The sequence below is a fragment of the Salvia miltiorrhiza genome, unplaced genomic scaffold (assembly GCF_028751815.1).
Source record: "Salvia miltiorrhiza cultivar Shanhuang (shh) unplaced genomic scaffold, IMPLAD_Smil_shh fragScaff_scaffold_57_2, whole genome shotgun sequence".
NCBI classification, from domain to species: Eukaryota; Viridiplantae; Streptophyta; class Magnoliopsida; order Lamiales; family Lamiaceae; genus Salvia; species Salvia miltiorrhiza.
In genome coordinates, this window is record NW_026651470.1 from 174,096 (window position 1) to 235,771 (window position 61,676).

Genomic DNA, 61,676 nt, shown 5'->3' on the forward strand with positions numbered 1-61,676 from the left:
AGCCAAGGAGACCTCAAGTCAACGGAAAACAAGTGTGAATAGAACAAGCTTAGGAACATGAAGACTGAAGATGAAGATCAAGAAGTTCAAGGCGCAGCCATGCAGACTGCTGGAGTCTAGGGCTGTCAAAATGGGCCGAAAATAGCCCAGCCCGATGGGCCCGCCCGTAGTTTTGGTCGGGCTGGGCTAGGATTTCCAAGGCCCAAAAAAAACCGGGCCTCCTGATGCATCTTCGACTTTTGGCCCATTTGGCCCTATTTTTCTCTTTCTTTTGTTTTGTTTGAGTCCTCTAGGGGAGAAAATAGGTATTTAGGAGGAAGAAGGCTCGGTCAAGGGCATATGCACGAAATGTGGTCATAATGGGCATTACCGGAACAAAACTATCCAAACTTCCAGAAGTGAAACTTATCAGGAAGAGAGCTCGGCGAAGTACCCCTCAGAACCATTCGAGGTGCGGGAATCTCCGAAGTGTACCACTTGGTGTAAGGCTAACCGAAGGAAGCAGTTGGTAAGGCCATAACAGCAGTCGCAGTCAGCACAGATGGGCTATATATGAACCAGGAAGAGAGCTCGACGAAGTACCCCTCAGAACCATTCGAGGCGCGGAAACGTTTGAAGTGTACCACCTGGTATGAGGCCAACCGAAGAAAGAAGCTAGTATGACCATTCCCGTCAATAGCAGTCAGCAGCTAGAGCTATATATGGAAAGACGTGTGGAGGAGATTGCCCGGAAGATTCTGGCGAATTCTAGCAATGGAAGGATCTGGAATAATGTGGAATCAACCCCAAATCCGCTGGAGATCCATTATCTATCAAATCAAATCAAGGATCAAGCTAAATATGGAAGGAAATAATCTGCCAGATTTGGTCTGCCGGCTAGGGTTTACCGAATCGCTATATATGTGTGGCTGGAAGAGGGCTGTCTTGCGAGTTTGAGAGCAGTTTTAGAGGAACGAATTTTTACACTTACACATCAATTTTTAGTGCTCTTCTAGACTTAAATTTCAGTTAGTTCACCAAGAAAACAATTTACTTTGTCATTTTACATTTTTCGCACCAAACGATTTAGTTGTTTTTCGTATTTCAATTCCGTTGTGACGAACAAAGCCAAGGTTGTTGCCTTAGGTATTTTTATAGCAAGTATTTAAAATTTTCTTTCATTCATGTGTTCATTTTATTTTGCATTTATGTTTTTCAATATGCGTGAGTAGTTCCCTTGGTGAGGTTTAAGGGGTGGAAATAATTGTTGTCAATATGTAAACATTCGTGAGGCATTTGTTCTTTCGGTTGAGTCTCGTGGTTCCAGACGGATTTGTGCCAAACCATGGACAGTAGGGGCCTAACGGGTGATCTCCGTTCGGTAAAACGCTGTTCGTGTTAAGCAAAGGCCAGGGCATACCAAGGCGTGACAACCTGTGTACCCAAGACCGAGTAGCTGAGCAGCGTCAACAAAAGGCGTTGTAGATCCGGAAGGTGGGGAAAGGATTGATGGGATACACTGTCCTTCCTCAGTCTTGGGCTTCTCTAGAGACTATACATCAACTGTGACGAGGCATAAAGCCATGGTTATCAAACGAGGAAAGCAATCTCGGCGCCGTAGCATGTCTATGACTGGTCGGCTGACAAAGCCGGAAATAGTTGTGTCCAGGAGGCATGTGTCACTCAAAGTGCGGAGTTGGGGACCTCGGGAGAGAAGGTTGGTGAGGGTCATACTTGGTGAGTAACGGGTATGACTACTATCTAAGGAGGAGTGAAGCACTGCCTTGTGACCGGGGATTGTGTGACCTTCGGACCAAGTGATCGCAATGGACTCAACCATCCTAAATGTGAAGTATAGCCTCTTGAAACGCCCCAATGTCTTTGGGCCACGCCTTGAGTCTATACGGATCATGGACGGATCATCAGTATGCCTGTGACCGGAATAAATATTGACAACAGTTATGACCTAACCGTAAACCTTACCCCTTGTTATATTTGATCTTTGTTTAAGTCTACTTGTGCAGATAAACAGGTTGAGACCGTGACAACTCAATTTGTGCACCCGAAGAGTAAAGTAGTTCATCACTCTCCGTGGGATCGACCCTATACTTGCTGCTAAGACTGTTCTTTGGTTGCGAGCAATAGGAGCGTGTACTGTCCGTCTTGGGCATACACAAATTATTTTTGATACCGCGCGTCGGGCGACGGGCGCGCGTCCCATCACCTCCCTGGCCCGACCCATGCGGCCCGCCGGGTCACCGGGCCCGCGGGCCAAAAAGCCCGCCGGACTTTCGGGCCTAAATCGGCCCGTAAGTATAGAAGGTGAAAGTTTCGAAAATTTATATCTCCTCCCAAATTCCAATCGGCCAATCCCAATGGACCCAAACCAGTCTAAGTCCATTTCTTCAATTGACGACAATGACGAGTCGAAGTGTAACTTAGGATTTAAATTAGCAATCAACAATCAATATTAAATTATTTTTACTTGAAAGATTTATTTATTTTTTATTATTTTTGGTGGTTGTTATTTGATTCCAGTTGATTTGATCATTGTATTAATTAATTTGTGAATAAATCGTTTTCAGTTTTTATTGTTTTTGCAATTAGTTTTTGTTTTTTACTTGTATTCATATTGTTTACATTTAGTTTTAGTAATATTTGTTTACATTTAATTTTAGTCAATTACGTAATTTAGATGTAGATTGTTTAAAGCCTTTTTTGTTTCATCAAATTTGTCTTCAATTTTTTTCTTTAAATTTGATTTAATTTATAAATTGTTGAAACTAAAATATATATATATATATATATATATATATATATATATATATTAATTTATCAATTACCCGCAAGGTTTGACAGCCCTACTGGAGTCCATGGGTTTCCCATGAATTTTTGTTTTTCGTTTTACTCCAATGTAAGTCTTGCTCTATACCTCGACTGATGTCTCATCAGTCTTACTCTTAATGAAAAGAACTTCTTTTGATCTCAACCTGAATACAATGACTCTTTGTCCAGGCTCTGATTAATGTTTTTTTGTTTTCTCCTCGTTCTGTGTTAGAACTGTTGTGTTCTTTCTCTTAGTACAAGTTATTAGGTTCTATTGTTAAGGGGGAATAATATTCACCCTGTTTTAGAACTTGTGCTTTGAGTTCAGTCTTTTTGGTTGTCTAGAACTGTTGTGTGGTTTTGGCATCATCAAAAAGAGAAAAATTGTTGGGAACTTTATGGAATATCCTAATCCTTGTTTTGATGATACCAAAATCCATAGGCCTTAATTGTAATACACTAGAACCTTTTGAACTCAAGTGTTAGAGTTCGTTTCTAATTTAGTTTGCGGTTCTGAAGACTGAAGACTGAAGACTGAAGAACGAAGGACTGAATACTGAAGACACCAACTGAAGTATCAGTTGAAGAATCAGTTCGGAATTGATTACTCAATGCGTGACACGTGGATTCAGCGGACTGATACTAAAGTCAAGTATCAGTTAAACATTTTTCCTCGGACTGAACCTCCAACGTTCAAAGGAAGCCACGTACTCCAAAAGTACAACCACATTAAATGCAGAGATCTCAGGATCATCCCTCTCTGCAGAGGTCATTCCTATTTGGTGGCTACTTTATTAGAGACGTCACATCTCCTGCTCTTCAACATAGCCGTTCTCACCAAACAAGGAACCTCGAAGATTGAAGCCTCAGCCCAAATTCGAAAAGCTCTCCAACGGATGAAATCTTGAAGACGTTCTCCGCCAACGGATCTATTCAAGACCTCTTCTATAAATAGCGCTCGAGGATCACTTCAATCTTCACCGATTCAACAACATAAGCTGAAAATCTGCCAGAATTGTTTCTTAGCCAAAAGTTTAATCTCTCCAAAGCTTGAATCGAAGAAGAGAATACCAAAGCCAAAAATCAGTCACTGTTGATTACACATATTCTCTTAGACCTTAGGCAAATCTCTGTTTACCCAAAGCCTAGGTCAAAACTAACTCCAAAGAACTTGTTCTATGAAGTTTAGTTGGCAAGATTTCAAACCTCCATTCGAGTTACAGAATCGAGTGTTTGAGCTGAAAAGGAGTTCAGGAAGGTACTCTGACTCCGTGAGATCCTAGTGCAAGGTCGTGCTAGGAGTGAGAAATCCAACGCGAGTGAAGTGTTGGTACTGAAGATTGGATCTTCAGTTGATTCGGTTGTGTACACCCGTCTAAGCACACGGATAGCTTTGCAGTGCACCAGTTAAGCACTTGCAGAGTGGATTGTTGGTCTGATCAACCGACCGTGGATGTAGGAAGTGTTTTTCGAACCACGTAAAATTCTCTGTGTTATTTACAGCTTTCAGTTTTACATTCATACTTGTGTTCTTACATTTGATAAACTGAATTCTAATTAACTACAAAGAGAAACCTAAGACTAACAACGTGCTCAACCAAGGTTATTACGAAACAAAGTTATTTCCGCTGTGTATGTTATCAGTCTGACTGATCTATCCTCTGATAGTCAGGAAGACTTGTAACATCTCTGTTTTAGCAAACTCGACTGAAGCTTTAACGTGCATCAGTTAAGTTCCAGTGACTTAACTGATAACTCCTTACTGAAGAGTATTTCAGTATCAGTCGTTCACCCTGTTTGGTCAAAACTCCTTTCAGTCAACATGTGTCTAAGTTTGCATGAAAAGTTTTGTTTTGATCTCGATCTTGAGATCCCTCTGATTTAGAGGAGAAAAATAGTCTATATGTGTATTCCCCCCCATATACCTATTCGAGACCCTCCAGACCTAACAATTAGATTATAATTAATGAGACTATTTTTGAAATTTGAGCCCCCTCAAATTTAGGGGCCCTAGGCCTTTGCCCCTTCAATACTGAAGAAAAATTGATTCTAAACATGAACTTGATAGGGTATATGATGAAAATAACAAATTATTGTTGAGTAATATTTATGAAATAATTGTTACATGAAAAATTATGAAAAAATAAATAGGGGTATGAGAACTTATTTTTTGGGAGCTTATTAGTTCTTGGAGCTTGATAACGTTAATGTTTTCATGGTTTTTAATGTTCATATGATGTCAATTTTATAGGAAATTGAGTGTTGAATGATTGTTTTGTGCTTAAATTGCTTTATCTTGATAGCAGTTGTAGCTCGTCTCGATACGAGTTCGTAGGCGCAAACAGTTCGCAAATCCGAGTTCGGACAAGAAAGATATGGCCAGAACAAGAAAGTCGCGTGCAGCAGTAAATAGTGTCCGACGGGAATTTCCGAATTTTCGGGATTTTGGGAGATTTTTAGATTTTATCAGTATTTTCGAGTTCTATACTGTATTTATCTCTTGTGCCTATATATAGGTCCTTTTTTCTGACCTAATATACATATCTCTTCATACCTCATCACCTCTTTTCTCCATTTTTCAGTTTTAGACTTAGAATTTTATTGTTTTCATATATTAGCTTTATTTTCCTGCAAGATTCAAGCTGTCATTCAACATCACCTATTTTCTCCATCTTTTCAATTTTAGACTTAGAATTTTATTGTTTTCATAGATTAGCTTTATTTTCCTGCAAGATTCAAGCTGTCATTCAACATTCTTCCGGGTTTTATCTATTTTATTTATTTCTATTGCTTTCTTTTATTTATGCTTTTGATTTATTTTGCTATGTCTGGCTAGTTCCTTTATCTGAACCTAGGGTTTGTACATAGTTGATTAAATATGTGTGCTTGATTTATTGATATCAATTTGCCCTCCAGCTTGTGATTCATGATTCCTGATGATTGTTTTCTTGTGAATTATCTGGCCAATAATTTACATGTCTAGTTGTTCAGTTTGAGTCTTAAATGCGATAATTGTTCAGGCCGATTCAGGAATGCATGATATAGTGTTAGTCTTGAGTCTTGAATGCGATTGGTGAAGCTATAGAATGTTATTCTTTGTGTGCTATTTGGAGTTAATTTATTCCTTGGAGTCTTGAATGCGAAAAAGGGTTAATTAATCTACGTTCATAGGTGTTCTTTGGGTTATAATGTAGTGACATTGGTTAAGGTAGGGAAATATAGGCTAAGTGACTCAAATAGATCAAGAACAAGAACACCAACCTTATGACTTCGCAAAAACAAGTATGAAATAAATTTCATCTTCCTCCCAACTATGCCACCATAATCAACAAAACTCAAGGGATTTAATCATCACAAAATAGAACTAAATACTCTTTTATGCTCCCCACTTATTTCCAACAAACAAAGTCGATTCTCTAACAAAACACCTATGAACGTAGATTAATTAACCCTTTTCGCATTCAAGACTCCAATGAATAAATTAACTCCAAATAACACACAAAGAATAACATTCTATAACTTCACCTGTCGCATTCAAGACTCAAGGCTAACACTATATCATGCATTCCTGAATCGGCCTGAACAATTATCGCATTCAAGACTCAAACTGAACAACTAGACATGTAAATTATTGGCCAGATAATTCACAAGAAAACAATCACCAGGAATCATGAATCACAAGCTGGAGGGCAAATTGATACCAATAAATCAAGCACACATATTTAATCAACTGTGTACAAACCCTAGGTTCAGATAAAGGAACTAGCTAGACATAGCAAAATAAATCAAAAGCATAAATAAAAGAAAGCAATAGAAATAAATAAAATAGATAAAACCCGGAAGAATGTTGAATGACAGCTTGAATCTTGCAGGAAAATAAAGCTAATCTATGAAAACAATAAAATTCTAAGTCTAAAACTGAAAAAATGGAGAAAATAGGTGATGAGGTATGAAGAGATATGTATATTAGGTCAGAAAAAAGGACCTATATATAGGCACAAGAGATAAATACAGTATAGAACTCGAAAATACTGATAAAATCTAAAAATCCCGCAAAATCCCGAAAATTCGGAAATTCCCGTCAGACACTATTCACTGCTGCGCGCGACTTTCTTGTTCTGACCATATCTTTCTTGTCCGAATTCGAATTTGCGAACCGTTTGTGCCTACGAACTCGTATCGAGACGAACTACAACTTTTATTGAGACAACTCGTTCAAATTCAAACTCCATTGTTCTGTAAAATTCATCAAAGTTGAAGCAAGTATCATATTTATCAAGATAAAGCAATTTAAGCACAAAACAATCATTCAACACTCAATTTCCTATAAAATTGACATCACATGAACATTAAAAACCATGATAACATGAGTGTTATCAGAGCTTATTTTTAGAACTATAAGTTTATTAGAAGCTTGTTTTACTAAATATTTTGAAGAAGCTTTTATAAGCTTCTAAACAACTTATAACTTTAAATATCTTTAATCATTATGTAATTTATCAAAAATAAAATAAAATAAAGAGCTTATAGAGACTTCAACCAAACACTCTCTTAGTTTATATTAATTTGATTATTTGGTTATTGGACATATTAGTTGAAAGGCAAAAATCTTGGGTGAGAATGAGCGTAAGGGTGAGACGGGTCGAGGCGGGGCTGGAGTGCAGGTTGGGGCGGGCTGGGTGCGGGTCATAGGCTGGTTGAAAAATATAGATAATTCAAAGTAATTATTGTTGTAATGAGAAGTAATAATCGACATAAACAAAAGTAATGTTTAATTGTAAAACGTTACTTTTTCACGACAATTGTTTATTTTTTACTAACGAGACATGTACTTTAAGTTTATTTGGTCAAATAATTATTATCGTAAGAAAAAAATAACCATTAATATGAAGAAATATAATGTTTCAATAGATAATGTTAAAAGACAAAAATAAAATAAAATATCATTGTTCCTGAAAACTACTCCTGTAAATTGAACGCACCATATTGAGATGGTAGGCAAAAGCTATTAATGCATCTTAGAGCATCAACAATAGGCGGCTCGTAGGTGGGTTCGAGCCCCCCTCCGTTGTCGAGCCGCCGGTGCGCGAGCCCGCCTCCACACTCCGCTCCGAGCTCAATTTGGAAAAGGGGAGGGCGCGTGGAAGACACCTCCCTATTAAATCAATTTCGGCCCTTTATTATATAAAAAAAATAAAAAAAGAGCCGTTGGGCTTGCAGTCGTTTTTTTTTGCTGTTGTAATTCGGCCGTTGGCCATTTTTTTTGTTTTTTTTTCTTTCTTTCTTCTATAAATTGATATTCATTCATTCTTTATTTTTCAAACATCGTCTTTCTGTATCTTCTATTCTTATTTTTCTTCATATTCTTCTCTTACTTTTCTCACAAAACCATGGACAGAGATTGGAGAAAATATTGGAACCAACACCCCCAAAATCCATCTCCTGGTGAATCAAATGCATCCGCCCAAGGATTCTTGCCATTCACTCAAGAATCAAATGTCTTTCAAACGCAAGGCATTGAAGGAATCAATTTGAACGCCCAATTTATGGCAGCGTTCGAGCCCGAGGTGGAGGAGATAGCATCTATGCCGACGACCACCAAACAACGAGGTCACTACACTCCAGCGGAAACGATGCTCGTATGTCATTTGTATCTCGAGCACACAAAAGACTCCGTGGCAGGTACTAACCAAAAAGGAGCTTAGTATTGGGGTGCCATCATGAAAAAATACAATGCTCAACGACCCCAAGATACTATTCCACGCGACATCAAGCAACTTAAGTCGCACTTTCAACGCGTGGCAAATGATGTGAAGTTGTGGGAGGGCATATACAAAAAGTGTCGGGAGAATTGGGCATCCGGCATGAGTGATGAGCAAATCATCGAGCAAGCAGAAAAAATGTGGATTACCGAGTATCGTATGGCGTTTAAGTATCCATATGCATGGAAGGTACTGCGCGAATCTAAAAGATTCGCGAGCATTGGCGAGGATGTCCACTCCGATAAACGCTCCAAGGACTCGGACGGTCGCGGCACAACGACTTCTAGCGACCAAAGTATCTCCACAAGGCTCCAAGGCCAAAAGGCGGCGAATAGAGATAAAGAAAAAGGCAAGAAGAAGGCCGAGGCATCCGATGACAATGCTCGAGCTCTCGGGTACATGGCGGAGATGGTCAAGGTCATGGGACAATTCTCCCAAACTCAACGCGACATCGCCGATAACATCTTGATGAGTAGGGACACCTCTCAAATGAATCTCGACGAGTTGGCATTTCCTCTCGAAAGGTAGTTAGAGATGGTAGCAAGAAAGTTCCACTACCAACGTTCATTTGGCCAAGGTGGAAGAAATCAAGCAACGCAATAATTTTCCATAGATTCTAGGTTTCTTTTTTATGTTTTTTAGTTTTTAAGTAATTTAGAACTTTATTTAATTGTATTGCAATTTTAATTTTCAATCAATGTGGGGATAATTTTTAAATTTAATGACATTTGAGTTGTTAGATTTAATGTAAATTTTAATTAAAAACAACGATAAAATTAAATACAAAATAAAAATAGAAATTAGATAGCCAAAGGGTGGGTGGGCTCTCCCATTATGGATAGTGGACTCTTAATGGTGGGGACCACATTTAAGAGTCCACCTTAGCTCTCCATTGTGGGTGCTCTTAGAGCATCTCCAATGGTAGGTGCTTAAGTTGGGTCTAAAATGGTGGTCTCCACCTTAAACACCTCCCTCTCCAATGCAAAGTTCTTACCTTGGTGCTAAAATGCTCATTTCCACCAAAATTTTAATTTCAACACATTTTTGCTAAAGTGTTTAATTTTAATTGAACATAAATTAAACATTACATTAAAACTAAAAATTACATAATTTAAATTACTTAAAAAAATATAATTTAAAAATCCTAAACTACATAATTCCCCGACGCTTGAGCACCTCTTGGATCAAATGGTTGTGCCATGCCAATTGAGCTTCGTTCATCTTCGAAGTATCCATGTTGAGAATCTTCAAATCGAGCTCCTCTCTTTTCACCGCGGCGAGCGTCTTCTTGGCTTTGGTGATGCCATGGATTTGGGCCTTATGTTCCTTCATTTCGACGGCGATTTTCTCAAGCACCTCGGAGTAAGACGACTGTGTAGAAGTGGAAGATGCTTCCCCCTTCTTGCCCTTGCCTTTATCGCGCTTTGCCGCTTTCGTGCCTTGGGGCCTCGTGGTGATGCTCGGATCCAATGAAGTAGTAGTTGCCTCGCTGTCGGATCCCTTCGACTTTTTAGCGGAGTGGACATCGGTGGCTTGCGACGTGAACTTTTGACACTCGCGGAGGACTTTCCAAGCTTTGATATAGCCGGCCGAATCTCTTCTTGTGGTGAGCCTCGTGCATCGTCTGGGCGGCTTCGATGATTTGATCATCACTCATCCCGCTACCCCAATTATCGTGGCATGCTTTGTAGTAGTCCATCCAAAGTCTCACCTCCTTCGAGACTCGGTTGAAGTGGGATTTGATATGATCCGGCTTCTGCCTAGAAGCACCAGGCGGTTTGAGGGCGTTGTATTTCACGTCGATTAAGCCCCAATATTGGAGCAACTTTTGGGAAGTTCCCAAAATCAGATTGTGGGTAGCTCCGCCCACAATATGCATATGAGCTCCGTCTCCTCACTTGTGTAGGTGGGGCGCGGCCCCTTGGCTTTAGGCTTCGCCTCCAGCGCTTCTTCTTCAACGGTTGGTAATCTTGCCGGAATTGGATTATTTCCCGAGCCAAAGACGTTTGAAGCTTGAGAAAATGGAGCAAACCCCATCATTGGTTGAGTAAGAGGCACACCCAAACCTCCGCCGCATTACTCTAGGCAATCGTCGAACTCACGATCCATTGCCAAAAAATTGAAGAAAAATATATAACTTGAGAAGAATTGGAAGAAAGCTTTGATATGAAAATTGGTGGAGACAAATAGGGGTATATAGAGGTAGAAAGGAAAATTAAAAAAATATATATACACCCCCACTAGCCATTTTTTTCAAACGGTAACAACAATTACAAAAAAAAAAAAAAATTGAAAAAGAGGTGAACGGTTGAAAATTTCAAATAAAAATAGTGCGCGTGTGGGGAATGCATCCCACACTAAGCCTTCTTCGCCCCGGGTTGAGCTTCCACACCGGCATCGCACCGCCGCAGGTGGTCTTCAGCGCGCGGTGCGATGCAAGCGCCGCGTCGATCCCCCCTTATTACACCCGCATTGGAGTTGCTCTTATGTGTTTAATTGCCCATAGTTTTTTGTTTATAATCTCGTGGTAAAAATTGATCTTATGGATGATACCGGTCTCCTACGGGAGGAGACCCACTGTATTTGAAGTTCTTAATTTGTAATCTATTAATTTAAGTTTGATAACATGCAAACAATCGACATAGGTTATATAGTTAGTAATTATTTTAATAATTATTATTAGTTTCATATATAAGAAATATAATTTAGAATCCTATTTGAGGTAGGAAACTGTTTGTATTGGAAAACAATCTAAACATGGTTATAAATATATCGCATGAGATACGAGAGAGAAACAATCTAAGCTTTATGATTCACGTTGAAGCCCTATAAATTCACGCCATTTTTTTTAATTTTCTCTTGTGATCATATTTTAGCCTAATTTAAGATATCAACTTATTCTGAAAAATCATGTCTTGATATTTCCTAGGAAAATTAAGTTAGGAACTTAGTATTTGGCTGCCATTATACTATTGTCTAAAGGGAGTACTGAATCAGAAAACCAGCTTCAAGATTCCAAGGCAGGAAGAGATTAAGAAGACGAAGGAGATTTAAAAAAGGTACTCCTATTTTCTAACCATTAATTTCATCAGACCTGAACTTATTTCAATAAATAACTAAAATGATACTTTTCAGTGTGTGTTGGTCAAGCGGTAGAGTGATTAATGCCTAAACTCAAAGAAACACAACGGTAGAGTGGTTAATGTCTAAACTCAAAGAAACACAGCGGTATAGTGATTAATGCCTAAATTCAAATATTTTAGATTGGGGGCCTTTAAATTTTCTTATTTAATATTGTTAATCTTTATTATTAATATTGATAAAAAAGCATAATCTAACAAAAAACGAAGTGAAGTAAGACAACGATTTAATTTGACACATAAGACCGATCGAACAAGTCACACAATCATTAAATTCGATTTGAATATGTAACCAATTATTGTACTTTAGATATGAGTATCACATTTTTTTTCAAAAGTGAAGGCTTGGGTCTCAGCACCTTACAACTTCGTATCAAACTTTCACATTTTTCTTAATGTTTATGTTCCTCTCAATTATTCATCATGTTTCCAAGTTGAATACTCTTTCTTCTTCAAATAAAATGATTAAATCATGAAAATAACCTCACGCAAAACATTTTTATTGCTTCTACTTGTTATGACTTAATTCCACGGGTTAGGGTATCTACTGATCCATAATTGTTTGGAATTTGTCGAAATACTCAACTAATATCTGGTATATGTTGTCGTTTTGTCCAAATAATTAATATTAAGTTATTAATTTTTGTAAAATGAACTTTCAGCATTATATTATCATATATACCTAAGTTGAGAGCCGCACAATTGTCGCAAACTCAAATACCATTTGTATTTTGTAATACTCAAAAGCCCACAGGTAGGGGTATCTCTAAACAACATCTAATATTTGGATATTAGATTGGTAGTGATAATAGATTTAATTAATTTATTTATTTTTGGATTAATCAAAATCTATTGGTAAAAGTTGAAAAATTAATTATTTATTAATATATTATAATTAGTTAATTAATTATTGAAAATTTAAAAACAATCCCAGATCTACAAAACACAACTATAGTATAGAAATTGATAGTTTCAATTTGAAATAGATCCATTATTCCTAATCACTCCACCCAAGTTTTTGTCTTTACGCGGCAATTACTCATTTGGAAGTAGTATAAATTTACGATTGTAGACTTGTAGTGTTTAAGATTGCAAGTTGCAGAATGAATTTAAAGCCCATAATAAATTCCTTCAAAATTACTTGATTGAGTTGACCAGGTAATTAGTTTGAATTTCATAACTCCCATCATAAACCTGTCTCAAGTGAAATTATGATTTGAAAGTTTCTTTCTATAAGATAACATTATTTTTTAATAAGATTTTTTTATCCAATTCAAATCTAATATTCCGTCTCAATTAAAAATAAAAATAATTGTCGTCCTTGTAAAAAAAAATCTAATTTTTCAGGGAAATAAAAGATATAAACATTGATAAGTGCAAAATAGCACTAGTATCAATTTCAAATCCTACGATTTGAATGCACCAATAAGGCAATAAATATGTGACGAGGTTTGGAGATAAACATAAAAAAGAAAAGCTAAAAAGAGAAATTGCCATTTTTAACGACGCTTCACACAAGTATAAATATCAAGTAATCGAGCCCTTCAATTGAATCACTCTGCGTTGAGTTCTGCCCTCGATTCCCATTCAGTCGTGGCGTTTTCTCAAGAATTCTCAATTCCCCAAAAATCACAAGAATTTCTTTAAAAGAGATGCTAAATAAAAAATCTCACCGTCTCCCCAAACAGACTCCTTGAACATAGAAAATAGTAAACACACATAACAAGCAGCAGAAATTCAAGAAAATGCACACGTACGCAATATCGCACCATTCGATTAATGAGTGAATGCCCAATAAACCTTCTACGCTTTTCTATTCTTTTTTTATTTTTGGCCGAACCCCACTTGTAACTGGAAGCACAGAATCAGAACAGGAGGTCAGTGCTGTTTGAATGTTCTATATTTTCTTGATTTATGTTTATCTTAATATATCCATCTATCTCCTCATATCTATTCCGTTGATTTTTCCGTGTTTAAGGGAACTGGGATTTCTTGTGTGCGTGTTTTTGTTGCAGGAAGTAGGTTTATTGGGTTAGTTCTACTTTGCAGATCCAAGCCAATTATCCAGAAGTTGTTTATTGGCCGCAATTTGGAAGCTTTTCTTCTCTTAGAGTTGTTTATTTGGTAACTCGTCCGAATCTTGTTATGTGTTTGTGGTTGGTTGTGTGCAATCTTGTAATGCTGATCATGTTTGATATTGTTTGATTGGATATTGGTTTAGTTAAACAGCAAGGGATTTGTAAAAGATGTTATTTTTATGCTGCTATGGTTTAGTTGGTCATGTAAACTACGGTTAAGCTATTTGATTTGCCAGTGCATTGCCATTTGGGTTGATCTGAAATGTTGAGGGCTGCTAAATAGTTGCCCGATAATTTTAACTAGTATGATATTGACTTGTTACGATATTGCCTATATTGCTTTACTCTTTTTGTGAATAATTTCCTAGTTTCTCTGCTTTTGGTCACCTATTTGTATGTAAGCTATTAATTGATTGTGAGGTATATTATGATAAGTTAAAGTCGTGAGAAGCTTGTTTGTTAGTGACTGTCGTGGTTCTCTAAGGTTGAAACTACCTCCAACTCAGCGTACTGAAGAAAATTTATGCATTACATATCGTGAGAAATTGCAACTCATCAAAGATGTAACTGATTGCTTTTTGATGCTGACATGTTTCTATCCTTAAATTGCCTGCATTTGAGCTAACTTATGCTATTCTTTCCTATATTTGATTCTGCACTTTTATGTTGTGTTCCTGATTATTTCACCACTATAATAGTCTTTCTTTTCTCTTCAGAAGGAAGTATAGCACCAATGGGTAAAGATGCCTATAGTGATGAACTAACTCATCGGAAACATGGGCTCTTGAAAGATCAAGTTCGGTTAGTAAAGAGAAAGGACTCAGACCGCTATGAGGTTGCCCCAATTCCTGATAATTTGTCTTTTGAGAAAGGGTTTTTCGCTGTAGTTCGGGCTTGCCAATTGTTGGCACAAAAGAATGAAGGACTCATATTAATAGGAGTAGCTGGTCCTTCTGGAGCTGGCAAGACTGTGTTTACAGAGAAGATACTTAACTTTATGCCAAGCATTGCTGTCATTTCAATGGACAACTACAATGATGCAAGTCGAATTATAGATGGAAACTTTGATGGTACGATATATTCATTAATTTTACTCTTTGCTCAGAAACCTCTCTCTCAACTACTCACTTTTACCTTTGCTCAGAAACCTCTCTCTCCATTATTCATTTCTATTCAGTTGGGTTCTTCTTATATGTTGAGTTTGCTACTGGACTTTTCTTCTTTCTTCATAGTTAGTTTTATGAAATGCTGGTACCTGACCTTTAAACTTGAGTTTGCCACTGGAGTTTTCTTTTCATTTCTAAAATTTGTGGCGATTCTTTTCAGTTTTGAGATGTTTTGTTTGTTTGGCACAATATACCGGATTGATTCCTGAACTCACTAGTAGTTACTAGTCCATGAACATTAACATTTGTGCATATTCATTATGTATAAATTGATGACATGTTCGTTTGTTGTATCAAATAAACAGATCCACGCTTGACAGACTACGACACTTTGCTGAAAAACATTCACGACCTCAAGGAAGGGAAGCCAGTTGATGTCCCAATATATGATTTCAAATCCAGCTCCCGCACGGGATACAGGTTCTCATCCTAGAATTATCTTACTTAATTTAGTTGATCCTAATTATTTAAAACCTTTATTGCTGACTGTGACATTTTTGATGTGGTTATTGATTGTTTAAGAGTCTTCTTTTGTTATGATTTCTCTTATCTGGTTATTCACGGGCTTGATTGTCTTTTGCTGGTATTGTTACGATATCCTACATCGGTTCCACATGAAAGTGTGGAATGGTATATAAGAGGGGGTCAACCCTTTACCTTTGACCATGGTTTTGGGTTAAGTTAGGGCTCCCTAACTTATATGCCTAACAATTTGGTCCGACCTGCCGGATCCGGACGTTTACGGAAAGGGGCTGCCGATGGTGGGCCTAGGGGTTGCCTAGGGGTTGCCACCCCGGATGGGCCCAGTGTGGGTTGCCACCTGGGAAGTGGGCCCTGTGCAAGGGTGCCCTGTGCAAGGGTGCCACCGTTCCGTGTGCCGTCCGTGGACGTCCGGTCTTAATGGGGGATGGATTGTTACGATATCCCACATCGGTTCCACATGAAAGTGTGGAATGGTATATAAGAGGGGGTCAACCCTTTACCTTTGACCATGGTTTTGGGTTAAGTTAGGGCTCCCTAACTTATATGCCTAACAGGTATCCTTAAGCATTGTCAGGATACACCAATTAGTTAGTAATTCTTGGCATCCTTGACTAGCTTAAACTATATCATTGGCATCTATTTCTCATCCCTCGTGCTTTTAAACCTTGTGATTCCTAGTTTTGGTCTCTTTTCTGGGTGCTCGCTGTTGGCTTTTAAAAATTGGTGAACATCGAAATGTCACTTTGTCAAAACATGGACTCTAGAGTAGGGTCTGTATAATTGCATGTTCGCTTGCCTGCTATTATCTATTGCCTTTTGATTTCATGAAATGACACTGGATGACAGGACAGTTGAAGTTCCAAGCTCTCGCATTGTGATTATAGAGGGCATCTATGCGTTAAGTGAAAAACTGCGCCCTTTACTGGATCTCCGGGTGTCTGTGACTGGTGGCGTTCACTTTGATCTCGTTAAAAGAGTTTTACGAGACATTCAACGCGCCGGACAGGAACCAGAAGAAATAATACACCAAATATCTGAAACAGTGTGTATTCCTGATCCTTAAGCTAGATATAATATTAAGTACCTAATATCTTTTCTGGAAGTTCTCAGTTAGATTTCTCTGCAGGTGTATCCAATGTATAAGGCTTTTATCGAGCCTGACCTCCGCACTGCACATATAAAAATTATCAACAAATTTAACCCATTTACTGGATTCCAGTGCCCTACATATATTCTCAAGGTAAACTTGTATCCTATAAGTTTCAAGCTTAGAGGATGTTAGGTTAACTCTGTCTCGAAGATACTTAAACTCTGAAACTTTGAATGAAACCTTTTAAAGAGCTTATAAACTCTAATTGATGGTTTAGTCAAAAAGGGTTTTACTATAATAGTTCTTACTTTGGTTACCATAGATAACTGTTCGGTACATGCTTGTTTAGTCTACAAAAAATGTAACCGAGGAGGAAATCAAAGCTGTCATGTCCAAAGATCATACAGAAAGCACCGAACAAACTTACGACATATATCTTCTACCTCCTGGTGAAGATCCAGAGACCTGCCAATCTTACCTGAGGATGCGCAATAAAGATGGAAAGTATAATCTCATGTTTGAGGTCTGTTTCAATGGCCAGTGCATTGGATTTCAGATAGCATTCTTTATTATGTTACTATTGCATTTTTTTTCACTTATACACACACACATATGTATATCAACAATGCATCATAATTATGAGTGAGTTTGGCATGCGGAGTACATTGTATTAACTGGTATGATGTTGCATGCAAGCACTGAAGAACATGAAGAACAGAGTTCAAACAAAATGAATTTTATTTCTTGTCATGTGCTCTGAATCAATTGTCGAAATTTGTTGTTTGGATTTTGAAGTTAGTGTTTTGATCTAATCACAGTTGAGGTTTAACTTGCCACTCTTTTAGGCATATAAATTGTTGTAAGATCACAGGATCCTTGAGGAATCCAGATAGCTGAATTAAATTTATAGAGCTTCTGAATGTCTCCCTTCTGATCTCATGATCTTCTAAAACTTACTAGGCAATGTAGCAGCTATTGGAATTATTTGTTTTTTTTTTTCCTTTAACAATTGGATGTTGGAAGTTCATAATTCATTATAACACCATCAACAATTTTTTACGGTTTGTTTAAAATGTGAATATGTTTTTCATTTTAGGAATGGGTCACCGACTCTCCATTTGTCATATCACCAAGAATAACATTTGAAGTTAGTGTCCGGCTCCTCGGTGGATTAATGGCTTTGGGATACACAATCGCAGCCATTCTCAAACGAAGTAGCCATGTCTTTTGTGATGAAAGGGTCTGTGTAAAGATCGATTGGCTGGAGCAGTTAAATCGTCATTATCTTCAGGTGGTGCACTTGTCTTTATATGCTATGCCCCTTCCTTTCTTCTCTATTATCAACTTAGCTCTCACATGCTTATAGTTCTCTCTAGTTCAATCTTGTTACTTATCCTTTATTTTTGGTTTTCAAGAATCTTTGGAGTATGTATCACAGGTGCTATATGTTTACACTATTACCCTTGGCCATTTGTTTGTCTGTTTGAAGTCTTGCTGGCGTATTTCTTCCAATGTAGTTGGATAAAGATAGACTTGATTTTTGTAACAGGTACAAGGTAGAGACCGCCTTATTGTAAAATGTGTGGCAGATCAACTAGGGTTGGATGGTTCGTATGTTCCAAGAACATATATCGAACAAATACAGCTGGAGAAACTTGTTAACGAGGTTATGGTATGTTTGGTCTAGACCTCATTAATGCCATCTTGAGTATGATAGTCCTAATTGAAAAATCTCGGCAGGCATTGCCAGATGATTTGAAGACCAAGCTGAGCTTAGATGAGGACTCTGCCTCGAGCCCAAAAGAAGCACTTTCTCGAGCCTCAGCAGAAAGGGCAGCTGCAAGAACGAAACATCTTAGGAGGTATACTTCCCATCCTAGGTTGCCTTAATCTTTACCGCTGAAGATGATTTAGCTATATAAACAATATATTCGGTATTCTGTGTGATGCTGATGCAATAAAATTAGGTTATTTAACTCGATTAATTAGCCAGTTTCTTAAATCATCAAACTGGTGGTTTTCTTTTGGCAGTGGCTTGTCGCATTCATATTCATCAAACAGGGACAAAAACCTGTCCAAAATTAACAGAAGATTCGAGGATAGGACAGCAGACTCACAAGCGGCATTAACCAATCAGGTATCGTGTTGGTTCTTGTGAGCAATCATCCTTTGCTTGCATACTGGATTAATTTTATTTTTTGTTGACACATGCAGGGAGCTGCGGCACAGCTTTCAGAACAGATTTCTACTCTAAACGACCGGATGGATGATTTCACATCTCGTGTTGAAGAGTTAAATTCCAAGTTGACTAACAAAAAATCTTCGCCTAGTTCCCAAAACATAGCCCAAGCTGAAGTCCCTAATGGCTCAGCTCCGACTTCTTACTTCATCTCCGGTTTAGAGAATGGATCCCTAACTGGATCTATGATGCCTAATTCTTCATCTTCTTCTCAGTTAGCAAAAGACGTGACTTTTCTTGACGAGGTACCATCCTAGTTTCTCACATTGAAATCTAACTGATGTTGGCCACCAATACTAATCTATGTTCCATTCTGATTTCTTCACAGCTAACAAGTATAGCACGAGGTCAACGCCAAGTTATTCTTCAGCTGGAGAGCCTCAGCAGTCTTCTGCGTGAAAATCTGGGGGAGAGATCAAGTCGTGACAGAAGGCGCAACAGAGGTGAAATAACTGGTAACAATTCAAGTAGAGTATACATGATTTTGGCTTCAGTGGCAGTTGGTAGTCTGGGAATATGTTTGTTCAAGGGCCTTTCGTCCCGGAATTGAGCATAAATTATTCCAAAACTAATTCAAATTCGACATGTACATCATTTTAGTTTATCGTCATGTCACTCAGATAGGTTAATTTCCCACACTGATTGTTTTGCAATGCCCGCCCTTCTAGTCGATGGCACCGGTCTGTTGATCGGTGCTTTCGACTTGTCCGGAGGCGGATCGCGTCTCCTGGGTATTGAAATTGAGTTTATGTAATAACTGAAGGGTCTGGTTAAGCAAATTTTGTAGTTGTGTGGGATATTTGTGGTAATTGCATTTTCTTCTAAGGGTGCGTTCTCTTTGGTTGTAAATTTATCATGGGAAAAGGAAGGATAAACAAAATTTCACCCTTTAAATCCTTCATTTCTTTTCTCACATTTCCTACTTGACCCTTACTCATTCCTCATATACACTACAAAGGAGGGATAATATTATCCTTCCAAAAATTGTGTGATAATATTATCCCTCCTTTGTAGTGTAAATGAGGAATGAGTAATGGTCAAATAGAAAATGTGGGAAAAGAAAGCAATGATTTAAAGGGTGAAATTTTGTTTATCCTTCCTTTTCCCATGATAAATTTACAACCAAAGAGAACGCACCCTAATGGTAAAAGGTGAAACTGACTGAAACCCTCTTGAGCTATGAAACGGCATATCATATCAATTATCAATGCAGATTGAATTTCATTGATGGTGGAAAAATAAATCAATATTATGAGGTAACAAGTAAAAAAGAAAGATGAGTAATAGTAGTCATTGTTGCTAAAGGTCGGATGTATTAATGTTATTTTTATTTTTGAGCAAAATGTATCAATGTTATTTTGTTGGAACAAATAAAGAATTTTAATCTTCAAAGTGAAATTAGATTCTAAAATCCAGCGCTGATTAAAAGTAAAAGTCATTAAAAAAGTTGGAGTCAAATCAACAATTTTTGTCAATTTATTGGGGAAAAAGTGGCATTGGACGACTAAACAATAGGTGACTAAACACTTGACCATCATGTCAGATTACTCTGTATTTTCTATGATGGGCAACATTGAATAAAAAATCAATTATGTATAGATTCATGATTTATTCAAATTTCATCGGTTCGAATTATATTTGGCTTCGTATATACTTATCAAAAGAGTAGTTGATGTCACAAACATTATTTTTAGAATGACGGGAAATTTTGTACTTATTTTTTATTATAGCATATGAAATGGTCTTTATATAAATTATTTTTAAATTTTAATTTTATTTGATTAAAATAATTGTTAGTACAGTTCAAGCTATAATAATCTTAACAATTTTCGTCAGTTATATGTTAATTTTTTGTTGAGAGTTAAAATAGATTGTCTTTTTATATAAATCTTTATCTAATGAAATATTATAAAAAGTTGATGTGAGGTTGGAGATTTTAGAAAAATATTTACGTAAATTTAACATAGGATATGACGAAGGATTGACATATCGTATTTTTTGTTAATCGAATATAGAAATATCATCTTATATATGAACATCATCTCATCCGAACCTTACAAGACTTTTGAGCATCATCTTGTCTGTAGCTTGAAATATCACATTTGACTTTTGTACGTCAAACTTATAATTATTATCTTATCTGAAGTTTGTTATATGAGATTTGGCTTATGAGTATCATCTCATATTCAACTTGAAATATAAAACCTGACTCGTGAGAAACATCTCATTCGGAGCTCATAAGACCATAACTGACTTGTGAGCATCATTTCGTGTGGAGCTTGAAGACTATAACTGACTTGTGAGCATCGTCTCGTCTATAGTTTGATGGACCGGAGCTAAGTTCTAAGCATCACTCATTTAGAGCTTGTATGACCGAAGCTGAGTGCTAAGCATTATCTCATTTGAAGCTTCAAAGGCCGGAATTAAGTTATGAGCATCCTTTCGTTTGAAGCTCGACAAACTACTTCTAATTTGTGAGCATCATATTATTTACAGCAAAATACTCGTAAAACTATAACTGACTCGTGAGCATCATCTCGTGTGGAGCTTGAAAGATTATAACAGACTTGTAACCATCATCTCGTCCATAATTTGATAGATCGGAACTGAGTTATAAGCATCATTCATTTGGAGTTTGAAGACCACAACTGAGTATCTCATTTGAAGCTTAAAGGATCGAAATTTAGTTATAAGCATCATCCCGTTTGGAGTTTCGCGAACCACTTCTAACTTATGAGCATCATATTGTTAGGAGCAAAATCGACTTTTAAGTGCATCTCGTATGAAACTTGATAGATCACCTCTGATTTTTTAACATTATCTTGTCTACAATTTGAAAGATCAAAGGTTAATTTTCAGACTCGTCTCGTCTAGAGCTATAAAAAATATATACCTAGCGGAAATGCTTACAAATGAATTGGTCAATTTATATTGTCATTAATTTAATACAAAAGATAATTTTGCAATGTTGAATAAATAAAAAACTTACGCAGGATTAAGCCAAATTTTACTATATTTTAATTTATTTTATATATTAATATTAATATGTAGAAAATCATCTTATGTTTAACAGACAATTAGAATTTTTAGATTTCTCAATGATAGTACTGTGGTAAACTCGTCATTCTTTTAAAATTGAATTAGATAACTACTTCCTCCGTCCCACGAAGCATGACACAGTTTCCTTTTTGGTCTGTCCCACGAAGCATGACACGTTTCTAAAAATAGTAAAAAATTTACCCTTTATTCACATTTTCACTTTTTCACCTACCACACTTAACACACAAAATACCAATTTCTTAATTCTCGTGCCGAAAAGAAGTGTGTCATGCTTCATGGGACAGAGGGAGTAACATTTAGAGTTTTCACATTTACGTCAAACTAAATTTCCCTAGAACCTACTTCAAATAATTGAATTTTTCAATCCGGTTATTGGTTAATCCAGTGAAACAAAGTAACATATTTAGTTCTAAAAAAATCGATAATAATTAATTCGTATTGTAGTTGGTTGATTTGATTGTATAATAAAGGGTTAATGCCGTGAAAAACCATGAACTTTGGTGTCATTTTAAAATTTTCCATGAACTATTTTTTTTATCCAATTTTCCATGAACTTAAACGCCTGAACAATTCTTCCACGAATTTTTCCTCCGGTGAAGCTCCGGGCTGACATGGCAATTTTTAGGCAATACGAGTTGATATGGCGCTTATGTGGACCAAAAATTGCCACATGGAAAAAAAAAAGCACGAATTGTTCTTCTTCCTCACCCTTCTCTCTCTCTCTACGTTCTCTCTCTTCTCTCTTGTCTCTCTCTTGCTCTCCTCCGGCGGACGTCGCCGGTTTTCGCCGCATCCGGCGCCTTTTCTTCTCCCTCTTTCCTTCCTCCATTTTCTCCCAAATTCTCGAACTACAAACTTCCTAGGGTTTTTAAATTTTTCCATTTCAGATCTGCAAGTCGGTGGAAATTTTCCCATTTCAGATCTGCAAGTCGGTGGAGGATTGGGAGGACGAAAGCTGCAAGTCGCCGCCGCCAGTCGCGCCTCTCTATCCCTCGCTCGATCCCCCATATCTCTCTGTTGTTGCTGTGCTGGTGAAGTTGCAGAGAATTCCAACCCCCAAATCCATTTCTCCGACCTCCCCTTCTCCGCCGCGACGAAAGCTGCAAGTCGCCGCCGCCAGTCGCGCCTCTCTATCCCTCGCTCGATCCCCCATCTCTCTCTGTTGTTGCTGTGCTGGTGAAGTTGCAGAGAATTCCAACCCCCAAATCCATTTCTCCGACCTCCCCTTCTCCGCCGCCGATCATGGCCTCCCTCCGGACACAGAGAACTCGGAGGCCGTACCCCTCCACCTCCTCGCCACCCTCTTCCGCGCCTCCACCTCCCTCCAACCCCCCCTTCCGCGCCCTAATCCGCGATATAACCGCCAGAGACGGCGCCCCGCCGCTCTGCATATAATCTCCGACTTCTTCATGGGCTGGGCTAACGAGGTCGACGAATCCTCCGGTGGAATTAAGGTAAAAACAACTCCGTTTTACCCCCAATGAAATGACGTCGTTTTGGTTCCTGTCCGGCGGTGCCATGTCATATTTCAGGTTATTTTAAAATGCCATGTCAGCATTCAATTTGGAGATTTTTGAAAATTGTGGAAAAATTGTTCAACCCCTTAAGTTCATGGAAAATTGGATAAAAAAAATAGTTCATGGAAAATTTTGAAATGACACCAAAGTTCATGGTTTTTCACGGCATTAACCCTATAATAAATAACAAAACTTAATTATTTGATCTATTTTAAATATTACTATTTATTGGCCAACTAAACATCTTCTTTACAATAAGATAATTTAACTAATTAATTAATTATTAGTTGGCCAAATAAATAGTTATTTTTAATCAAAATTTTAATTTAATTTACTAATAATAATTCAACCAATAACTAAGTTTGTCAAACAATAGAAGTCCATATATTAGAACAATGAACTAATAAATGTGATTTTTCTTACGTATAAATTTTAATATGTTTATCATTGATAAAATACGCTTACAAATATTGATTTGCTTTACGTAAACTAATATACTATGTGAAATTTTAAATTGCAACATTTTATCTGATTAGAAGATTACAAAATATATTATTCAATTTATATTTTTAATTTGTAAACCTTTATGAAAAAAAAAAGATATGGTGAAAAAAAACTCAATGTGAGATAAGAGATGAGACTTGTGAAAAAAAATGAGAATAAAGAAGAGTGGAATTTTTAAAAGGATTGAACTATAAAATACCACATACATATTTTCATAGTTTAATTTTATAGAATAATAGTCATCATCTTAATTGATTTAATTTATGAAAATTAATATATTATGTATATTTGAAATTTTAATACGCTTACAAAAATTGATTTATTTTACGTAAATTGACCACCTTATAGTGCCTCCCACTGGAGACGCTTTATAAAATTTGAGTTGCTTTACGTAAACTAATATACTATGTTATATAATGGAAATATAGAATGATAAAAACTGATGTGAGATTCAAATTGTATCATTTTATTTATATTTTTAATTTGTGAAGTCTAATAAGAAATTGATATGTAATTTAGAATCTGGTTAGAAAATTGCAAAATATATTATTTAATTTAGATTTTTGATTTGTAAATCTTTACGAAAAAATAGTTGGGATTCAAAATTTGTTTAATTTTTTTATCATAAAATATATACTTTGTTTAGGTTACGAACTGATAAAGTATCACAAAAATCAATATGAGATTTAAATAGCATCATTTTATTTTTATAAAAATATTTTGTATAAATTGTACATTTGCTAAAATACGTAAAGCTAAATATTAAATTATAAAATCAATAAAATATAAATAGCATAAGAAAAAATAAATTTATTAATTCATCATTTAATATATGGATTTTTTTAGGGGATTTAATATGTGGATTCACTTTATTCAATAATTTAATTTGTAAAGCTTTATGAGAAAAGATTTGGGATTCAAAAGTTGCTTAATTAAAATTAAATAAAATATATACTTTTGTTTAGGTTATAAAAAAAAAAAAATGGATATCATCACTTTATTACCTTGGGAGATGACCTAGCCGCCTTTTCTCTCAACGTTGGTTTGCCGGTATGGATTCCGGTAGCTCGCCTCATAGCGCCCGGGATCGTTCGGCTCTCAACCTTCCAATTGTTTCCAACAACTTCTCGCCGTCGTCGGCTACTGTTTCAGATTCTTTGCATGGGAGGACGGCTAAACCGAATTCTATAAACCCTATGGATTCCGGTAGCTCGCCTCATAGCGCCCGGGATCGTTCGGCTCTCAACCTTCCAATTGTTTCCAACAACTTCTCGCCGTCGTCGGCTACTGTTTCAGATTCTTTGCATGGGAGGACGGCTAAACCGAATTCTATAAACCCTAATTCACCAAAAGCTACTGCGGAAAACTCCAATCCCACGGGGACTGCAAATTCGAATGGATCAAGGGATACGCCCGCTGCTGAACAGGAAAACAGGCAGACAATGAACTTTGCTGCGGTGGTTGCACCTAGGGTTAGGCCGCCTGATCTCCCGGCGCATAGGTATCAAGCGCTGCATGCCAAAACCGGAGGGGAGGTTGATTTTCTACCGATTCCTAAGGAATTCTACAGGAAAAGAGTAGAGGAATTCAAGTTTGCGCTGATAGGGAGATTGATGATTCGGAAAGGGGTTAAACCACGTCTAACTCATGAAATAAAAACGGAGCTTCAGAATATTTGGGGTATTACTAATGATTGGCAGCTCATAACCATGGGGAAAGGATATTACACGCTTAAATTCAGATCTTTGGATGATAAGAAGGCTGCGAAAGTTAACTTGGTTCAAGAGTTGAAGGATGGGCAGTTACGCCTTCGCGAGTGGGTCCCAAAATTCAACCCTTATAAGGAGGTTTCGGCATTAGCACAAGTTTGGGTTCGAATTTACTACTTACCCATTGAATTATGGCATCCGGAAGTTATTGCGGCAATTGGCCGTTATCTGGGAAATCCGATAAAAGTGGATGGTTGCTCGGGGGCGGGTGAAGTTGGGCACTATGCGCGTGTGTTGGTGGAGCTCGACATGTCTCTTCCTCTCAGGGAGGGATTGAGGATGGATGAAGGGGATAGTGCTTTTCATGTAGAATTCTACTATGAAAATCTCCCCCTATTTTGCTCGCGTTGTAAGATCACAGGACACTCCACAGATAAATGCCGGAAAACAAGGAATGTGAATCAGGATAAGGGGAAGGCAGTGGTGGAGGGCATTAGCTCGGGCAATAAGGTGAAGGAGCCTAACAAACATGTTAAGGAGTGGCAGTCGAAGCCACACCAGGAAGCTTCAGGTAATATCGAACAGTTGCATAAAGTTACTGTTGTCAACAGATTCGAGATTCTGGAAAATGTCAATGAAGCTGTGAATGAGGAGAGCTCTGGGCCGGATCTCCTGGAAAATCAAGCTCATGAGTCGACGTTGGAGGGAAATCATACTATTTTGGGTCCAGAGAAGGAACAGATGGCTGACGGGAACGCCCTTATTGAATTTTCCAACTCCAAGGATGCTCAGGAAGTTAACCCCACGAATGACAAAGATGAGAAGACTCAGGCAGCGGAGTCTAGATTTAACGATAAGGAGAGAGATACTTCGGATTTGAAAGCGTTAACTTTGGAAAACTCTTTGAAAATCCAACAGCTGGAGTCGATCATTGTCGGACTCTCGACGGAGGAAGCTCAAACTGTTAAACGAGGGCGTGGGAGGCCGCCAAAAGACGCAGGACGCGGAGGTCGTTCGGGAGTTATTCCTGTTACTACAAATGCGGGGGATTCAATCAAAAATAGGCTAAGAAAGGCTATAGAGATGGGACACAGTCCGAAGGACTTCATCATAGAGCAACCAGCTAGGACAAGTATCAGTACTATGCATAATTTAACTGCTCAGAGCTGGGCCGATCAAGTGGAGATGGAGGAAACTCCATCGCATAATCTCTAATCCTTGTTATGAATATGCTTGTTTGGAATGTCCGGGGTTTGACGGACGAATCTAAACAGCTGTTAAGGGAGCATTGCCGCTCCTATTCACCTATCATTTTGGGGATTATTGAACCAAAATCCAACTTTCATAAGACGCAGCCGGGTTTCTGGCATTCTCTTAATCTCTCTCCTCGTCACCAAAATAGTCGGTTATCTCGACGCTCGAATATTTGGTTTTTTGCTCAACCTTCTGTTGTTACTACTATTTGCTTTTCTTCGGAACAGGTGATTGTTGCGGAGTGCTCCTGGCAGAATATTTTGTTTCGGGTGGCTATCATCCACGGTGCCAACGACCCGATCCTCAGAAGAGATCTTTGGAGAGATCTTTTGCAGTTCATTGATGGCAATACGGTGTTTATGGGAGACTTCAATGCCATCAAGGGCGCTCATGAGCGTCTAAGCGCCGTTACGCCTGCTAGGGGACCTTGTTTGGAGTTCTGTGATTTTATCAATTCTACGGGTTTCATCGAGCCGGCTTCCTCTGGGCTGTTTTACACTTGGGCTGGGCATCGGTTTCCAGAACATGTTGAGTCCTTGCTTGATAGAGCCCTGGTCTCGAATTCCTTTGTCGATCTATGGAGTGGCGTCAGCACGCAGGTGCTGCCCAGGGTAACTTCTGATCACTCCCCCGTGGTTTTTATTTGCCGGCCGAGAGCAGCTCAGAGAAAGAGGTCTTTTCGTTTTCTCAATATGTGGATCGATCACCCGGATTTCTTGACGGTGGTGCGTGATTCTTGGGAAGAGGCGGTGCCCACGCCGTGTCCGATTATCAAGGTGATGCTTAAACTGAAACGTTTGAAAGGGAAACTTCGGGATTGGAATAGGAATGGGTTTGGTAATATTGATGATCAGCTTGCTACTTTACAGCAGGAGCTTGCTGTTATTCAGGACAATATTGCCGCGAATGGTTATAATGAGGATAATTTTAATGAGGAGGTCTCGAAGCAGGCGGCCATTACAACCATTCTTAATCGCAAAAATACTCATTTACAGCAAATGAGCAGAATTTCTTGGTTGAAAGATGGAGATCGTAATACGAAGTTCTTTCACAGAATGCTACGTTTTAGAAATTCTTGTTCGCCTATTGGGCATCTTAATATTGGAGGGGTTATTTCTTATGATCAGAAAGCCATCGAGCAACACATTATTGAGCATTTCACTACTCTCTTCTCTCAGGATACGAGGCAAAATGTGGAGATTGTGGAGTTGGAAGCTATTATTGATATGCAGGTTACTATTGAGCAGAATAAGGATCTCACGGCGATTCCTTCTGAGCTGGAAATTGCTGCGACGGTCATGGGAATGGAGGCTAATAGTGCGCCCGGTCCAGATGGTTTCTCGGGTATTTTTTATCGACATTGCTGGAACATTGTTAAGCTCGATATCATTAGGGCTGTTCGGGGGTTCTTCCTGAACTCTTATCTCCCCCATGGATGTAATGCCAACACTCTGGTCCTTATTCCTAAAACCGACACGATCTCTTCGGTCTCTGATCTCAGGCCGATTATTCTTTCGAATTTCTTTTTCAAGATTATTTCCAAGATCTTGGCGGTCAGGTTAAATAAAATAGCTGCGGCTACGGTCTCTCATAATCAGTTCGGTTTTATCAGCGGGCGCTCCATTCATGACTGCATTATGCTTGGCTCCGAGGGGTTCAATTGTATGAACCGCACCAATCACGGTTCTAATATGGCCTGCAAAATCGACATCAAGAAAGCCTTTGACACGATGAGTTGGGATTTCATCTTCAAGGTTCTTAGAGTTATGGGTTTTCAGGACACGTTCATCTCTTGGATCTCCCTTATTTTTCATTCCGCCAGGATCTCCATTCTCTACAACGGTAGGCTCAGCGGCTATTTCCCCTGCACCCGTGGGGTAAGGCAAGGAGACCCGCTTTCTCCCATTATTTTTGGCATAGCGGAAGATGTGCTCAGTCATTTAATTATTAACTGCGTTACCTCGAGACATCTCATCCCTATGAGTTTCAGCCGGAGCATGAATTTTCCTACACACTTGCTTTACGCTGATGATGTGTTGCTTTTCTGTAAAGCTTCACGCCGTAATGCGAAGAAGATTAAACATATTCTGGAGTACTATGCTTCGATTTCTGGCCAGGTTTGCAGTTTGGAAAAATCGCGAATTTATTTCTCGAAGGGCGTTACCACTCCTATGAAAAGAGGCATAAGCCAAGTTCTGGGTTTTACGCAGGGTGGAGATAGAGTGCTTTACTTAGGTTCTCCTCTTTTTGTTGGGAGACCGAAGGCGTCTCATTTGATTGACATCAAGGATCGTATTGTGCAGAAGTTCTCTAGATGGGCGGGTCTTAACCTCTCTATGGCTGGTCGCCTCTGCCTTGTTAATTCGGTTATTCAAAGTTCCATCATTCACACCATGATGGTCTTCCGTTGGCCAAAGTCTCTTCTTTATGATTTGGATCGCAGCTGCAGAAATTTTATCTGGACGGGGAAAACGGATTTAAAGCCTTCGTGCGCTGTTAAATGGAGTAGATGTTGCACTATTAAAGAAGAGGGAGGCCTTGGAATTCGCTCGTTTACTATAATGAATAAAAGTTATCTTATGCGGATGGCGTGGAAGCTCATTAAAGGGGAGGAGTTCCCACACCGGCTGATGAGGTCGAGATATTTGGACAAGTTTGGGCACGCCAAAAAACATGTGGCTAATTCTTCGGTCTGGGTTGGCTTGAAACATGAGGTGGATGGTCTGGTGAACCACTCTTTTGCGGAGATTGGAGATGGCGTCAATACTTTATTTTGGACGGATGATTGGTTGGGCTACAGGCTGTGTGATCGGCTTTCGGTTCCTTCTTACCTTCATGGGCTTCTTACGTATTCGGTGGCAGATTATTACTTTGATGATTGTTGGCATTTTTCTGAAAATTTTGTGCTGAACTTCCCGGAGATTGTGTGTGATATTCTTATTCTCCCGATGACCTCGGGACCGGATACGAGGTTTTGGAAACCGTCCCTTAGTGGCAATGTTACTTCTGCTCTTGCATTTGCTAATAGTTGTCATAAATTCCCTAAAGTGTCTTGGGGCAAATGGATCTGGGATGCGGCGATTCCTGTGAGAAGATCGTTAGTTTGTTGGCGGATAATTCACGATCGCATCCCGACCATGGATCGCTTGATTCGTCAAGGCTTGGTTGCACCCAATGTTTGCCCGATTTGTTGGAATGACGCGGAGACTATTTCACACACTTTTTGGGAGTGTAGAGAGGTTCATCAGATCTGGGAGGTTTTTTTGGGTTGGTTTGGGCAGTCCATGCTGTTAAATTGCTTAGATATCACTAGTTTCCTTGCCATGGCTTGGAATGTTCCTTTCAGTTCGCTGCTTCATCGTCTGTGGAAGGTGGGAATTATAAGTCTGCTTTGGATTATTTGGCAAAGTCGTAACAATGCTATCTTCGATGACAAGCCTTTTTCAAGAATTGGAGTTTTAGCGACGCTCAAAATCTTCTTCAAAGAGACTAATGAGGTTTCGAATCTTGGCAGCATGTCTAATGATTGGACGGATTATCTCACTATTAGAGCGGTTGGGGTCAAATCTAGATGTGCTCCACCCCCGGATTACATCTCGGTGCACTGGTGGCCTCCGGATATTAATTGGATGAAGGTTAACACCGATGGGTCGGCGACGGGGGCGCCGGGTTTAATTGCTGCTGGAGGTGTTTTCCGTGATCATACGGCTACGGTTTGCGGGTGTTTCCACATTAAGGGAGGTTCTGGTTTTGCTCTGGAAGCTGAGCTGTTAGCGGTAGTCACGGCAATCGCCATCGCTCGCTGTCGCGGTTGGAATCGCCTTTGGCTGGAGGCTGATTCCACCTATGTGGTGAATCTGCTCATGCGTCGTTCTTTGGATGTGCCGTGGAGATTTATGGCGTGCTGGAAGGCGACGCTCAAGCGCCTCACGGAGATGGATTTTCGGATTTCCCATATTTACCGGGAGGGGAACGCGGCTGCTGATCTTATGGCGCACCCGTCCCGTACGGAAGGATGGTGGCCTGGGGTGATTGGGGACATTCAAGAGGCTGTGACTATGGACATGGCTACGCACAGTCACCGGCGTCGTGTTTAGTTGGGACGATGTCAGGGTGGCTGGTCTAATGGGCGAACTGTTTTGGGGCTTGCTGATGTTTGCTGCGGCTGTTATGTCCTTTAGTCGAACACTTGGTGGTCTTTTTGGCTTGTTTTGGGGGGAGTTCCAGCGTTGGTGGCTCAACTGGAAGGCTTTCTCGCTGTCTGGTTTCTTGGTTTTGGGGAGCGCTCTGGCGATGACGTTTTTGTGTCGGGGTGTGTGGAGAGCTTCGGCAAAGGCGATGGTGCTTTTGCGTGCGTTTCAACGGGAAGGCTTCCTTGCTGTTGGCTTTTGGGGAACTACGGCGACGGCGTATAACCGGCCGGATAGTTCTCCTTTGTCGGGGCTGCGCTGGTTGGTGTCAGATGGTTTGGAGTTGCTGCGGTTTTTCGTCGAACACCTGGGGGTCAGGTTGTCTTTCAGGTGGATCTTGGGTTTGGGCGGAGCTCTGGCGACGGCGTATAACCGGCCGGATGGCTCCTTGCTTGCGGGTTGTGTCGGGGTTTTTGGAGAGCCACGGCGACGGCATTTAACCGGCCGGAGTGCTCTCCTTTTTTCTTCGTTCTCTTTGTGTTTATTTTTGTTCTCACGGCGACGGCGTCTAACCGGCCGTGTGTTTTGTGTTTTTTGTTGGTTGGGCTTTTGGCGACGGCGTCTTACCGGCCTCTTGCCTTGTTATTTGCGTTGGTGGAGAGCCGAGATTGTTTGGGGACGATGGTTAGGCCGTAGTTCCGTAAACCTTCCTTTCCGCTCTCTTCCCCTTCTTTGGTTTTCGTTTGCTAGACGGGTACTCTTTTTCCTTTTCTCGGTTTTTCCCTTTGGGGTTTTTCGAGAAAAGGTTTTAACGAGGCTCGGCCCTTAGTCAGCTTTCTTGTGCTCTCAAGGGTTTTTTTAGGTTTTTCTTTCTTTTTATAAAATCGCAGTTTATATAACTATCATAAAAATCAATACTATGAGATTAAAATTGCATCATTTTATTTTTACAAATTTGGTTTAATATATATATATATATATATATATATATATAGACTTTACATTTGCTATAATTTAATAAAAAAGTGTCATAAAAATCAATATGAGATTCAAATTGCATCATTTTATTTTCATAAATATGTTTGTATATAAATTTTACATTTGCTAAAATATCGTAAAGCTAGATGTTGAATTATAGAATTAATAAATATAAATAACATAAGAAAAATCAAATTTATTATTTTAATATATGGACTCACATTATTCAATAAATATAATTATTGGCCAAAGTAATATTAAATTATTTTTTAATAAGAATATAATTATTATTTGCCCAACTAAAAGTTAATTGATCAAATTAAATTGATGGTGCAAATATATAAAGGATGAGATTCTACACAAGTATTTATATAATCTTTAGTCGAGATGGAGTTTGATTAAAAATCAATGTGAGATAAGAGATATGACTTATGCAAATATGAGAATGAAGGAGAATAGAGATTTTTGAAAATAATATATGGTGTCTTACTTTTTGTTCCAACCATTAATTGCATTCTATAAACTTTTGACTTTCTGTGATAAATTTGAAGAAAATAGTTATTGATATTAAATGTATAAAAAGTAACGGTTATGATTATATTTTGTTTATATTTTTTTGGATTTAAGAGGTATGAAATGAAGGATTTAGAAAAGTAGAAATCTAAGTATTTTAGAGTGCCACTTAGGATAAAGAATGGTTGTGAGCTCTTCAACATGTAATCCTTTAATAAATTAATAGATAGATGAAGCATTTTAACCTTATAAACTCCCTCACTTTATGCAACCAGTTAAGAGCAACAACATAAACACACCACATCAACTAGATACTTCATTCCATACATACCAGCAACCAAATCACTGCAATAATCCCCAATCTCATTGATCATAAAACTACAAGGTTGCAATAGAAGCTAAGAAACCTAGTTGCTCAACAATTAGCTCACAACAACAAATCATAAAAGTCTAACCTTTTGAGAAGCTTTCAACTCAAAGTGGAACCAAGGTTTCAACATAGATGTCTGCTTCGAGGAAGGTATCCACATTACTAATCCGGGGGCACCTGAAGGAATCATCTTTGGGATTGTAAACCACAAAACACGCCCCAAACACCAACAAGATGTCACCATTGGGCATCATCAGCAAAGGGTTGGAGTAAACATACTTCCCCGGATCCATCAAGTAAGGAATCGACAGCAGCCTACTCCACGACTCCTTCAGCACCCACAAATCCGTCCGTTTCATTTCATAGTCGCACAGAATGCTAAGGCAACCTCCCACCAACTCCAAAGAGAAATCCGAGCATCCTTCTTCATACCTCGGTTGCTCCACAATGCCATACGCCTCGCTCTTCAAATCAAGCGAGACAATGTTCCATCTAGAATCGAAATCCATTCCCTTGCTCGCGGCAAAGTGAAGCTTCCCACTCGCAAACTTCCCCGTCTCATCGAACGGGACGCCGCACCTGAAATCCTCAATCCTCTTCCAAGAATTAGCCCTCAAACTGTAAATCTTCACCACCGACTCCTGCAGACCTCCATCGCCATAAGCACAGAACAATCCCACAACCTTGTAATCAACCTCGGATTCACTATAACCAAACCCCCAAATGTAGTAAAAGCCAGGCTTCATTTCAACGCCTGCAGGGGGGAGTTGCTTCGATTTTCTCGTAGCTGGGTTCCATAGAAACACATCCTTTTCATCAATCGCCACGCAAATTATACCATTACAAGAGCCCACAACCCAAACAGCACTATGCGGGGTCTTGTTAGGGTAATCAACGTTGGAAGCGACGGTCAGAGGCTCGCACATCAACGAATTAACAGAGCATTGCTTGAGGTTGAAACTAGGGTTTATAAGAGTAAAGATGATTCTGTGATTGGCGAAATCTGCGTTTTCGGCGGAGCGTTTGAGATGAGTATTGACGAATCGGGAACTGGAAATCAAGGAATTCCACGACTTTGAAACACACCTGGATTTCAAGAGGGATTTGACGGGGAGCCTTAAGAGGATATCTTGGATAATTTCTTCAGGGAGATGGGCGATTTTGATTTTCTTCAATTGGTTGTGTGCGGTTGAATCCGAACTAATTCTTTTGCCTTCCATCATTAAGATTTCGATCGCCGGAGATCGGAAACAACAATTCCTTCGTTAGAAGAATGTCTATGAGCCCACGTGTAATTTGGTCATATATAAAAGGGATTATAGCAAACATGAATTTTGGTAAAAATTGCATTTTTTTTCGCTTCAAAATTCCAATTAAGTTAAAATATACATAAACTTATATTTTTATTACAATTTTAACATGAGTTTGACTTTAGACAAAATTAAAGCTTAATTAACAATCGAAAAAAACTACATACGGAGGCTCGGAGGCCGGAGTTGTTGCTGTCGAGTCAGACTTTAGAGGCCGAAGCTACGGTGTCTAAAGACTAGAGTTGTGGTGTCAGATTGCAGAGGTTCGGAGCTGCGCATCTGGAGCTTCCTGCGAGAGGCGCAGTCTGTGACGGCAGCACGACTTCCTTGCCTCCAGCGAAAGGGACGAGTCGAGCTTCTAGCGAAAGTGGGTGGAACGTGAGGATGATAGTTTGGAGAAGGCCGAAGGAAGGGTCTGTTCAGGTATTGTTGTGTTTCTTCAAGTTGAAAATTGATTTAGGGTTTATTAATAAGTTTATTTATTTAATTACAAAATAAAAAAATAAAATAATTAATGAAAAGACACGTCTGTGCCACATGATTTTAATTATGACACGTTAATGTTTGGTCAAAATGAAATTGATTAGAGCTTCGTCGAGATGAAAATTGCAATAAAAAATTAAATTCATATATTTTTTAGCTTATTTTTTATTAAATAAAGACTTATATAAAAGAGAAAAGAAAAAGACCTAAAAACACCCTTGAAAGCACAAGAAAGCAGACTAACCGAGCCTCGTTAAAACCTCTTTAAGAAAATTCAATGGGAAAAGCCTTAAAGAGGAAAAAGAGTACTCCTCTAGAGACAGCGAAAAAGCTAAAAGAAAATGAGCGGAATTGAGATTACTTCGGAAGCTCCGGCCTAACCATTGCTCCGAAGTAACCTCGGCTCGAAAGAAACAAGAACAAGAAACATAATGAAGATAAATACCAAGGGAAATAAGAACAAAAAAACAAAACATCCCTATAAGAAAAGGGCGAGAACGCCAGCTTTAGCAAACCTCGATGCCGATAGGAAAAAAATGCGAGCTCTCCCAAATCGCGGAGCTACCAAAGGAACCCGACCTCCTAGATCCCAACCTCGAGTGTGCCCGAAAGTTGAAAAAGAACCCATGAGACGCTCCAATACACACAACAATCCCCCAACCTAAATACCTCGAAAACAAACGGCTCCCGTTAAGAAAACCAACAGGACAAAAAACACTATCAAAGCCGGCATCATCAAACCATCTATTCAAGCAAAAAGAGTGCCGAAAAATATTACTCGAGGGAAAAGCCCACGCACTCCACCTGTTGGGAAAAAGAGCCACCGAACGACTATGCCCATAACACCATAAACAGAGTCGTCACTCACCTCAACAAGCCTGCTGCATCCATCAACAATATACTACTTAACAAGATGAGTCCCACGGATGCAGAGACAATGCCCCGTGATCCAAATAGTGCCCTTGATATAATGGCGCAAAAATAAAGGCATGAAATGCATGGAGAAAAGCCAAACCATGCGTAAAGACGATAAAAATACCGTCGATGCAGATCGAATAACAAGCTCCGATCCCGGAGCCACCAACGGAGTCCGACTCTTAGGGGCCCAATCTCCAGCGCATCAGAAAATTCTAAAAAAACCCCAAGAACACTCCAACAATACACAACCATGAAACGAGACTAGCGAACCACGCAAAGGTGGCTATGAGTCGACATATCACATTGAACCACATTTTTAATCTCATCAATCCCGTGCGGCCACCAACCCTCGGAACGACTATGATGGACCATAATATCCACAACACAATTACCTTCCCAATAAATGTAACTGACCTGCAGCCGAAAACACTCAACAATGCGAAGAATCCTATCCCAAATGGCAGCAAAGCGCTACGGCATACTACGCGATCTGTCATGGAGGAGATGAACAATATAAGAGGAATCCGACTCAATCCAGAGGCTATGCCAACCACCTTCATTGGCAATTTGAATCGTCATGATGACGGCAAAAGCTCAGCCTCGAACGCATAATCCACACCACTTTTCACATGGAAACAGTCATGAACCCAACTAAAATTATCCCTAAACACACCACCTACCGAGATGAGGCCTGGTGCGCCAAGGGCCGAACCAGCTAAAATTTGTTGACTATAGTAGGTTATGTTCGGACGGCCAATATAGTGTTTGAAATGATGACATTCTCCTGACGAGTCCGACGCATAGGGATCAGATTCATCGAAGAGAAAGACCACTCTATTGAATCAATAAGTCATTACAGGAGGATCCCCCAAATCATCCCAAATATTGGCGGCAGCCCGTTGAATCATGTCTATCACATCCTCCTCCTCAGCTTTCGTCCAGGATCTAACATTTTGCAGCGCAACAATATTTTGTTGATCCATTTGGACTTGAGGTTTTTTGGTATAAGAGAAGGTATAAGATAAAATTTACACGGTAAATTCTTTAGATTTATAATTTCTTGCACCTACCGAAGAGTCGCGTCTGTAAAAATTGCTTTAAATTCCTTGCACCTAGGTTTCTAAATATGAGTGATTAGTTTACATTGACACGAAATATCTTCTTATTCTGATCCCCAATCTCTTCCCTCTTTAAAATCCTCGATCCCAAATGTATTTCCAATGCGGGCGGTTGAGGCATTTAATTTAATAGACAAGACAATATGATACCGCTTAATTTATATTGGAAAGTTTCTAAAGATTTTATTTCTTTTTTTATTTCAACAACTTTGGAAATAATTATCGACATGGCCTAATCACAATCCTATCTAATAAATACGACCACTTTGTTTTATAAATGATATGAAACGTTCTTATTATTATTATTATTTATTTAAAATGCAAATCTTTTCACTAATAATAATGGGAGAAATATTTTAAATACCACATAATAAAAAGTAAAAGTTGAGTATACCTTTTTTATACCAAAATGTGTTAAATGACTACATTACACTTACTGTATATTAATAAGTTAAAAAAAATAAAAAAGTTAAGTTACGGCTTGCACACGATGGCAAGACACGAGCGTGTAGCCACCGTGTACACTCATCGTGTGTAGGGCTGTATACGAACCGAGCCGAGCCGAATACCTCCAGGCTTGGGCTCGGTTCGTGAAAATTTAGCTCGGCTCGAGCTCGAATTCGAGCTTTAAAATAAGCTCGAGCTCGACTCGCCAATATAATACTAAGCTTGAGTTTGGTTCGAATTCAGTTCTTTAATTATTCGTTTATCTCGAGCTCGAATTTGGCTCGAATTTTGAGCTCGATTTCAAATTCAGGTTCAAATTCGAGCTCGGTTCAAATTATTTATATATTAAGGTTTCATTAAAATAAAAAATTATAATTATTCAAATATTTCTAAACTATTTATGAGTGATAATTTATAATTTATTTTTAATAAATAGATTTGTCAAGTTAGTTCTAAATTATTTTTTTAATTATGAGTATTATTTTTATTATTCAAAAAATATTTAACAAATGAAATATATAAAAATATTATTTAATGAACACATTCGCAAGCCTATTCGTGAGCCTATTCGTAAACCTATTCGCGAATAGGCTCGTGAAGGTACGAGCCGAACATGTTCGCGAGCTCACGAGCCGAACATGTACAAGCTCGAGTTCGGCTCGATAATTTTATCGAGCTCGGATTCGGCTCATTTAAAAAACGAACGAATTTCAATTTTTTTTTTCCGAGCCGAGTCCCGAATAGTTCGCGTGCGGCTTGGTTCATTTACAGCCCTAATCGTGTGCACAAGACACGGTTATGTAGCCACCGTGTACAACCATTGTGTGCACACGATGGGTGTACATGGCTACACGATCGTGCCTTGAGCCTTCGTGTGCACAATTAGTGGTATATATATATATATATATACGTGCACATGATGGTTTCACACGATCGTGTCTTGAGCCTTTTGTTTTATTTCAAGAGCATGGGGAGCCCATGTTTTTCTTGTTTCACGCAATGTTTCAAGACGATGAGGAGTGAATGCCCGATTGGGACAAAACCCATAATTTTCCAACGCTTCGATTACACATGTAGAGTGCACGTTTTATGAGTAATGTTGAAGTATGTAAGATGTTTGCAATATTCATGTTTAGCTTTATAATATGTTTGGCGTAATTCTTATTAGATTATGTAATATGTTTGTTCTTCCCATGATCTAGATTGCCTATGACAATCTGGCCATTTGTGTAAGTGTGGGTTTTGTTTATTTATGAAAAATCCCGTTTAATCTAACATTCTCTTTGTGTGCTTTGTCTTTATGTTGCTGCATCATAATTTTATATAAAAATATAATTAAATGAATACTAAACGAATCCCTATTCCGGTGCAAGGAATTAATTTGTCATCATCATGGCACTGACACGAATTTAAACGAATTTGTATAGACGTGATTATTCGGTTCAAGGAATACTAAATGCAACCACTTATGAATTAATTAATTTCCGCTTTAGGAGCTCCGGGGAAGATTTCGGCTGGCGGGGTCTTCCGGGATAAGTGGTCGTGGGTTCATGGTTGTTATCATGTGAAAGGCTGAATTGGCTATGCTTTCGAAGCTGAGCTACTTGCTGTTATTTACGCGGTTAGCATTGCTCATCGTCGAGGTTGGTTAGACTTGTGGGTGGAATCTGATTCGGTCTATATTGTTAATGCTCTCACTAAACGTTTTAGGGATGTTCCATGGAGATATTTCGCTACATGGTCTCACACTCTTAAGCTTCTCTTGGATTTTAATCTCCAAGTGACGCACATTTACAGAGAAGGAAATAGAGCAGCGGATATTATGGCCAATAGCCGGGATGAGGGCTGGTGGCCTCATAAAATTAAGAAAATTAAACGTTCGGTTCGTATGGATATGTCTGTGCATAGCCATGTCCGTATAAAACTTTAATGGTTTGGTTTTTAGTTTTTGGTCGTTCTTTGTTGGGTTTCACCCTGATGTCTGCTATTGTCCACGGTTTCTGGAGGTTCGTGGGAGGTGCTGGTGTCTTGAGACTGATGGGCGTTTGGTGGCTGGTGGATTATGAGGAGGTCTTTTGTCATACACCTTGTGGGCATGTTTTATATGTAGTTTTTTGGTGTGGCATTTTTTCGAGCAGGTGGGGTGACAGTTGTTGGATGGTGGTGAGCTCGAGTGCTTTGAGTTTGGCTCTTTTTTGGCGGTTGTTGTGGGTGTCGTTTTGGCTTTTTTACAACTTTTGGGTGAACTCAAGGTTGGAGTCGAAACGGTCGGACCTTTATGGGAGCTCGATGGTAAGAAGTCAATTTTATCGGAGTCGAAATTTGGGAGCCAGTATGCACTTGTCGTTGATGAACTGGACTCCGCTCTGTGTGGAGCACTTTATTCTATCGGTTTTATGTGCCTTCGGCATAGAGAGCATTTCGGCCGAGTTTTGGAGGTGTAGAGGATGGCTGGAGTTATTCATATGAGAGAGAACGTATGGAAGAGGGGAGATAAAAGTGACAGATTTATCAGGAAACTAACAATACACGTTCTTTTAAATGCACTTAGATTTTGGGAAGAAAAACTGTAAAAGAATTGGCGCGAAAATATTAATGTTAAACTGCCTTTTTATACTCCCTCCGTCCTAGTATTAATGGTCTGTTTCTTTTCGGCACGGGTACTAAGGAGAGTTATATTAGGAGATAAGTTGTATGTCCCACATCTTTAATGTATGCTTAATTAGTTTTAAATATTGCAAATAAAGGAACCATCTCTTTATACTGCTTGTCACGCCCCAATTCCCGAAGGAAGGCACAAATGCGGAAACGTGACTAGGGGTTGGATTTAAGAAGCGGGAAAGAAGGGGGTAATAATAATGTTAGGTCCGGAGGGTCTCGAATAGGTGTATGGAGGGGAGGGGGAATACACCTATAAGCTATTTTTCTGAAATAAGAAGGATATCAAGATAGAGATCAAAACGAAACTTTACACACAAACTTAGACGCCTATTTACAGAAAAGAGTTTGACCAAACAGGGTTGACGACTGATACTGAAAGACTCTTCAGTAATGAGTTATCAGTTAAATCACTGGAACTTAACTGATGCACGTAAGGCTTCAGTCGAGTTTGCTAAACAGAGATGTTATAAATCTTCCTAACTATTAGATGATAGATCAGTCAGACTGATAACATACGCAGCAGAAATACTTTTGTTTCGCAATAGCCTTTGTTGAGCACGTTGTTAGTCTTATGTTTCTCTTTGCATTTAATCAGTATTCCGTTTATCAATTATAAGAACACAAGTATGAAAGTAAAACTGAAAGCTGTAAATAACACAGAGATTTTTACGTGGTTTGGAAAACACTTCCTACATCCACGGTCGGTTGATCAGACCAACAATTTCACTTTGCAAGTGCTTACGGGTGCACTGCAAACCGATGCTTGTGCTTACGGGTGCACAGCAAACCGAATCCGTGTGCTTAGCCGGGTGCACACAACCGAATCAACTGAAGATCCAATCTTCAGTACCAACGACTTCACTCGTGTTGGATTTCTCACTCCTAGCACGAAGTGGCACTAGGATCTCACGGAGTCAGAGTACCTTCCTGAACTCATTTCCAACTCAAACACTCAATTCTATCGGTCGAAGGGAGGTTTGAAATCTTGCCAACTAAACTTCAAAGAACAAGTTCTTTGGAGTTAGTTTTGACCTAGGCTCTGGGTAAACAAGGGATTGCCTAAGGTGTAAGAGAATGTATGTAATCAGCAGTGACTGATTTTTGGCTTTGGAATTCTCTTCTTCGATTCAAGCTTTGGAGAGATTAAGCTTTGGGCTGAGTCGCAATTTTGGCAGAGCTTCAGCTTGTGTTGTTGAATCGGTGAAGATTGAAATGATCCTCGAGCGCTATTTATTAGAGAGGTCTTGAATAGATCCATTGGCAGAGAAGGTCTTCAAGAATTATTCCATTGGTGAGAACGGCTATGTTGAGGAGCAGGAGATGTGACCTCTTTGATAAAGTAGCCACCAAATAGGAATGACCTCTGCAGAGAAAGGAGGATCCTGAGATCTCTGCATTTAATGTGGCTGTACTTCTGGAGTACGTGGCTTCCTTTGAACGTTGGAAGTTCAGTCCGAGGAAGAATGTTTAACTGATACTTGACTTTAGTATCAATCCGCTGTTTCCTCGTGGCACGCATTAAGTAATCAGTTCCAGACTGATTCTTCAACTGATACTTCAGTTGGCAACTTCAATCTTCAGTCATCAGTCCTTCGTCCTTCAGTCTTCAGTCTTTAGAACCGCAACTAAACCAGAAAAGAACTCTAACACTTGAGTTCGAACAGTTCTAGTCTATTACAATTAAGGCCTATGGATTTTGGTATCATCAAAACAAGGATTAGGATATTTCATAAAGTTCCCAACAATTTCCCCCTTTTTGATGATGCCAAAACCACACAACAGTTCTAGACAATCAAAAGACCGAACTCAGAGTACAAGTTCTAAAACAGGGTGAATACTATTCCCCCTTAACAATAGAACCTAAAAACTTGTACTAAGAGAAAGAACACAACAGTTCTAAAAATAGAATGAGGAAAAGACAGAAAAACATTAATCAGAGCCTGGACAAATAGTCATTGTCTTTATGTTGAGATAAAAAAGAAGTTCTTTTCATTAAAAGTAAGACTGATGAGACATCAGTCGAGGTACAGAGCAAGACTTACAAGGGAGAAAAAAGAAAAAAAAAACACATGGGAAACCCATGGACTCCAGCAGTCTGCATGGTTGCGCTTTGAACTTCTTGATCTTCATCTTCAGTCTTCATGTTCCTAAGCTTGTTCCATTCACACTTGTTTTCTGTCGACTTGAGGTCTTTCTGGCTATCCTTCCTCATGATCATCTCTAAGAACTTTCCCCCTTTTTGAGAGAATAAGTCTCTAAAAGGTAGAATTGACTGAAGGATGAAGCTAGGATCATGCGAGGGTTGAAGGAGTCTCGCAAGTGGATCTAGATAAAGGTGCTGGGGGTGTGATGGAGGTGAAGAATATGAGGGTTTAGAAGAAGAAAGTGAAAGAAGGGATTGAGGAAAGAAAATAGGGGAGACGAAGAAATGGGCAAGGGTTGGTTTGCATGGCTCTTAGAGATAGAAAGAAAGAACGGCCATCATGCAAACCAAAGGAGGGTGAGGAGAGGTTTCTTGATGGAGAGAGAGAAGAGTAGGTTGAGAAGTGTGTGGGAAAGGAAGATCGAATCAATGACAGTCGTGAGGACAGTCACTGTCGATGACCTAACACTAGGTCCATGAGAAGAAGACCTTGTGCCATGGGTTGCGCCGGCTGACAACGAGCTCCTGCTCATTGTTGTTGCACCATATGGAAGCTCCAAAAAGGTGAGAAGCTCTCCTGAGAACCAGGTGAAGTCCGTCTTTTTGAGACAGGTACTTCAAACCATATGGGCCGTGCATGAGGATGGAAGACACTCTCGTCGCTGGATATAAGTGAGAATAGAGCAAGCTTTGACGTCGGAGAGACGTTGAGATCCAGTGGAGGGGTCCGGTGAAGACCAAATATGTGAGCATCATTCTCCCACTCCATGACTTTGCAGTCATTGAATTCTCCTTTTGTCGGAACAAAATTTCTCTGCAACTTTGGGAATATTGGAAATTTTTCTTACAGTGAAGGCTGTGGAGAGTTGTTAGTTGATGTAGAAAATAAATGAAGACATCAAGGTATAAATACACAAATTTTACTAAGAAGGAAGATGAAAAGTTTTTCGAAAACTGTGCCTAAAATATTTTTGAAGTAAAATTTCACGTCCGCCGTCACTGCAGAGAACGGAAGCTTCAAAAGGTGAGAAAGATCATTGCATTATGTCATGTCAATGAGATTCTCAAGAAATTTGATTACAGAGGCAAAAGGTTGGAAAGATTTTTAGAAAAGATCAGGACAAGTTAAATCAGATACGAATTTTCCCTTTTAAAAAGTACTTGTCCTTCTCGGATATTTCATTTTCCAACAATCAGTTAAAGATTTTGAAATTAACTGATCAGTTAGAGAAAATTTTTAAATTCAGACCAAAGACTCATAACTGAAATAACTGATTTTGAAATAGTAAGTTTGAAAATACTTACTGATCGACTGATCATTGCTTTCCACGTCAGCAGTCGTAGAGCATCAGTAGGTTGACCACCAGTCATCAGGACTGTTCGAGGAGATCTTCAAATACATCATCACTCTTCTGGGTTGATTAGGCCGATCCTTCCACATAGATCGTTGAACCTTTCTTCAGGAAGAGCTTTGGTCAGCAAGTCTGCTCTCTGAACTGTGGTCGGAATCCATTCAACAGAGATATCCTTCCTTTCGACGTGATCACGAATAAAGTGATGTCGAATGGCAATATGCTTGACTCTGATGTGATGAATTGGATTATGGGAGATTGCAATAGCACTGGAGCTGTCGCAATAGATTGAGACTTCCTTTTCTTCAATCCCATAGTCCTTTAACTGTTGGACTAACCATAGGAGTTGTGAACAACAGCTTCCCGCAGCAACATATTCAGCTTCAGTTGTGGAGGTGGCGACTGAAGTCTGCTTCTTTGAAAACCATGAGATGAGCTTGTTGCCTAGGAATTGACAAGTTCCCAAAGTCGATTTGCGATCAATTTTGCATCCTGCAAAATCTGAGTCTGAATATCCAGTGAGCTTGAAGTCATCGTCAGCTGGGTACCACAATCCTAAGTTGGGTATGCCTTTGAGATATCGCAAAATTCATTTTGCAGCATCCATATGAGCTTCCTTTGGATCTGACTGATATCTTGCACAAACCCCAACTGCATACGAGATATCTGGTTTGCTCGCAGTCAAATACAACAATGATCCAATGATTTCTCTATATTTAGTTGAAGATACAAATTTTCCTTCTGATCCTGGATCAACTTTTCAGTTTGTATTCATTGGGATCTTGACTGATTTCATGTACTGAATACCAAACTTCTTGCACATGCGTTCGGATTTGGATCCAAAAATTATGTCATCGACATAAATCTGAACAAGTAGAAGATCTTCTTCTTCTTTGAGAGTGAACAATGTTCTGTCCACTGATCCTTTCTTGAAACCTTGTTCAACAAGATACTCAGAAAGAGTATCATACCATGCTCTTGGAGCTTGTTTCAAGTCGTAGAGCGCTTTCTTCAGCTTGTACACCTTTTCTGGTCCTGCAACCTCAAAACCTGGAGGCTATTCCACGTAGACTTCATCGGTGAGTACTCTATTGAGGAATGCGCACTTTACATCCACTTGGTGTACCTTGAATCCTTTGTGAGCTACGAAGGCTAAGAAGAGTCTGACTACTTCCAATCTGGCAATTGGGGCAAACGTTTCATCGTAGTCGATTCCTTCTTCTTGACTGTAACCTTTTGCTACAAGCCTTGTTTTGTTTCTCACAACATTTCCTTCTTCGTCTTTCTTGTTTTTAAAAATCCATTTCAAACCAATCACCTTTGCATCGCCTGGTCGATCCACAAGCTCCCAAACTAAATTCTGATTGAATTCATTGAGTTCTTCTTGCATTGCGATGACCCATTGAGTGGACTTCAGAGCTTCTTCGATGTCCTTGGGCTCTGTTGATGATAAGAAACAACTGAAATTCTTATCTTCGTTGATGCAGTTCTGGTTGATATCAAAGACGAGATTGCACATTGATCTTCGAGTCTTTACCCCGTCTGATGGTTCTCCAATGATGTTCTCCTTTGAATGGAGTTCAAACCATCTTCGATACTTCTTGATCTCTTCTGGTGATGGTGGAGGTTCTTCAGTCAGAATGGTTCTGAAACGTTGACCATATTCTAGAGCAGGGGAGAGTTGAACTGGAGCTGCTTCGGCATGTTCAACTCGTTCTTCGGCAACTCGAGTTCCCCATTGACTGATGCCATCTGCTGTGACTCCAGTCTGTTCTTCAGACCTTTGACTGATCTTCTGATACTAAAGCTTTTCAGTATCTTCATCTTTTCCTGGTCCCCACACCAAGCTGTAGAAGGTTCAGTGTTATTTATTTCAGTCCTGGAAACTTCAGTGTTCTCAACACTTCTTTCAGTTTCTTGTTTCCTGAAATCATCAGTAGACTCATCAAAAACAACATGTGGTGTTTCTTCAACACAAAGAGTTTGAGAATTAAACACTCGATAGGCTTTGCTGGATCGTTTAGTTCCAGAGTATCCAAGAAAGATTCCTGGATCAGCCTTGCTATCAAAAGTGTTTAATCTCCTCTTATCATTTGTTGTGTATGAAACATCTAGAACCGAAAGCATGAAAATATGAGATTGAAGGCTTCCTGTTCTTCCATAACTCGTATGGAGTTTTTCCATGTCTTTGAGTGAGGAATGAGCAATTTTGCGTGTAGCATGCGTTGTTGACTGCTTCGGCTCAAAACTTCAAGTGGAGTTTTGATTCGGCTAGCATCGTCCTTGCTGCTTCCTTCAAAGACCTGTTTCTTCTTTCTGCTACTTCGTTTTGTTGAGGAGTCCTTGCTGCAGAAGTTTGATGACTGATTCCTTGTTCCTCACAATAGTCACGAATGACAGTATTGAAGAATTCTGTTCCTCGATCTGATCTGATGTTGACTTCATTTTCAACGCTTAGTCTTCTCAGCAGCTTTGGCAATTCCAGCAATGTCTCTCTCTTGGTGTAGAGAATGATAACCCAAGTGTATCGTGAGTTGTCATCCACGACAACTAAGGTATACTTTCTACCGTTGTAACTTCTGGGAGAGATTGGGCCAAATAGATCCATGTGAAGTAGTTGAAGAATCCTTTCAGAGGAGTGTCCTGACTTTGACTTGAATGACGTCTTGGTCTGCTTTCCTCTTTGACATGCTTCACATTCTTGGTTCTTCTGGAACACAATAGAAGGTAAACCTTCTACTGGTTGATGTTTAGCAAGTTTGTTGATCGTCTTGAAGTTGAGGTGGTTGAGTCTCCTATGCCACAACCAGTTGAGCTCCGAGCTGCTTTTGCTGACAAGACAAGTTTCTGGAGGGCTGTCTTCCCATGAGACGACGTAGAGACTTCTTTGTCTGATCCCTCTCAGAACCACCTTTCTTTGGCTGTTTCTAACAGTGAATTCATCCTTTTTGATATTCACTACGAAACCGCTGTCACAAAATTGACTCACAGATAACAGATTATGTTTTAGACCAGAAACAAAGCTAACATTACTGATACTGGCGTTACCCATGTCGAGCACACCATAGCCTTTTGTTTCTCCGATTGAGTTGTCTCCGAATGCAACTTTTGATCCAGCTTTCTCAACATATTGAGTTAGACATTCTTTGTAGCCCGTCATGTGCTTCGAGCAGTCGCTATCCAGATACCATGTTCTGAATGAAGCTTCAACTTCTTCCTTCTTTTTGTGTTTCCTATTTTTGACCTGCAAGGAAGAGTTAATTTAGGTACCCAATCAATGTTTGGGTCCTTCAATGTTAGCTCGTGTTCCCTTTGGAACCCATATCTGCTTCAGAACTGGTCTTGGTGCTGATCTTTTGCGCTTTGCTGGTTGTCTGACTGAAGTGGTTGGCGCTTCAGTTGGCACATGAGCAATCTTCTGTTGAGCTTTCCTTTTGAGAACCTCACTCTTGTAGAAACTTTGTCTGATGAGTTGTTGAAGTCTTCTCTACTCCACTGAGTATCTTCCTTGAGATACTTGAGTCATTCTAGACTGATGGAGACTTGACTGATGTTGTGAAACATGAGTCATATGATGTCCATTTGCTTGTCGTCGTGATTGGCGTTTGGCTCGTCTGGACCTATCATAGCTTTGTCTCCATAGATGTTGTTCTTTTCGGATCTGAACTGATTTCAGTTTCTGACTGTTGTTGATCTTTCCCCTGGACTGGTGAGGAAGATTATTCTTGAGTCCTGATGTTCCTTACCCAATCTTTAACTGAAATCTGCTTTCCAGTCTTCTCAGTAAGATGATCTGGTCGGGGGCCTCCTTTACCCGTCTCTAGCTTCGTGAAGGAGGAACATTTGTCTTTGCCATCAGTTTGCATTTCCGAACTTTATCCATATCATGATCTCTTGATTCTTCTGAAGTGTTATTTTCAGAAGCATCGTCCACTGCGTTGATCATGATATTCTTACCTTTGTCAGTTGTAGCAACCTTTCCTCCAATGCTTTCAACGAGGCCTTTTGATGGAAAATTGCTCATCATGGGACACTTCATCATGCAGTCCTTGACTGTTTCTTCCAGTTTGTGATTGAGCCTCTTAATTTCATGAGATGCTCTGTCACATTCTGAGTTGAAGACTCTGAGCTTTTCTTCCAGTCGACTGTTCTCCATGATTAGTTGATCAAGACAAGTTTCATCCGAAAAGTAGATGATTGTCTGATTCTTGGCTCGTTCATCATTGATCTCCTTTTCCATTTTCTGATTCTGCTTGAAGAGATCTTCGAACATTTTTCTCAACTGACAGTGATCAGTCATGAGCTGATCGAGCTCGTCAGTTTCATCGGCTGAGCTTTCTCCAGATCCTGAATGATCTCCTGAAAACACCAAGGAGTTATCAGTATAAGGAGTTTTTGAGTGAGAGTTTACCTTTGAGCCGTTCATTCCGTTGTCGTAGCTGTTGTCGGCCACGCTTTCGGTTTCGTTGGCCATCAGGGCTTGGCTCTCATCATCTGAGCTGGTAGAATTGAAGTCGGATGATTCTGATGTATCTTCGGAAGATCCAACATCGTCAACAACCATCGCCTTCTTCTTCGGATACTTGCGATCTTTCTTGACTTTCAGCTCTTTGAGCTCAGACTGCGTCAGTTCAGGGCATTCAGTTCGAAAGTGCCCTTTCTTTTTGCATCCAAAGCATTCCACATCCTTTAAGTCGAAGGCGGCTGACTTTTTTTCTCCGCTTCGATTAGTGAAATATCTGGAGTTGCTTTCTCTTTCCTTTTCTTTGTAGTGCTGCTTGTGAAACCTTCTGTACTTACAGAATTTGGACTCCATCTTGTTGATCTTTCAGTCAACAAAGCATATTGACTGAAGAAGTCTTCGGGCTTGAGTTCCGCTGGTTCCTTTCTCTGCTTCTTGCTTTCTCTTGCTGAAGCTTTCAGTGCTGCTCCTCTTGAGGTTGATGGACCATCTTCGTCTGATCCTCCAGCCTTCTTGATTCCAAGATTTCTCTGGATGTCGAACTCATTTGCCAAGAGGTCAGAGAAGAGCTTGTTTATCAGGAGCTGACTGAATCCAGGCTTGTTCTGATGAGCAACTGAATAGATCTGCCAATCACCTCGTGGAAGTGCTCGAACAATCTTTAGGTTGATTTCTCGTTGAGTGTATTTGTCCTTCGAGATAGATTGAACTTCATTCAGGATTTGATTGAATCTGAGTTCCATCTCGTCAACAGATTCATTCTTGAGCATGAGGAAGGAGTCGAATTTTCGACAAGCTATGGACAGCTTGTTCTCCTTTATTTCCTCGGATCCGATGCACATTCTTTCAAGAATGTCCCACATCTCCTTTGCAGTTTTGCACTTGATGATCTTGGTGACATGCTTGTCTGGAACTGTGCCGGAGATGATGCTTTTGGCGAGGTTGTCTAGCTCATCTTGCTTCATTTCTTCTGAGGTGAAGTCTGCCTTCTGCTTGATCTGGACCTCATTGTATGGATCCCGAGCTGGGTCAACTGGAACTCTTTTGATAGTTTTGGTGATGATGATTGGTCCGTTGGTGATGACTTTCTACATTCGGCAATGTTGGGCGGTGAGGAAGCTTTCAAGCCGAAACTTTCATATGTCGTATTTTTCAATACTAAATATAGGTAGAGAGGATAATCTGTTGTGGTTAGTCTCCATCAAAAAAGAGATAACAGGTAACAACAGATAAGGCAAATAGCAAGCACTTTTTGAAAGAGAAAAGTTTTTGAGACCTTTGAGAAAAATGATCTAGTTCAATTAGAACCTAATCAGAAACAGAATTGTTCTTGCGAACAACCTGCTCTGATACCAATTGTTAGGTCCGGAGGGTCTCGAATAGGTGTATGGATTGGGGGGGGAATGCACCTATAGGCTTTTTTTCTGAAATCAGAAGGATCTCAAGATAGAGATCAAAACGAAACTTTACACACAAACTTAGACGCCTGTTTACAGAAAAGAGTTTTGACCAAACAGGGTTGACGACTGATACTGAAAGACTCTTCAGTAATGAGTTATCAGTTAAGTCACTAGAACTTAACTGATGCACGTAAGGCTTCAGTCGAGTTTGCTAAACAGAGATGTTATAAATCTTCCTGACTATCACATGATAGATCAGTCAGACTGATAACGTACACAGCGGAAATACTTTTGTTTCGCAATAGCCTTTGTTGACCACGTTATTAGTCTTATGTTTCTCTTTGCATTTAATCAGTATTCAGTTTATCAATTGTACGAACACAAGTATGAAAGTAAAACTGAAAGTTGTAAATAACACAGAGATTTTTACGTGGTTCGGAAAACATTTCCTACATCCACGGTCGGTTGATCAAACCAACAAATTCACTCTGCAAGTGCTTACGGGTGCACTGCAAACCGATGCTTGTGCTTACAGGTGAACAACAAACCGAATCCGTGTGCATAGCCGGGTGCACACAACCGAATCAATTGAAGATCCAATCTTCAGTACCAACGACTTCACTCGTGTTGGATTTCTCACTCCTAGCACGAACTGGCACTAAGATCTCATGGAGTCATAGTACCTTCCTGAACTTCTTTTCAACTTAAACACTCGATTCTATCGGTCGAATGGAGGTTTGAAATCTTGCCAACTAAACTTCAAAGAACAAGTTCTTTGGAGTTAGTTTTGACCTAGGCTCTGGGTAAACAGGGGATTGCCTAAGGTCTAAGAGAATGTATGTAATCAGCAGTGACTGATTTTTGGCTTTGGAATTCTCTTCTTCGATTCAAGCTTTGGAGAGATTAAGCTTTGGGCTGAGTCGCAATTTTGGCAGAGCTTCAGCTTGTGTTGTTGAATCGATGAAGATTGAAGTGATCATCGAGCGCTATTTATTAGAGAGGTCTTGAATAGATTCGTTGGCGGAGAAGGTCTTCAAGAATTATTCCGTTGGAGAGCAATTTGAATTTGGGCTGAGGCTTCAATCTTCGAGGTTTCTTGTTTGGTGAGAACGACTATGTTGAGGAGCAGAAGATGCGACGTCTCTGATAAAGTAGCCACTAAATAGGAATGACCTCTGCAGAGAAAGGAGGATCCTGAGACCTCTGCATTTAATGCGGCTGTACTTTTGGAGTACGTGGCTTCCTTTGAACGTTGGAAGTTCAGTCCGAGGAAGAATGTTTAACTGATACTTGACTTTAGTATCAGTCCGCTGTTTCCTCGTGGCACGCATTAAGTAATCAGTTCCAGACTGATTCTTCAACTAATACTTCAGTTGGCAACTTCAGTCTTCAGTCCTTCGTCCTTCAGTCTTCAGAACCACAACTAAACTAGAAAAGAACTCTAACACTTGAGTTCGAATAGTTGTAGTCTATTACAATCAAGGCTTATGGATTTTGGTATCATCAAAACAACGATTGGGATATTTCATAAAGTTCCCAACAAATAATAATAATAATAATACTTGTTAGATAACTTTATTAAATATTAACATTTTTAATATTAAAGTCAGAGAGCTTGGCTCAGCACGCTGGTGGTTTAGAACCAGTCTATAAATACATGCGGCTAAACAATCAAACATTTAATAATTTAATAAAGCGTTAAATGATGGGGTGACCGAGTCTAGCTCGCCAAAAGGAGTTGACCGACCAGCTCACTCATGAAACTGGCATAGCACAACATGATCATGAGGGCTTTGGTCAAGCGTCCAAGAGGGGCCGACTACATGCACTCTTCATCGAGCGATAAATAAATAAATTGTGGCAAAATAATACTATCATATATTATATATATAATCTTTGACTAGCATTTTACATACTCAAAATATATGACATATTTTTTAAATATAATAGCTAGCTATTTTAAAATATTGTAGCCAACCCGCCACAGCTGCCTCCGTCTCCACCATCTTACTAACCTGAAAAGATTGAAAAGATTTGTGGGCTGAGTACTAGTGTACCCAGTGGGTCGTGCATTTTGAAATAATCATTTTCATATGATAGTCCATGCATGTACGTGAATTATAGAAGGTTTTAAAATAAAACATTTAACTTCTATAATCACAAATCATTTTCATTCATTTGCGCGCGCCATACCGTTGCACCACTGTTACCATTATCATTTCATTCGTAGTCCCTGGGAAGTAATCATTCATTCATTCATTAACTAGATGGGACCCCGGGACGAACCCATGTCAGCTACACCATCTAGCCGGATTAAGGACGAACCCAAAATCCTCATTTCGTCTATAAGGCTCATGGGGATCAATCCACTACCTTAAGACCGTGCGCACAACTTTTAATAGGCGTGTTAGACCCATTAAAAGTCACAATTGTTAATATAAGAGCATTAAACAGTGGAAGAACGTGAAAACATTTTATGGACATACCACATTTCATCTAATAATATGAGAGCTTAATAACTCAAACATACTTTGGAAAATATAACCCACCTTAACTGTATGATGCTCTATCAATTTATCAAAATTCTCCTGCACGATCCAATCGTCACTCGTCACAAGGTCTTATATATATATATATATATATATATATATATATATATATATATATATATATATATCAAAAGCTTGTTTTTAATGTTTGGTGTTGAGTGTCGAAAATAACACTCAACTCACCCCTATTTATACTAGTTCAACATTAAAATATCTAATATAGGTTGGATGAGTCACTATGATAGGTTTGATTAGTATGTTTCTTAAATTCCTACACTTGTTATTTTAGCTTCGTAGGTTTCATTAGTCACTTTACCAATTTCCTACACATGTTCCTACTTAGTATAATATATATATATATATACTTTTGCATGGTTTTAACATAGGCTACGTAAATAGTATTTTATCCATGCATTGTTATATATTAAACTCCTATATGTTAATAACTAGTAATGTACATGCATGCACTTTTCGTTATATATATATATATATATATATATATATATATATATATATATATATATATAATAGCTAGCTTAATCATTTAACTTACAAAGCTATATGGTTAATTACCTATATATGTATATTATAATATATATACTCCATACTATTATATATAGTGTAAATATTTAACTAAAATACAATTAGCTCAAGATATATATATATATATATATATATATATGCGCTATATATTATATTATATTTATAAGAAATTTTAAGAGAATATATATAATAATATATCCTTATATATATATATATATATATATATATATATAAGTATAAACGAATTCTTTTAGGTAAAATATCTCTTCAAATTTAGAAAATAATATGACAATATAATGCAGTTGAGCTAATGCTGTGAAAATGCTTAAATAAATATAAATGCAAATTTTAAATATAATGAGAAATGAGTAACAACACATTTATTCTAAAATCTAATTTATTATAGGTTAAAATAAATCCTAAATTTCTTCAAATATCACAAAATATTCTAGAAAATAATCTAAAATTTCTATGGGAAAATCGGGGTGTTACACTGCTGCCGCCAGCGGCGCTCTCATCAACGGCGGCGCCGCTGCCGTCGGCCCTTCACATTGTCATCTCCCTCCACCCCCAAATCCATCTACAGATCCAAACAACAATGGATCCATCCATAAACCAAAATTAACCACAAAAGAATTTTACAGATCTCAAAAATCTCTTCTCCCTTGTCTGTCCACAGGAAGAATTTTACAGAACAAAGCTTCATCAAAATTCAAACTTGATGAAAAATTTCAGATTAAAATTAACCACAAAAGAATTTTACAGAAGAAAAGCTTCAAATTTGGAAAATCTTGCCTTCGCCTTTGCCTGAAATCTGGAAAAGCTCGTCTCTTACCTTCGCCTGAAAATTCATTGCCTTGGCCTTCGCCTGAAAATCTCGTCTCTTGCCTTCATCGTGCCTTCGCCGGAGGGTGAAGTCCGTTCCCTTAGGGTTATACAGTCGCCGGACTTCGAGTAAAGAAAGGGGCTAAGGTGGCGGCAGCCGCAAGGCTGAAGCGCGGAGGTCGGATGCGACACGTGGGCGGCGGAGGTGGGAGCGCGGAGGCGGCACGTGGACGGCGGGAGGGTGGAGGCGGTGAGAAGGAGAGGCCGAAGTGGGAGAGAGAGGGAGAGAGGGAGTGTCGTGTTTTACAGTGAGAAATAGGGTTATATTAGATTTTTAGGTATTTATAGGTTGATTAGTGTGAAAGTTAATTGAGCCCTAATTATGTCTAAAATTAGAAACATGCCATTATATATGGGACAACCCCAAAAGAAAAACAGACCATTAATAATGGAACGGAGGGAGTATTATATATAGATTTATACTTACAAGTACATGATATGATCCTTGCCGATCAATCGAACACCACGCAAACGGAAGACTTGAAAGAAACGAACTGAAGATGGAAATCTCAAAACCTCTGAATCTAACCCACGGAATGATTTAGGCGAACGAATCCCTAAACCCCAACGTGAAGTTGACGCAGCAACTCGGGGATGCTGAATGACACCCGACGAGGGTTGGTTAACTCGCCGTTACGTCGATAATTGAATTCATCTTGGAAAAATCAAGAGGAATTTGGAATTCTCAATAGAGAAATAAAACTCACAAGTTTATTGATAAAAGTAGGTAAATTTCGTTCAACATGTAGCAGCCATATATATAGGCAAAACTAAACCTAGTCTAATAAGGAAACAACTTAAAAACAAGCCCTAATAAGCCAAACAAGGCCATTACTACTAAAATCCGAAAATAACAAGGCCCTTTAAACTCATGGGCTGCGAAAAAAAACAAAGCTGAAATAAATACATGAAGTCTTCAAAAATAAATCAAATCTTCAAGCTTCGGCCCACTCGCATGTAATGAGATTAATTAGACTTGGGCCGACTCCACCATCTCCAATAGGTCTCTTCATCAACTCTTGAGCCCACACTTCTTGAACTAAGCTCATCAAGCTCTCCTTGAACTTCTTGGCTCGTGCTCTTGTAACCGGACCAACAGGGACATGCACTGGGTCTTGTCCTATCGAACCTTGAGCTGCATCATTCCCCTCCTCTTGAAGAGGATTTGTCCTCAAATCCAAAGCATCACCTACATCAAAAGGACTCAAATCAGTCCATTAAAAGAAGCACTCACATTATACTCACCTGGTAAGTCCAACTTGTAGGCATTGTCATTGATGCGCTCCAACACTTGGAATGGTCCATCCCCTCTAGGAAGTAACTTGGATCGACGCTGCAATGGAAACCTTTCCTTGCGCATGTACAGCCATACCCAATCACCGGGCTCAAACACTACTTTGCGACGTCCTTGGTTGGCTCGCTCGGCATACTGCTTCGTGCGCCTCTCAATATTCATCCTTGCCTTCTCATGAATCTGCTTCACAAAATCAGCCTTTTTCTTGCCATCAAGGTTAGTATACTCATGCTCAGGTAAGGGAGATAAATCCAATGGAGTCAAAGGATTAAATCCATACACAATCTCAAATGGCGAAAATTGAGTAGCAGAATGAACAGAACGATTATAAGCAAACTCAACATGAGGCAAATAATCTTCCCAAGACTTAATGTTCTTCTTGATAATAGCTCTAAGCAAAGTAGACAGAGTCCTATTCACTACCTCTGTTTGACCATCAGTTTGTGGATGACAAGTAGTAGAAAACAAAAGTTTAGTACCTAACTTACACCACAAAGTCTTCCAAAAGTAGCTCAAGAACTTCGAATCCCTATCAGAAACAATAGTCCTAGGCATGCCATGCAATCTAACAATCTCTCTAAAGAATAGATCAGCTACATGAGATGCATCATCAGATTTATGACATGGAATAAAATGTGCCATCTTAGAAAATCGATCAACAACCACAAAGATGGAATCTCGACCACGCTTAGTCCTAGGCAAACCTAACACAAAATCCATAGAAATATCAATCCAAGGTGCTGTAGGAATAGGCAATGGTGTATACAATCCATGGGAACTCACCCTAGACTTAGCTTGTTTACATGTAACACATCGACCACAAATTCTCTCAACATCACGTTTCATATGAGGCCAAAAGAAATGCTCATGCAGAACAACTAAAGTCTTAGCAATGCCAAAATGTCCCATCAAGCCCCCACCATGAGACTCAAGCAATAACAACTCACGTAAAGAACATTTAGGAACACATAACTTATTCTTCCTAAAAAGATAGTCATCATGCCTAAAATACTCTCCACGAGCAGCTCTCGCACATGCTAGATAAATCTCACCAAAATCATCATCATGCTCATACAAACTCTTGATACACTCAAAACCAAGCAACTTAGCATCTAAGGTAGAGATCAAGGCATACCTCCGAGAAAGTGCGTCAGCCACCACATTCTCTTTACCTTGCTTGTATTTGATGACGTAGGGAAACGTCTCAATGAACTCCATCCACCTCGCATGCCGCTTGTTCAACTTGTGCTGCCCCTTCAAGTGTTTCAACGACTCGTGATCCGTGTGAATGACGAACTCATTGGGCCACAAGTAGTGCTGCCACGTTTGCAAAGCTCTCACCAATGCGTACAGCTCCTTATCATACGTGGGATAACTCAACGTCGCCCCGTTGAGCTTCTCGCTGAAATACGCTATGGGTCGTCTCTCTTGCATCAACACTGCACCAATACCAACACCAGAAGCATCACATTCAATCTCAAAAGATTTGGAGAAATTAGGAAGAGATAATACCGGGGCGTGGGTCAATTTGTATTTCAACTGCTGAAAAGCATCCTCTTGCGCCTTGCCCCACTTAAACTCCACATTCTTCTTGATGACTTCCGTCAAAGGTGCTGCAACACTGCTAAAATGAGGCACGAATCGCCTGTAGAAGCTAGCAAGTCCATGAAAGCTTCGAACTGCTGCAACGTTCGTCGGTGTTGGCCACTCTTGGATAGCTCGTATCTTCTCCTCATCAACCTGTACACCCTGTGCACTAACAACAAAACCAAGAAACACAAGCTTGTCCGTACCAAAAATGCACTTCTTAAGGTTAGCAAACAACTTTTCCTTGCGAAGCACATCCATAACAGACCTCAAATGTTCAACATGCTCATCATGATTCTGGCTATAAATGAGGATATCATCAAAGTAGACAACAACAAATCTGCCAATGAAAGCACGCAAAACATGATTCATAAGATGCATGAACGTACTAGGCGCATTAGTCAGACCAAAAGGCATAACTAACCACTCATACAAACCAAGTTTTGTCTTGAAAGCAGTTTTCCATTCATCACCTTCCTTAATCCTAATCTGATGGTATCCACTACGCAAATCGGTCTTAGAAAAGACACAAGAACCATGCAACTCATCTAGCATATCATCTAAACGAGGGATAGGATGGCGATACTTTACCGTGATGTTATTGATGGCTCGGCAATCACAGCACATCCTCAAAGATGAGTCCTTCTTTGGTACAAGTAGAACGGGTACCGCACAAGGACTCAAACTCTCCCTCACATGCCCTATGGCCAATAACTCGTCAATTTGCCTCTTCAACTCCTTTGTCTCCTCTGGATTGGTTCGGTAAGCTGGTCGGTTCGACAGTGTAGCGCCGGGCACAAAGTCAATCTGATGCTCAATCCCTCGAATTGGTGGTAAACCGGCAGATGTATCTTCAGGAAAAACATCATCAAACTCCTGCAAAACAGAACGAATAGAAGGGGGTAGAGAAGAGAGATCGTTAGTAATAACCAAGTTCTCCTGATATCGCAACAGCATGATCGGCCTCTCCTCCTGTACGCACCACTTCAAATCACTAGCCCTAGCAAGAAAGGACTTATGAATCAACCCATTCTCCTTCTTCTCCACGGGCTGCTCCTTTGACTTCACCTTGTCCGCCTCATTTTGCAATTGCACTTGATCCTCATAAACTTGTTTAGGAGTAAGAGGAACAAGCGACACCTTTTTCTGCTTGTATTCAAATGAGTATTTGTTGGTGAAGCCATCATGAATAGCACGGCGATCAAACTGCCACGGTCGCCCCAACAGGATGTGGCTCGCTTGCATAGGGATCACATCACACACAACCTTATCCTCATACTTCCCAACGCAAAACGGAACCTTCACTTGCTTCGTCACTTTGATGACGCCTGTCTCATTCAGCCACTACAAACGATACGGCTTGGAATGCTTCTCCGTGGCCAGCCCCAATCTCTCAACCATGGCTCTACTAGCCACATTCGTGCAACTCTCGCCATCAATGATCACACTACATACCTTGTCTTGAACAAGACATATTGTGTGAAAGAGGTTCTCCCGCTACTCTCGCTCATTGGGTTGAGTTTGGACACTCAATGCTCTCCGAGCTACAAAAAGTTGTCCATTGGGTGCGAAAATCTCCTCACACTCCTCCTCATCATCGGTACCATCTACATCCTCCAATTTCGATATATCAGGATCGGTCTCATCACCATCCGTCACGACTTCGCCGTCATCTCTCATGATCATAATTCTCATGTTCGGGCAGTCACTCATAATATGCCCGAAGCCTTGGCACTTGAAGCACTTCTTATCTCGATTTCGACCATCAGAAACGGCCGGAATGCCCTGATTTGCTGCACCGGATCCCTCAGGTCGGGACCTAACGAACGGCTTCTTCTCCTCTCTCGGCGGTGCCTCCTTTTTCCATTGATTCCCTTTTGACGAGGAACCACTAGAAACTGGTTGCGATTGCCTCCAATTGCCCGGATTCTGGCGCTGGTTGCTGCTGTTGTTGCCCCTCCTCTTGAGTTGATTCTCGATCTTGATGACCATATGAACCATGTCCTCCAACTCAACGTAGTGCTGCAACTCCACCTTATCACGAATATCCCAATGCAAACCAGTCAAGAATCTCGCCATGGTCGCCTCTCGCTCCTCCACCACATTGGCTCGAATCATGGTAACCTCCATCTCCTTATAATACTCATCCACACTCCGACTGCCTTGCCTCAAAGTCTGCAACTTTTTGAAAAGCTCGCGGTAGTAATGATTCGGCACAAAAAGCTTCCTCATCACAGCCTTCATCTCCTGCCAAGTCTGAATGGGCGGCTCACTGTTTCTCCTCCTACTCGTCACCATCTGATCCCACCAAACAAGTGCATAATCGGAGAACTCAATTGCTGCCAACTTCACCTTCTTGAGCTCTGAATAGTTGTGGCAATCGAACATAAGCTCCACCTTTCTCTCCCAATCAAGATACAATTCTGGGTCATTCTTCACTTGGAAGGGAGGAACGTTCATCTTGATGTTGCCTAGATTGTTATCTTGCCATATTCTGCTGCCATCATCCTCATCCTCAAATCCTGTATCATCTACATGCTCCTCATACGGACGGTGGAATCGACCTCCGCCACCACCACGGCCTCCTCGCCCGCGGCGACCTCCTCGTGTGAAAGTGGTCTCTCGAGAATGAGACTGCTCCATCAGCTCGATCTTGTCGTACACTCCCTCGATTTCTGAGTGTAGCATCTTGCCAAATTCTGAGCGAAGTGCCTCCACCACGAGTTTTAACTGTGGATCCATAACAGGGCCATCGCTCAAATCCGCACCCTGTTCATCTTTCTTGGACATAGTGACACAGATAGAAAACAAGAAACGGTTAGTGAAACAAAATAAAAGGACCTCACCGCCTCACAAACACTCGTGTATCACTCAAGATGAAATCACTCAGCGCTTGTGTATCACACACAAATCACGGCTTTTTCCCTCTAATAGTCTCACCACTCTTGCCTTTTTCCGCTCAATTTCTCTCTCAAGGAATCAAATTCCCACAATCTACCAACGGAACTCAAAAACCAACTGTACCAATGAGATTGCCCAAACTGTCTCAACGAGAGCACTCAATGAAACGTCCCACAAGAGACCACACCAACAACACTTAAACGGACACTAAAAGGTGGGAAACCCCTAAACGAAATCGAAAACAACCAGAAACGCAGACTGAACAACCCAAAAAGTACTGCGCAGAAATAGACTCAAAACGCTCTATACTACCTAAGGATTCCAGAAAACACAACGAGAAATAATCAAAAACCGGAAAAAATGTACGCAGGAATAGTCCCAAAAGGCTCTATACGACGCTAGTGAACTATAGGAACAAAATTGCTGTAAGGAAATTTTCGGAAATTCTATACTCGTTTTTTTTTTTTTTTTTTTTTTGGAACCCTAACGGACTATAGGTTCTGGAAAAAAAATCAAGAATATCAAGAAACAAACGAAATTATGATGTATGGATTTATATGGATGTGTGTAAGTCGTATGATAAGAGATGTGTATAAGCGTGTAAGTGTATGAGTAATTCAGACCACCCCAGATATTATGGTATTGAACACAGCAGAAGAAAATCGAAACCCTAGGAATTATAATCAGACAGCGGAACAGAAAACTCGGACAGAAAACGAAAACCCTAAAATTCTACCCTTGACACAGAAACAAAAACAAACAAACGAAACCTGGATACGAAACGCGGCTCTGGTGCCAAATGATATGATCCTTGCCGATCAATCGAACACCACGCAAACGGAAGACTTGAAAGAAACGAACTAAAGATGGAAATCCCAAAACCTCTGAATCTAACCCACCCACGGAATGATTTAGGCGAACGAATCCCTAAACCCCAACGTGAAGTTGACGCAGCAACTCGGGGACGCTGAATGACACCCGACGAAGGTTGGTTAACTCGCCGTTACGTCGATAATTGAATTCGTCTTGAAAAAATCAAGAGGAATTCGGAATTCTCAAGAGAGAAATAAAACTCACAAGTTTATTGATAAAAGTAGGTAAATTTCGTCCAACATGTAGCAGCCATATATATAGGCAAAACTAAACCTAGTCTAATAAGGAAACAACTTAAAAACAAGCCCTAATAAGCCAAACAAGGCCCTTACTACTAAAATCCGAAAATAACAAGGCCCTTTAAACTCATGGGCTGCGAAAAAAAACAAAGCTGAAATAAATACATGAAGTCTTCAAAAATAAATCAAATCTTCAAGCTTCGGCCCACTCGCATGTAATGAGATTAATTAGACTTGGGCCGACTCCACCATCTCCAATAGGTCTCTTCATCAACTCTTGAGCCCACACTTCTTGAACTAAGCTCATCAAGCTCTCCTTGAACTTCTTGGCTCGTGCTCTTGTAACCGGACCAACAGGGACATGCACCGGGTCTTGTCCTATCGAACCTTGAGCTGCATCAGTACATCATTAAAATGAATTTGAAATCCAAATTTTGACTCGTAAAATGGCGTAGCACAGCTTTTTTTTAAACATCAATTGTAATTTGTTTGGTTCGACTTTAGGTAGTGACTTATATTTCACATAATCAATTATTACATCTATCAAAAATTGAGGAATTTCTTCTCTTTCAAGCTTTCAACAGTATCCTTGAGGCTCACCTCCATGGACATGAAACTCACACCCAAACTTTCTGCTTTCTTCTTTGATAACTTGCCTATTGGATTCTCCTCCACGCTGCATTTTTGGAATTATAATTATATTTAACATTTACGGTGTGTTCTTTTTGGTTGAAAAATTTATCATGAGAAAAGAAAGGACAACAATAAATTCTCCCTTTAAATCCCATGTTTCTTTTTCCTCATTTTTTACAAAAAAAAAAATCAACATTTTTTATTCCTCATTTTTACTTTAAGAAGGGATAATATTATCACACAAAAAATAAAGGGATAATATAATTTATTCTTGGAGTGGACAGAATGAATAAGAAATGGTGAAATTAACTATTATAGAAAATGAGGGAAAAGAGAAGACATTTAAAACGAGAAAATGTTATTATTTCTCATTTTCCCATGATAAATCAACCAAAGTGAACACAACCTTAAGGTATCTATCCGACCACCACAAACAATATTGCTTCATAATTACATAAAATATGATGCACTTTATACATTAATTAGGTTTTTCACAAAATGGATTATATATGACATCATAAATTGTACAAATATTTCTCCAAATTGGGTGACCATTTAGTTCTTTATCCCAATCTAAGATATATAATACTCCCTCCGTCCCTCAAAAACATGAAAATAGATTGTACGGAATGCTCAAAAAAATTTGCTTCGGGGCATGTTCCCTCGTGGGTTTGCCTTAAAAAGGTTTTAACGAGGCTCGGCCTTTAGTTTGCTCTCTCATGTGCTCTCAAGGGTTTCTAGGTTTTTCATTTTTCTTTTTATATAAGCCTTATTTTAATTATAAATTAATTAATTGATAGAGTGTAGTGAATTTGTATAGACGTGATTCTACAGTGCAATGAATACTGATTGCTTCGATTTATGTGAAAAAGCAGTTATGTATTAACACAATTTTAACCTATATTGATTACCTTAAAATTTCAAACGAAGCAGGTTTGCACAAGAACGACGAAGATGAAATTCAGAAGCTAATTAATTTGCAAACTCAAAGGTAGATAAATTACTCTATTAAAAACTTAAGTTCAGTAAATTATAACATAAAATGGGTATACCAGAATGCTTAGGGAGAAAGTGTAGAAT

General features: G+C 39.4%; 3 protein-coding genes and 1 long non-coding RNA gene across 5 annotated transcripts; 2 read left to right on the forward strand and 2 right to left on the reverse strand.

Annotated features, from left to right (window-relative positions):
- The first annotated feature begins 13,210 nt into the window (after positions 1-13,210).
- Positions 13,211-19,592, forward strand: LOC131003001 (inorganic pyrophosphatase TTM2-like). Of its 2 annotated transcripts, none has more exons than XM_057929477.1 (13): positions 13,211-13,584; positions 13,723-13,831; positions 14,502-14,855; positions 15,257-15,371; positions 16,281-16,476; positions 16,561-16,674; positions 16,874-17,047; positions 17,621-17,815; positions 18,074-18,196; positions 18,265-18,386; positions 18,556-18,661; positions 18,739-19,008; positions 19,092-19,592. In XM_057929477.1, exons 3-13 carry the CDS (start codon positions 14,519-14,521, stop codon positions 19,311-19,313), a joined length of 1,974 nt encoding a protein of 657 aa, XP_057785460.1. In that variant the 5' UTR covers positions 13,211-13,584; positions 13,723-13,831; positions 14,502-14,518; the 3' UTR covers positions 19,314-19,592. The 2 variants fall into 2 exon arrangements, with proteins under 2 accessions (XP_057785460.1, XP_057785461.1); XM_057929478.1 differs by having other exon boundaries at positions 13,238-13,584; positions 14,505-14,855.
- Positions 19,593-26,782: 7,190 nt separating this feature from the next.
- Positions 26,783-30,904, forward strand: LOC131002988 (uncharacterized). The gene has a single exon (XM_057929462.1). The coding sequence runs from the start codon at positions 26,783-26,785 to the stop codon at positions 30,902-30,904; it is 4,122 nt and encodes a 1,373-aa protein (XP_057785445.1).
- Positions 30,905-32,731: 1,827 nt separating this feature from the next.
- Positions 32,732-34,105, reverse strand: LOC131003007 (F-box/kelch-repeat protein At3g23880-like). The gene has a single exon (XM_057929483.1). It carries the CDS (start codon positions 34,019-34,021, stop codon positions 32,903-32,905), a length of 1,119 nt encoding a protein of 372 aa, XP_057785466.1. The 5' UTR covers positions 34,022-34,105; the 3' UTR covers positions 32,732-32,902.
- A 16,561-nt stretch (positions 34,106-50,666) lies between these two features.
- On the reverse strand, positions 50,667-51,734 carry LOC131002984 (uncharacterized). Its single transcript, XR_009094495.1, has 2 exons — positions 51,642-51,734; positions 50,667-51,107 (listed from the first exon to the last, which is right to left on the reverse strand). It is a non-coding gene; the product is annotated as an uncharacterized LOC131002984 (long non-coding RNA).
- Positions 51,735-61,676: the final 9,942 nt, after the last annotated feature.

Bases quoted from the DNA above. Each gene is read 5' to 3' on its own strand.
- LOC131003001 (XM_057929477.1), top strand. From the start codon at position 14,519: ATGGGTAAAGATGCCTATAGTGATGAACTAACTCATCGGAAACATGGG. The intron at 17,048-17,620 runs GTCTGTTTCAAT...TTTTCATTTTAG, and splicing joins AGTATAATCTCATGTTTGAG to GAATGGGTCACCGACTCTCC. The intron at 17,816-18,073 runs GTGGTGCACTTG...TTTTTGTAACAG, and splicing joins TAAATCGTCATTATCTTCAG to GTACAAGGTAGAGACCGCCT.
- LOC131003007 (XM_057929483.1), bottom strand. From the start codon at position 34,021: ATGATGGAAGGCAAAAGAATTAGTTCGGATTCAACCGCACACAACCAA.
- LOC131002988 (XM_057929462.1), top strand. From the start codon at position 26,783: ATGCTTGTTTGGAATGTCCGGGGTTTGACGGACGAATCTAAACAGCTG.